Below are 53,904 nucleotides of genomic sequence, written 5' to 3'. Positions count from 1 at the left end.
CCCCCCCCCCCCCGAGTCCCCTTTGGCACTGGTGGTCAGGGCCGTTGGTACATCTTGCACCCTTTCCCTGGTCAGTGGGGGAGGTTGTCCTGAGAGGAATGATAACCTCCCCACACCTCTTCCTACCCCTCCTCAGGGGGCCTCCCCGAGAATCCCCTCCCACGCCCTGATTGCCTCCATTGGAGGCCAAGCACAGTGGCAGGAGCAAACTCTCAGAGGGAGAGAGACTAGCCCAGCACTCCTGATGAGCAATAATTTGTTTTATGACAGAAAAGGAAATTGTCTTCAGTTTCACAAGAGCGAAACGAATTCGTTTGAAGTAGTTTGCCCTGCGGCAGGCCGGAGAAGGTTTCTCTCTGGAGCTTGCCTTCGCTCTCCTTCTCTCCCCCTCTCTCCTTCTAATTACTGCAGCTTCCAAGCTGTTGGCATGAGTCGATGCCAGGCTGTCAGATGCCAACTGCCCCGGGATCTCACCTCTTGGGTGTGGATGGGGGAATGGAGCCACAGGAACAAGGTGGGGTGGCTGTTGGTTCAGCCTCTGCCATGCCCCAACCCTTACCTGGCTTCAGGTAGGGAGGAGGAGGACTGGGTCCAGGAGAGCAGTCAGCTGTGGGCCTTGGGAGACCACGAGCCCCTTGATGCCAGGGAGGAGCCCGCTGTGGCCTGGTGGGCTTCCTGTGTGGACTGCCCATGCTTCCCGGTCAGCCTTCCTTCCTCATCCTCTGCAATTGCAGCCTGGAGGCTGAAGTCCCTAGGGACATGTGGGCAAGGGCCTGGACCATGGTGTCGAGATTCAAAGATTCATTACCAGGTGGACAGGATGGAAAGGAGAACATTGCGGATCATCCATGTTCTCATTAAGAAGTCTAGGGCTGGGGTTGTGGCTCAGGGGTAGAGCGTTTGCCTGGTGCTTGTGAGACGCTAGGTTCGATCTTCAGCACCACATAAAAATAAATAAATAGAAAATAGGTGTTGTGTCCATCTACAACTAAAAATATTCTAAAAAATAAAATCAGGGCTGGGGATGTGGCTCAAGCGGTAGCGCGCTCGACTGGCATGCGTGCGGCCCGAGTTCGATTCTCAGCACCACATACAAACAAAGATGTTGTGTCCGCCAAATACTAAAAAATAAATGTTGAAATTCTCTCTCTCTCTACCTCTCTCTCACTCTCTCTTTAAAAAAAAATAAAATAAAAAAAAATAAAATCAGCTTTATTGCATTGTAATTAAAAAAAATAGTAAGAAATCCAAGGAGGCAACTCAGTGATAGTGTTTGCTCAGCATGTGCGAGGCCCTGGGTTTGATCCCCAGCACCAAAGAACAACAACAACACACCACAAGAAGGGCTGGGGTTGTGGCTCAGTGGTAGAGTGCTCACCTAGCACAGGTGAGGCCCTGGGTTCGATCCTCAGCACCACATAAAAATAAATAAGTAAAATAAAGGTATTGTGTCCAACTACAACTAAAAAATAAATATTAAAAAAAAAACCCACAAGAAGCCCAGTGGCCCAGAAAATCAGGGGGAAAAATCAGGGGACCCTTTCCTGCCCACACTCCCTCCTCCTGCCTGCCTTCTTTCTTTCATTCCACCTGTCTGTCCTTCCATTCAATCATTCAACAAACTACAGAGTGCCGGGCACCATCCCAAGCACTAGGGATAGAGCAATGACAGACCCCCCACCTCCACGGAGCCTACCATCCAGGGAGGAGAGTGTTGGCTACAGGGGGAAGAGGCTGTGTCTCCACAGAGGAGACCCTTAGAAATAGCTGTGGAATGAGTGATCTAAATCAGAGGTAACACTGCAGGAGTCAACTAGTGGGGAAGAAAGAATCCCTTGCTTGACCCCTCCCTCTCCCGCTAGCCCTCCAGCTGTGGCCTTGTGAGAGGGTGGGAAGGGGCAGATGGATGCAGGAGAGCAGGCAGACTCCGGGCTCCAGGGCTGCCAACCTGGCACCGCTGCTTGGCTCTGGGCGCCCTCTAAAACAACAAACTTCGTGTCTCTAATTTGGCATTTCCTGTTTGTCTTGATATTATCGCCTGTCCTTGAAGCCCATGGGCCCAGTTAGGGATGAGGCAAAGGTCTGGAGCTTTGGGGACTCAGAGAGGGGAGAAGCAAGGGTGTTCTCTCCATAGGTTTCTAGCTGAGCCCAAGGGCACTAGGAACAGATCTCAAGCCTAATGCTCCAGGACACGCCAAGGACCCCATGCCCTGGCACTACAGGGAGTTCCTACACATGAGATTCTAGTTATCCTAGGTTCACAGACCAATGTCATCCCTTCTTTTTCTGACTCTTGGTTTTCTGAACACTGTATAATAGAAAGGACTCAGGATGGAAACCTTCAAGCCTCATTGTTCTTTCTCAGCCCCAACATAGCTGGAAAGTCCTTTTTGATGTCTAACCTTGGGTAATTTTACTAGCTTTTGTGGATTGGCTAGTAAATCCACAAAACTGGGCCAAGTCTTATCAGTCTTTATCACCCAAGTCTTATCAGTTTCAGATTCTTGAACCAATTCTGTAAGTGCTTGACAGATGAAGCTTCTTCTAGACTTTGAAGTTCCCTGGGACCAAGGGTCTCCCATAAATGTTACCCATCCACTGTGTGAGTGTGTCCACCATGCCTGGCATCAAGATGGCTGCCCTGTGGGTGGTAGGATCAGGGCAGACTCCAGACAGGCCCCCACCCTGGCCAGAGGGGCAGCCTCTGCCACCCCCAGAGCTCCAGGTAATAACCCAGGGGCCACGCCAGGCTCGCCAGCACCTGAGCCACCGGCAACAGATAATGACGGGGGAGCAGGGCAGGCAGAGCCAACCCCTCAATCAGGAAGCAAATTAAAAAGGGGAGGAATCTCCCAGACAGACCACAACAATGAAGCCGGCCCCCTTTTCAGGGCACTGCCCGCCCTCCCCCTACCCGGTCAAGTCTGCCTGCCAGGTCCTGATACCCAGCCTTCCTCTCTAATCCCCCTCTCGTGGGATTCAGCTGGAGGTTTTCGGGGTGACCCTGCTGGCAGGTTGGGGGCAGTGCCCAGCTGGCCAGGGCATAGGATGCTGGGCCTCTTATCAAACCTCTTCTTCCAACCCTGACATTGGATTCCTGCAGGGCACTGGGCATAGGTCAAGGTGAAAGAGGAAGGTTCAGGGCATGTTTTTGGTGCAACATCTTGAAGCCCATGAGGCAAACTCTGGGTAGTTGTGACAAAGGGTTTTATGGAGAACTCACCAACCTCTGACCTGGCGGTCAGTCCCTTCTCCTCTGCAAAGGGCATCATTCATTCAATCCAGTGCAATGGGTAGTTATTGCACATTCTGCTCCAGTCACTGAGGTGCTGGGGACATTCAAAGATGAGCAGAAAAAAAATCCCAGTTGCTCAAGGAGTTCAGGATCTGAGACACACATAACAAATCCCACCACCCAACAACAGCATTAATCCTTCCATATTTTAGGACCCTGGGAGCACAGAAGAGGGTTACTTGGAGAACAGAAGCATCACAGAGGAGGGAGACGTATGAATTGGGTTTCAAAGGAACAATTAGAACTCATCAGGCAGAGAAATGGAGAGGAGTATTTGACAGGAGGGAAAAAAAAAAAATCTAGGGCGTGGAAATAGGTAGGCATCGGAGGATGGAGAAGTCCCCTGTGTCTAGAATCTGGAGAGTGGGAGGGACGTGGCTGGAAAGGTAGCCTGAGATCCAATGGGGAATGGGACTTAGATTTCCAGCCAGAGTGTGGATTTTTCTTCACACTGATAAACTGCATTTTACCACTGAGCTACATTCTCAGTCCTTTCTATTTTGTTGCCAAGGTTGGGCTCAAACTTATGACCCTCATGCCTCAGCCTCCCAAGAGCTGGAATTATAGGCATGTGCCACCGCATCTGGCTTTATTGAATGTTTTTCAGCTGAGGCACGGCATGATCAGGATCCTTCCACCCTTAGAAGAAAAAAATTAACTTCCCACAAAGAGCTAAAGGGATTCTGCTTTTTCTGCCTCTGCCTTTCTCTATGGCTGCCACCCATCCAGCCCTTTTTCCTAGCTCCCACTCACTACTCTTGCTCCTTTTGTCCCAAACCTTCAGGTTAAGGAGGTGGGAAGCTTCACCCTTCCTCTCACCTCAACCCAATCCTGAATGTCCCGAATACCCTATCCCAACGGCCAGCTGAGGGACACACAAGGAAGCTGTGCCCACTCTCTTCATAGATTTTTGTGCTTCAAATCCCCTGTTGTGTCCCCCCTCCCCAGGCTTCATTTTCCACTGCTGCCCTCTCTCACTGAGGAGTTTCCAGAAGCCTGGGTTCCAGGGACACATTCCTCTAATTCACTTGGCCATGGCTTATCCACCTCCTCCACAAAGATGCTGGGATGAGGACTGTGTGGGATGAAGAAGAGACAGTCCTTGCCCCCAAGGAGCTGCAACCAGCAGAGAAGATAAAACAGCCCCATGGAAACAGAGCATGAGGCACTAATTGCTAAGGAAATTCCTAGGAGCAAGCCTGTGATGTGCTGATAAGAGAAGATTCCTAGAGAAAGCAGCTTTGAGCCTGGAGCTGGAAGGATCTGCTTTCCGAGGCATGCATGGGGTGGCAGGGGTGGACTTAGTCTGAGCAAAAGTGGGAAGGCCAGCTGTGCTGAGTGAACATCACATCTGGCTGGGCCACGGGGAGGCTAAGGACCAGGTGAAGATGGAAGGTCTGAGATGTCCCAGCTAGCCCTGGAGAGCCACGGGATGCATTGAGATGGGAAGCGCATTGTAGTGGCAATTGTAGGATAATCCATCTGTTATCTGGGACAGCTTAGGTGGGTGAGCACAGGCTGACAGAGAGCCCAAAGGAAGCCTGAAAACTAGTCTAGATAAGAAGTGACTCCTGTCAGCAAGTTGGCACATCCCCAACATCTAGCTGTCCTAGATCGCTGCCCATTTCACTTCCTTCCTTCATTCAACAAATATTTAGGAAATACTAAGTACTAGGCATCGTTTCTGCTCTTCCTTCATCCCCACCTGTCTGATTCTGGGACAGACCAGAGGACAAAGGTGAATGCTCACCCCCACACACACCTGAGGCACCTCAGTCCACCCCCACCCCCCGCCGACGCCCCAGCTAATCCGGAGCTTCTACTTTGGGGCAGGAATATGGAGAAACATCAGAGATCTGCAAGCAGCACAGATTTGGGGAATAACATGCTAGGAATGTTGGGGGGTCAAACTTGGGTATCGGAAAGCAATTGGAAGGTGGGAAAGGAAAGTTGACAGCTCGATGGGGGGTGCTGGAATCTTTGGGGGAGAGAGGTTGGGTAAGGAAGGTAGAGATAGGGAAGACTGGTGGGAGAGAGGCCTCTGGGACTGAGGATGGGGGCCGAAGGAGGGAGGGAAGGAGGGACAAATTAGAGAGTGAGAGAAGGAAGTAGAGTCTTAGCAGTTAGGGGTGGAGGGGGGGGACTGGGAGGTGAGCGCAGAGGAAATGGGCCCAGGCGCTGGAGACAGAGTCTGGGAGTCTGAGCCGCTGAGGAGCCACCTGGAAGGTACAGGCAGCGGCAACATCAAACTTGAGATCCCAGGGTTGGCTCTGGGAGGGAACTGGAGTTGGGAGGTGGGGGCGGTGGCTCCAGCGGGGAGCTGAGGGCCAGCCAGCTACAGGGCCTGGAATCTACCATGAACCCTGCTGGGGTTTCACCCTTCTCCAGCCCCCACCCCTTCTTCTGATGACCAGCACCAAGACTCCAGAGTTCCACCCGCACTCTGCAGCTCTGGGCCCCTCGGTGCCCACCCTCTGGCTCTCCTACCTCATGCCTGCCTTTGTAATGGGGAATCACATTGTTGGGAGGTGCAGATAAAGGAGGAAAGGGGTTCTCCTGCCAAGCAGGGTCCTGATTGTGTTCATTGTTCTCCACCCCACAACCCAGGCCGAGTCACCACGCACCCTTTACTGATCCAAAGCCAGGGAAGGTGTGTGGGCCCGCAGGTCCAGGCCCCGGGCTGGGTCATTGTGTGGATCCACAGGTCCAGGCTCAGGGCTGGGTCTTTTTCCTCTCTTGAACTCCCCCCACCCCAAGATTCTCCCCATCTTCTCAACTGGACCTGCTACCTAAGCATATGGAACCGATTGAAAGAATTTGTATGCTCACCTTATAATTTATGCAAATCAACTCTGTAATTAACTGTAATTTGGAGGCATCCTTTGGTATTTGAGACATTTATCCATGAGGAAATGCCCTAGTGATAATGCTCCCGTATTAACATTATTTACTCCACCTGTGTGGTCTCCTTAGCTTCCCCACCCTACACACACACACACACTCTGATTTTCTGAGCTGGAAGGTGGGGAGATACAGGGAAGCCCCTCCCTGGATCCAGCCTTGGTCCTGACGCCTGGGTTCCCCAAGGGGGTTGTGCTGGTTCTGTCCTCCAATTCTGCTTAGGATGCAAGGAGGAGATGAAGTGCTACCCGTTAAGCCCCCACCACTGTACTCTCTCTCCTGCTTGATGGGTGGCTTCCTGTGGAGCTTTTGCCTCTTACAGCCTCAATGTTCTCACCTCTGAAATGGGGAGAGGAAGAACCTGTCAGGGCCTTTACAGGATAATTACTGAAAAGCTAATGAAGACACTGGGAATCCCCAGTCTAGAGGTGGCTGGGGGGAGGGGAGGAGCCAGAGAACAGTTTGGGATGAAGATTCCCTGGCTCACCTTGTGGGAGGGAGGTAGCACACCAGCCTTGGGGTGCTGGGTTCTGAGTGGGGCGGTGAACAGCTGTGCCCGCACCTCACCGAGGGCCACCGAGGGCTTCTGGCCTTGGCTGAGAAAGGATGCATCCTGCGGAAAGTCCCCAGGCCATTCTCCTGTGGGGATCAGAATCCTCAGCTTCAGAGAGCTTTGGGGGGAATGGTCTTATTCTGTTTCAACTCTTCTCCTTCTAAGTTTTTTGGTCCCTTTCTGCTCTAGAACAAGTTCCCGTCAGCCAAATGCCACCCTAAAGTTCGGGTCGTGTAAATAATTGGGGATGTGGGGGCTCCACCTGTATTCACCTCCAAGCCTTTTCCCCCTTTCCAGGCCACCTTCCCCTACTCCCCTATGCCCCCCGCCCCCCACCTCTTCATCTTCCTGTAGTTCCAGGTCCCCCACTGACTACAAAACTGTTTGGCTGGGCTCTGCAACTGGTCCTAAGTGAGCCCTTGTTCATTCCAAGCTGCCCAGCCCAGGCTGTGAGGGAGAAGGTCCTCTTTCCTCATTTGACTGTGAAAGATCCCAGGGCAGAGGCAGGAGAGACCCTTGGAGTAATCACAACCCTGATACAGAGCTCTGCAGAGAAGGACTGGCTTGAAGCCGTGTGTGTGTGTGTGTGTGTGTGTGTGTGTGTGTGTGTGTGTGTTTCGGGTCTTAAAAGTGGAAGCTTTTTCTTTCCCACCAAGTCCATGGAGAAAAACCTCAAAAGGAGGGGATGGAATTTGGAGAGTTCCAGCCTCCCCAGTGCTCTCCCCCAGCGATGCTTTCATTTCTTCCATCCCACAAGAACCACTTGGTCCCTCTCCCACTGCCCATCCAACCCCAGGGAAGGAAGTCCTTCTCCCCCAGTGCCTGTCCCCACCCCCAGCTGCCTTTTCCAGCTGAAACCCTCCTTTTCTGGCAGCCTCAGAGACTCAGATCTCACCCCCTACACTCCCCCAGGAGAGCTGGGGCCACTGTTTCCTGGATTATCCTAAAAGCTTCCGAGGCCGTGAGGATTTGGCAGCCTCTCTGCCCGCGTCTCTCACCTCCCCCTTTGGCTCTGGCTGTCTTCTCCTTTATAAAGCCTGGCTCTCTTATCACCCCCACCTGCCCCTCGATGCCGCTGCCAGCTCTGGGCTCCATGGACTGGTAAGAGAGGCTGCTCCCTGTTCAGTGCCGGGGACCTCCACAAAAAGGACCAGGACTCCACTCTATGGTGGGGGGTCATAGAGAAGAATCTGGAATGCTTGATTCTCTCTCAATTCCCCAACTGGGAGGGACCAGAGAGGGGGATAAGAGGGAGGTCTTGGTGGGGTTTGCAGAGAGAACCAAAGAAAAGCCCTTGGAGGTCTTTGGATGAGATCTGGGGGAGAAGAGGGTAAGGATTTATGACTGGGGACTTCACTCTGAGAGAAAGAAATGTAAATATTAATAGACATGCGGAGCTCACACACCACGTGGGCGTTCATGAACCCCTGCAGAAGGAGCGAGGGAGGACCACTGGGGAGTTCCCTTTACAATGGAGGGAGAGGACGGGCAGAGGCATGATGCACATACATGTTTGTGGACACATGCACACGGACATACGTGTGCACTACCTTTAGGGGGGTTCACCTTCCAGACATAAAAGGGATGTTGGATGCTGGTAATACTTGGATTTATAAAAGAATTAGTGTTAGCCAGGCACAGTGGTGCACACCTGTAATCCCAGCTAATGAGGAGGCTGAGGCAGGAGGATCTTAAGTTTGAGGCCAGCCTGGGCAATTTAGCAAGACCCTGTCTCAAAATAAAAAATGAAAAGGGCTGGGGATGCAGCTCATGATAGAGAACCCCTGGGTTCAATCCCCAGTACCAAAAAACAAAACAAAACAACAACAAAGGCAAGAGAAAGAGGAAAAAAAATAGTAACAGCATAGTGCTTGGCCCTAGGTAGACCCTCAGTAATTATTTGTTGAATAAATAAAGGATGAACAAAATAAAATTATTTGACCCAACTCTATACTCTGCCTGGTTTTCCAGGAATACGGAAGAGTGAGGGAAAGGAGGAATATGTTGGTGTCAGGATCAGTCATCAGCTGACAGTCTTGGAAGTATCAGTCTTTTTTTTTTTTTTTGTACTAGGGGATTGAACTGTACTGAGTTACATCCCTAGTTCTTTTTATTTTTTATTTTGAGACAGGCCTAGAACTAGCAATCTTCCTGCCTCAGTCTCCCAAATTGCTGGGATTACAAGCATGCATCTTTGAGCTCCGGGGTGGGAGAGGAATACAGTCTTGAAGTGGGAGTGTGAATAACTAGGAATTCAGGAGTTGGCAAAGTGGAGTTCTTGTTCCTCTTCTGCTTTTGCTGTGTGACTTTGAGCTACTTGCCTCCCTGTTCTGGGGTTTAGTTTCCCTAGCAGTAAAATGATGTATTGGATTAGACAAATTTTATAGGTAGACCCATTTTTATATTGTCATAGTGCAGTGTCTCCCAGAGAGTTTGGAAGGCACCACTGGTATAAAATGTGACTTGTTCCAGCAACTCAAGATGGGATCAGTTTATCCTATTAGATGCAGGATGGTGAATGGCTTGGATCAGTTTAAGAATGCTGTCCTCTCCACCCTGAGGATTTAGAGGATCTGGACTTCCAGAGCCATTATTTCTACAATAGTGAAGCCAGCTTGGATACCAGGCAGAATGTGTGCTTTGCAGCCTGACAGATCTTGACTTGGTTTCCTCCTCTGTCTCTTAACAGCTCTGTAATCTTGGGTAGGTCATTTAGCTTCTTTGATCCTTGGCTTCCTCATCTGTACAATGGGACTAATAATAATAATTACTTTGTTGCATGCTCATGAGAATTAGAGGTATTTCTGTAAAGCACCTAGAGTGCACATAGTAGGTATTCAATAAACAAATGATGCTTATGATGAACACACAGACTAAGGAGACTGTTCCAGATACAAAATGGATCACTTTCTATAAATAGAGCTTGAGAAGGATGGGGTAGAAGGAATGGGAGATGAATACTTTTGAGGGGAAATCTAACTAGACTTCTTAGGGGATAAGAGAGAGGAGTAGAAATGGTTGAAGTCCTGGGCAGATCTCAGTTTGTGTGGTGGGCAGTGTTGTTCAATCTTGACTCAAGAATATAGGCTGTGGGGCTGCGGTTTTGCTCAGCAGTAGAGGGCTTGCCTAGCATGTGTGAAGCACTGGGTTCAATTCTCATCACTGAATATAAATAAATTTTAAAAATGTCCTTTGACAACTATAATAAATTTTTTAAATAAAAAATATTAAAACAAAACAAAACACAGGGCTGGGGTTGTGCTCAGTGGTGGAATGCTCGCCACCTGGGTTCCATCCTCAGCACCACATAAAGATAAATAAGTAAAGATATTGTGTCCATCTACAAATAAAAATATTAAAACAAAACAAAACACACAAAAAAGAATATGGGCTATGGTAGCTGAATGTAGTTGCACAAGTCTGCAATCCCAGTGGCTCAGGAGCTGAGGCAGAAGAATTACAAGTTCAAGGCTAGCCTCAGAAGCTTAGCAGAGGCTCTAAGCAACCTGTTCAAAATAAAGAAATTTAAAAAGGGGAGGGGGGACTGGGGATGTAGCTCAGTGGTAAAGCACCCCTGAGCTCAATCTCCAATACAAAAAATAAATAAAATAAAATAAAAGTATAGGCTGTGATCTTAGTAGTCATGTCAATACCAGACCGTGGCTATCTCTTGGTAGGAAAACACCTACTAAGTGGGAAAAAAGGGCTGGAAACAAAGGAATGAGATCTAGGGGAATCTGGAAGAAAGGCAGTAACAGGGCAGGAAGTCACAATGACTGAAAGTCTCCAGGGACAACACTGTTACTGTTGAATTTCATGTGAGTCACAGGCAGATGCAGGGTCATTGCTCTGGGGAACCCCAAGGAGCTGTGGTGTGGGGAAGTAGAGTTAAAGGGGGGCTAGGGTGAAAGTGGGGTAGGGTGTCTGCCATCCTTTTCCCTGTCGCTTTCCAGGAAAGGTGGACAGCATTGGGAAGACATCTGGTGCCTATAGATGGGAGAGATTCGGTCCTTTCATCCACATCAGACCCCCAAGGCCAACTTTAGCTCCACAAAAAGCAGTAAATGAGGCAACAGTAGGCAGTTGGGAGGGGAAGAACGGAAGTTCCAAGGGGTCTAATCAGTCTTAAACTAGGAATCAGAGTCACCAAAGTCAGATCGGGGACTCTGGTCTGGACATGATGAATCCCTAACTGTGCTTCAAAGGTGGCTCTGAACTGGGATGCAAACCCAACCAGCCAGGATTTGCAGGCTGAGTGGATGGAGATATAACTGTCTTGAAAAAGGGTTAATTTGGCCACAGCCACCAAGATTCTTGTGAATCTATATTGCAGGTCCCAAGTACGAGGGAGAAGAACATCCCGGTTGATCAGAAATCTCAATTCCTGATGCCGAGGAAGTGCTTGCTGGCTTCCAAATGCCTTTCCTTCACACAGCAGGGCAGTTGGGGAAACTGAGGCTTAGAGTAACCTGATCCACCAAGGTCAGTTTAGCAAGTACAGGAGTGCAGAGCTGAGGGTAGAATTTAGGTTCATGAGCTTCTAATCCAAAGATCCTTATGAATATATATGAAATCAACAAACATTTCTGGGAACAGACTTATTTAATGATGAGGACAAGGATATCTTTCCCTTTCCCCGTGCTGGTCAGGGGGCACCTGGGCTTAGTATTTTTAGGTACAATTCCTTTAAGCCCCGGGGAAACCCTTCCAACTTGTTGTTCTCTGGTTGTCCAGATAAGGGAACTGAGCTTTAGAAAAGAAGGAGATGCACAAAAGAATCAGACATGGTCTCTAGATAAGAACGTGTGCGTGTTTAGGGGAGAACCATGCACGCACGTAGGCACACAGATTGATTGATTTTTAAATGGCTTGTAGATTTAAACATGAAACTATGGTCACACTTTAGTGTGTTCTAAACAAGAATGACGAAGGGTAAACCAATGAGCGTGGAATGGAGGAGACAGAGGTGAGATTAAATCAGCCTAAAGGAGGATTTGGCTAAAAACGAAAATGTGAAAAGGTGACGGCAAAGAGCATAGGGCAAGTCAATCCAGAAACGAAAGAAATAGGGAAATTGATCATATATCCCCTGCTGGGGGGAAGGTCACCTCAGAAGATCAATGCCACTGGGTTTTTGGGAGGCAACAGAGCACCGAGCAATCAGGCAAGGAGCACCAAGCTACCTCCGACCGAGCACAGACAAGCAGGGCGGGGAGTGATGGGGGGGACCCCACCTCATGGGTCTCAGGATCTTGACTGATCTAGATCTCGAGAGTTCTTAGGTGTACGCCGAGAACGCCCTGAAATTTTACGAAAATAATATATTGTGTGTGTGTTTTTGTTTTTCTCAAAAAGAATCCAAGACCCTTCCCCAAAGTTAAACATTCAGGTTTGAATCGGGAAGATCTGATGGATCACAAGGGCTCGCCCAATTCTTTCCAGAAATGGCCCTTCCCAGCGCCATTCAGACGCCTCTATCCAGGCTTCAGAGCCCGGTGCTTCAGCGCGAGTGTGACGGGCGGAGGCACAGTACCTCCTGGACGGAGAGGAGGGGGAGGCGTGTTAGGGAGTGGGGTTAGGAAGCGCTGGGGCTGTCGCCTAAGGGAGGTGGAGGATGAGCGCAGAGAGGGCTTGGGAGACAAGTGGGAGCAGGTAGAAACTTTGGAGCTAGGAAGAAGTTGGTGGAGGTGGTGGTGGGGGTAAGCGGTCATCCAGAAAGGTGAGTGACCAGAAAGGAAGAACTAGAAAGCGAGAGGGAAAAGGACCGGGGAGGATGTGGGGAAGTGGAGAAGAAGCGCAGCCAAGACAAATTTCCCACGGCCTAGGCATGATTGTGGACCGGACACATACTTGGCGCTCAATCCTGTTTCCTTCTCTTCTCAGTATGGGACAGCGCTGTCTGGCCCCAGCAGGTGGGTCAAGGGCACCCAAAGCAAACGGCGCCCTAAGGATAGTTCTGTAAAACTCCCAGGACCTGCTCCCCTCCACTCCCCCAGGGTCTGAGCCGTCCTCCTTCAGACCAAGCCTGCTCGAGGGCAATTTTCCACTCGTTCGGGCGGGTCTCAGAACCTGGGAAACACCCCGGGCGGGCCCCTGGCACAGGGGGTGGAGGGTTCAAGGGAGGGGCAAGGGAACCGGAGGGATACGGCCTAGTTAGCTGTCCCTCCCCTTCGCCTGCCCGCCCCCTCCTCGCAGCCGGGCTGGGCTTCTGGTCCCGCCGAGCCCGCAAGGGTTAAAGGCGGCCGCAGGTGAGGTGGGCGGGGCCGCGAGTTCTGGGGAAAAAGGAGCGCAGGGGAGAGGATGAAGGCAGAGAGCGCGGTGAGTCAGGGGCGGAGCTGGTCTCGCTCGCTCGCTTGCTCCCTCGCTCCCGCCCAGCCCTCCGCCCTCTCGCGGGCTCTCTCGTTGCCGATCTCCGGGTCTCGTCGCGCCCCCACCCAGCCTTTGGCTCCTGACTCTCGCCACAGAGAGGAGTCCTGCACACAGGGCCCATGAGCGCGGGTCTGTAGCACACCAGCCAACCGTGCCTGCCGGGAGCCTGAGCTCAGCCTCCAGGTAGGAGCCCGGGTCGGGACCCGCCAGGGGTGCGCTCTGTGGAGAGCCTTTGCGAAAAACTCGCTCCGATCGCGCCGCAGCCTCCTCTGGACTCGGGAGGGCGGGGGGGAGCCCTAAAGGATCTGGGGAGCTTAGAGCCCGGATCGAAGGAAATTCGGGCGGATGGGAGAGGCGGCTGCAAACTGGGGAAACTGGAGCGACTGGGACAACCGGAGTACTGGCACACTGAAAACGGAGAGTACCAAAGTCCCGGCCGCTTGAGTGCCGGACATCGGGAAAAGCAGCCGGGTAAATGAGACTTAATGGTGTCTCTACTCGCCTTCCCTAATTGCGGAGCGGAAAGCGATGGTGGGCGCTCTGTTCTCTCCTTTTCTGAAACCTAGGTAGCAGGCCATTGCGCACCAGGCCTGTGCTTTCAAGCTTTCTGTAGGGAGAGGCTACTCTGGAGTCTGGGTCGTTCTAGCCTCCCCATCCCCCAGCCCCTGGGGCAGTTCCCAGGCGCCAAAAGCTATTAGGGTCCCTAGCCTCACTGCTCCCGCCCAGCCCCTTCTGGGCTGCCCCGCCCGGGCCTGAGGCTTCGTTCCTGCTGCTTCACCCTGTTCCTTTCTTGTGGTGAGGCAGCCAGAGCCTGAATAGGCGCCCCAGCCCTCTTCTCCCTGCCTCTCCCAGACTATCAATGCCACCTCTCTGGTCCCAGAGGCATAGGGTGGCAAGAGGAGAAGACCTTACACTAAATCATTGGCTTCCTCCCCCACCATCAGAAAAGGCCCACACAGGAGGCAAAAAGCTCCTACGTCTTAAGGAGAGATGATAAGAGGGGGACCTTCAAGTCACAGATGTGTGATTAAGAAAGGGGGAAAGGGTCCTTAGATTCTTAATAGTTTAGGAAAAGAGTAACAATCAGAAGCCAGGAGAATTGGTTCACAGAGGTTCTGCACAGTACATATTTATTGACTGAAGCAATAAATGGACATACTTGTTCAAGCCACTGCTTCAAATTTGGCTTTGGTTTCCTTTTTAAAACAAGAGGGTTGGCCAGGAGCAATGGTTCTCCACACCTGGCTTTACATTAGAATCATTTGGGGAGCTTCTCAAAACTATCTGGGCCTCGGATGCACTCCTTTTATCATCTTGGCAATTCTTGATCTTAAGTGATTATGGCTTTTCTTGCTGCCCTCCTCTCGCTGACCTCTTACTCTACCACCTTAAGGGGGTGGCAATTGTACCTTCCTGAGTTTTCTGACAAGCTCTTTCTGGGTGATCCCCTTCTCTGGGGAATCCAAACTTCCCAGCTTCATAGCTGGGTCTCCCCTAGCTTGGAGAAGAGAGTTGGCTGGCACTGGTGTGGGTCAAGACAGAGAAGGGAGATTTGGCTTTCTCTGATGGGGGAAACTCCCCTGGAAACTGGCACTACAGCTGCACCTGAGGAAGGCAAAGTCCCTGCTGGAGGGAAGAGAGTGGAGGCTGGGTGTGGGAGTGAGTTTGGAAGGGCCCAGTCAACCAAGCCAGGCAGGAAGCTGAGAAGAGTAGTGTAGACCAATGCTCTTCATTCATCTTGCCTGTGATGGCATGAGGGCTCTTTCTCCCCAAACTCAGCACTTTCCTGAGGGGCAAGTTACCTGAAGCTTTGGGTTGCAAAAAACAGGCCACCTTTCTCTCCCTGTCTGTGTCCTGAGTTAAAATTGGGAAGCTGAGATGGGTTTAGTGTTTCCATTTGGCAGCAGATCTGCAGGGGGAAATGCCATTGCCCCCTTCTCTGACCTGAGTAGCTAGGGTGAGGACTGTTCTAGCATTTTAACTTAGCACCCTGGGACCAGCCCAACTTCAGGGACTTATAAAAGGGGTCACTTAGAGGAAGGGTCTTCCTCTGCCCTCCTGGAGGCTCACATTCTCAGTCTGTACTCCCAAACTCTTAACCCATCTCTAGTCCTCTCCCAAAGACCACCCCTTCCCCTCTTCATTTTATTTTTTAACCTGGATACCAGAGAGGAACACTTCGCAGGGAGGGGATCAGGATTACAATAGAAGAAGAGCCCGTTATTTTCCTCATCTCTTCTTTGTCTCCTTTAGGTTCCATCTGAGGTGCCCTTGACCGTCCCTGCCCCCACCCACCCCGGATCCCGGCAATGCTAACCGCTGTCTGTGGCTCTCTGGGCAGCCAGCACACCGACGCGCCTCACGCCTCTCCACCGCGCCTCGACCTGCAGCCTCTCCAAACATACCAGGGCCACACGAGCCCCGAGGCTGGGGACTACCCTTCCCCACTGCAGCCTGGAGAGCTGCAGAGCCTCCCGCTGGGCCCGGAGGTCGACTTCTCTCAGGGATATGAGCTGCCGGGGGCCTCCTCGCGGGTAACCTGCGAGGATCTGGAAAGCGACAGTCCCTTGGCCCCGGGACCCTTTTCCAAGCTCTTGCAGCCGGACATGTCACACCATTACGAATCGTGGTTCCGGCCGACGCACCCAAGCACAGAGGATGGTTCCTGGTGGGACCTTCATCCGGGCACCAGCTGGATGGACCTCCCCCACACTCAGGGCGCATTGGCCTCACCCGGCCACCCGGGGGCGCTTCAGGCTGGCTTGGGGGGCTATGTCGGAGACCACCAGCTTTGTGCGCCGCCGCCCCATCCGCACCCTCACCATCTCCTCCCAGCTGCTGGAGCGCAGCACCTTCTGGGGCCACCCGACGGGGCTAAGGCCTTGGAAGCGACTGCGCCAGAGTCCCAAGGGCTGGATTCCAGTCTGGATGCGGCTGCCCGGCCCAAAGGCTCCCGGCGGTCGGTGCCCCGCAGCTCAGGTCAGACGGTGTGTCGCTGTCCCAACTGTCTGGAGGCCGAGCGATTGGGGGCTCCATGCGGTCCGGATGGGAGCAAGAAGAAGCATTTGCACAATTGCCATATTCCAGGCTGCGGAAAGGCCTATGCCAAGACGTCGCACCTGAAGGCGCATCTGCGCTGGCACAGCGGCGACCGTCCCTTCGTGTGCAATTGGCTCTTTTGTGGCAAGCGCTTCACGCGCTCGGATGAGCTTCAGCGCCACCTCCAGACCCACACTGGAACCAAGAAGTTCCCCTGTGCGGTCTGCAGCAGAGTCTTCATGCGCAGCGACCACCTGGCCAAGCACATGAAAACCCACGAGGGCGCCAAAGAGGAGGCTGCGGGAGCGGCCCCGGGAGAGGCCAAGGCCGGAGGTGCAGTGGAGCCCCCAGGGGGCAAAGGCAAACGAGAGTCTGAGGGCAGCTCGGCCCCCTCCAACTGAAGCCCTCTGGTGCCACCTCCCTGCCGGTGTCCCTGGGACATCGGAAGAGAGCACCTAGGTCTGACGTCCTAGTGGGCGGCTTGATTAAGAGGGGAAGGTGGTTATTTATTGAGGAGGAGGAAAAGTGGTGCGGGGACTGGGAGACAGGCGGTAGGGGTTTTTTGGTCTCTGGGGGCTGGACTGGTCGCCTTGGACTGTTTTAGGCTGCAAGGAGCTGCACATGCCCCTCGGTTCTTCCCTTCCTCACTATTTTACTGGTCCCTGGGCCAGGGGTTGGGCTGGAATGGGGCACCCCTTGCTGCATCTAGGGGTGGAGGGGACCGGCTGGAGGAGATGGTGTCCCCCCCCCCCCCCGGGAGTGGGGCCGGGGTGCTGCAGCTACCTGTCTGGACACATCCTTAGTGCCTGGGAACCCCGGAGCCACCCTGAGGCCCGGATCCCTTTCATCCCCCTTCTCATGCTCCTGCCCCTAGGGTTTCCGGAGAGAGCTGAGATGAGGTGGGGGAGGCCGGTGGTCCCTCTTAGAGGGAGTGTCTATCTAGCTTGGAGAGTTGCTGAAATAACTCCTTTGATGTGCCTCCTTATTAACCCTTCCAGACCTGGTCTGATAGGGCCACAAAGGAAGAGGGGACAGCTTCTAAGTCAGAGTTGTGTGTGGATGACAGAGTTAGATGGTAGGTAGGGTGAGCAGAGAAGTCCCTTTCTAAAATGAGAGATAGGAATGGGGGAGGACTGCAGATAGAAGAAACTAACCTTGCCCTCTTTAACTTTGGTTCAGTCCTTAACTCTTGGTCATTTAAAAAATCAGGTGCAGTTAGTCCACCTGCCCCATTCATTACCCTAGGTAGGATTTTAAGGCAGCCAGTAGCACCAGCTCTAGAGTTGATGTAGTTCCTTATCCTAGGTCCCCATCATCTGCCTTCCTCTTGGGATGGAAGGGAGAGAGTTACTTAGGCTGGTTGGGGATAGGTAAGGGTGTCCCTGCAGAGGGACCCAACAATTTCCACCCAGTGTGGTGGACCGTGCCCCTGACTTTCCTCTCCTGTCCATCAAGAACTAAGGCCCCACTCTGTTAGCTTGATTCTTCTGAGTTCATTGCTCCTGCTATAGAGTTCTCCCCCTTACCTTGAGGGGGAGACTTCCTTCCATATGAAGGAGTTGTTCTCCCATTGGAAGGAATTCCAGGAAATTGTCCAGATCCTTCCCTTCTCTTTAGTTAGTAGAAATACATTTGGATTATGATCATGGGGGTGGGGAGGGGAGAAGCCCAGCAGAAGTTGAGCCAGGCTGAGAGATAAGAAACAGATATGGGGGAGGGTCTGGCAGGCCACAGGACCCTGGGGCTGGGGGAGTTCCCAGGAGAGAGGTAGGGGCCTTGAGTCTCTCTGACATCCCTTCCCCCTGCTCCTCTCTCTCCACCCAGAGCCCTCTGCAGGGATTAGCTGTGTATTGATTTTTAAGTTATAAGCAAAGGGTATTTTATTTAATATTAGGGCATGTGTGTGTGTGTGTATGTGTGTGTGTTGTGTGTACACTGTGTATATGTGTGTGTTTCTCTACTGAGCCTGGGGTCTCCTGAGACCCCAACTTGTTCACCTGTCCAAGGTCTAGGGCATAGACCCACAGCATCTCTTCCTCCCTTGGGATGCTGGAGCCCAGTCCAAGGACTGGGAGCTATATGGGAAGTGGGGGCTGGGATCTGGGTGGGAATATGTGTTTGTGTAGAAAGGGCTCCCCTTGAAAGGGACAGGGTGACTTTCCCTGTGGGACTCATGAGCCTGCAGTAGTTTAAGAAGTAAGGTTCTTTCTATATTCTCCCTCTTTCCCCACCTCCTTTGGTCACAACCAGAGGCCCCTTCCTTGCCAGAGCTTTAAGGGAAAGAGGGGAGTTGACTGCGCCTGCAGGTTGCCTGACCAGGCGGAGAGGGGGAGAAAGGAGGGCACCGTGGGTGTAGGATGCCTTTCTCCTCCACCCATCGAAACCAGCCACCCCCTCCCTGTGCTACCAAGTGACCATTCCGAGGGGAACTCCCAAAAGGGTATTGGTAGGGGGACATGGATATTCCCCCTTAAAGAGGCCTTGAGTCCTAAGGTATGCAGGTGGGGGCTTTGAATAGGTTTTCTTCTGCTCCCCTCTTTTATAGTTCTAGGTTTTTTGGCTGCCTGCTCTTCTAGGCAGCCCCCCTAGAGGAAAATGTAGGAATTTATTTTTCTTTAACTGCTGTGAACCCATTTAGGGGGGAGGAAGAGGAAGAAACAGCCTGTGTTTTTTATGCAACAATAAAGTCATCAACCACATCATTGCCTCATTTGTCTTCTAGCTTGGTTTCCTTTTTGACAAGGTGTACCTCCGCAGTGAGGACCAGATCAGGGCTGCAGGGCAGGGTGGAGACTTCCCTTTGATCCTGCAGCCCCTGGACAGCCTCACCTCCATCCATTTGGTTGGGTCAGAGCTGGGGTCCGATCCTGCCCTGGAGGGGTAGTGGGAGGGAGGGACTTTCAATGGGTTTACTGCTGAGCTGTCCCTCCCTGGTCTTCACCTGTGTAAGTTTCTAGATATTTCCTTCTTCCTCTCTATATAAGTCCCCTCTTTCCCTTCCCCTAAGAACCTGGTTCCTTCCCTTCTCAGCCAGAGCCAGCCTCTGGCCCCTCATCCCACCCCCATGGATGCGTGCATGTCAGTCGGGCCCTCTGGCTGTGAGTGAGGTGGGGGTGACTGACAGCAATTTCTTCACCCAGATGATCCCTATCAGGGACAAGGCGATGAAAGGCAGCCAAGATATCTGATGGGCTCCTGCCCAGCTGGAAAGTCTTGAGGGAAAGGTTGCTACTGCAACTAGCAGCTAGAGACGTGTCACGGTTACTCAACTGCAGTGTACACAGACAGCTCACTGGACCCACTGTGTGCCTCACTCAGAGGGATGCAGAAATACTCATCCATACACACTTTTCCAGGCATCTGGTGCCCAATTCGCATCAAGGGAGTAAAAATCTCAAGACTCCAGAGCCCTCCAAATAGGAAAGTAAATGGAGGGTCCGGTTTAGGCCCCAAAGAGGTAGGGCTATGTTTTTTTTTTTTTTTGTTGTTGTTGTTGTTGTTTTTCCCACTTCCCACCCTTGTTTTTGCCAAATGTATTATTTTCCCCTAATGGGATTCCTATTTCCCCCACTCTATCCCTAACCTAATTTCTCCAACCAAATCTGACTCTCACTTGGCCCCTTCTATCCTTGTGTCTGAGATTCTGGTCCACAAAGTTTAGGAGAATGAACCTTGGGATAGGGGTATTGGAATGATTTAAGGGTTATAGAGGTAACCAGACTTATTTTTTTTGGGGGGGGGCAACTGTTTATTTCTATCTGTTCTGGGATTTAGCAATTTGGGAAGAGGAGGAACAGGTGTGTTTCTCTGTGACCTCATGCCTGCAGCACTCCTGCTGGGCACCTTTTTTGTCTTCCTGGTTCTGGGGGAATAAGACCCCAGAAGCCTGGTGAATCCCCTCCTTTTTCCACAGGTTGCCCCCAGGGATAGGAGGGCAGCTGTGGGGCCGGCTAGGCCTGTTTGGGCAGGGTTGAGGCTGCTCCTCCTCCCCTTGCAGCTCCTCCCGTTGACCTGCATTCTTAGCGGGGGGCCTTTGGTGGGGCTGATGCTTGCTTGCTCGTTTGCAATGCTGCCTGGCTGGCCTGGGCCCCCTGACTGGAGCCCAAGTCCACCTCTGACCCCTCAGATGTGGTGCGCAGACCGCATGATCCTGGCGATGCTGGGAGGAAATTAGGGAATCGCTTCGGGGCTGACCCTATGGGTGACCTCTTTGGGCAGGCTCCTCTCCTGGGAAGTGAAGTAAAAGCCCTGTAGGGTGGGGAAATGAAGTCAGGAAGGGAAACCTGACAGCGGAGAAGGCAGCCTACCAACTGCAGCCTGAGGCTGCGCTACGCTCTCTCCTAGCCTATTTTCTCCTTCTTCTCTTACCTGCTCTCGCCACCCAGCGGGCAATCCGAGGAAGTGCAGAAAGTGAACCGGTTTTGGGGACGCAAAGCCTTGACATTTGCTGCAATGACAACCAATAGCATCCTCACAGCCCCTCCCCAACGGTGCACTAGAAGCCACCCTTACCGTCCCAATAAGCCTAGCTTGCCTGACCGCTCAGCATCTTAGCAGTGTAGGCTTGAAAAGAACCTTGGGAAACAAACTCCACAAAAAACTGTTAGAACGAATCAATTAATAAAGTCACAGAAAACAGCACACAAAAATCAATAGCATTTCTATACAAACAATAAACTATCCGGAAAAGAAATCAATAATCCTGTTAGGTGCAGGGCAGGCTGAACTAAGTTGTCTGTAGGGCAGGCTGAACCAATGTTAGCTGCAGGATAACCTGGGCACTCAAACCCCCCTCTGTCTGGTCCTTTATCACCTGTTTGCATCAAGTCTGAACACTCAACCCCACTCAAGGCTGAACACTCAACCCCACTCAAGGCTGAATACTCAACCCTACTCAAGGCTGAACACTTGATCCCCACCCATCTGGTGCAATGGAAACCCACATCTGACCCCTGCCCCATAGGTCTGAAGGCAGAAGATGACACTCTTAGCAACTACTGTATGATCCAATCACTGTACACCAACAAGGCAGCTTGCAGACCCAGAGACCTCATTAGATTTGGGCTATAAAAAACTCCCTCCTGCTGGTCCCCCCCCTCGCTCTCTCTCTCACACCCCTTCTCTCTTCCACTGCTCTCTTTCTCTCTCTCTCTATTTTCTCCTCTTTTTGCACTGCTGCAATAAAGATCTCTTGGTTGCTCCGAGTGTTGTGGTCACTTTCCTTTAAAATCCCATTTACTAATAGTTTATAACATAGAGGTCTTTTTTGTTTGTTTGTTTTTGGTACCGGGGATTGAACTCTCAGGGACACTTGACCACTGAGCCACATTTCCAGCCCTTTTGTATTTTATTTAGAGACAGGGTCCCATTGAGTTGTTTAGCATCTTGCTTTTTCCTGAGGCTGGCTTTGAACCTGAAATCCTCCTGCCTCAGCCTCTTGAGCCACTGGTATTACCGGCGTGGGCCACCGCGCCTGACACAAATAGGGATAATTTAACAAAGTATGGGGAAATATCTGTACACTGAACTGCTAAGACATTAATGAAAGAAATCAAAGAATACACGCACACATACACAAATGGAACAATATTCTGTGTTCATAATTTGGAAGAATTAATATTGTTAAAGTGTCCATACTACCCTAAGGGACTTACAGATTCAATACAATCCAGGGCAGTACCTAGTCTGTAATGTACCCCATTCCACATTCCTGGAGGGCTCCATGAAGCAAAAGTGTGTGAGATGAATTTTGCTTAAATTCTGGCTATGGAGATAAGTTTATTTTTGTTATTGGTACTGGAGATTAAACCCAGGGCTTCCCGAAGGCTACTCTACGGATATAACCCTCTATCACTGCAAATGCTAGATCTTCAGACTTTTTTTTTTTTTTAAAGAGAGAGGGTCTCGGGCTGGGGATGTGGCTCAAGTGGTAGCGCGCTTGCCTGGCATGCGTGCGGCCCGGGTTCGATCCTCAGCACCACATACAAACAAAGATGTTTTGTCCGCTGATAAATAAATAAATAAATAAATAATTAAAAAAAAAAAATAAAGAGAGAGGGTCTTGCTGTCTCGTTGTCCTGTCCAGGTTGGCTGGTCTGGAACTTGAGAGATCTTCCTTCTTCAACCTCCTAGGTAGCTTGGATTAGAGGTTTGCGCCACCCCACTGGGTTTATGGAGATGTTTTATAGTGCAAAATAAACTGGAAGTCAGAATATTTAGGATCATGGGGCTGGGATTGTGGCTCAGCGGTAAAGCGCTTGCCTAGCCCCGACGGGGGCCGGGTTCGATCCTCAGCACCACATAAAAAAAAATAAAGGCATTGTGTTGTGTCCATCTACACCTAAAGTGTAAATTAAAAAAAAAAAATATTTGGGATCATGATCCGTCTCTGTACTGTGATGTGTCTGTTCCCCTTGGCCAAGACGCTTCTTTTGCTGTTTCAGTTTCACTATATGTAAACACACCAAAGCTTTGGACTAGAAAATTTTTAAATTTCCTTTCAAAGCTATATTCTTAAAAGCATTATGGGGCAGGAGAGAACTTTTGGGGTGGGACGACATGCATATGTGTCCTTGTGCCTTTTTATAAAAAGGAATTGTTATATCTACAACTATTAGCTTGTGACTTTGGAATTCAAGATAGGACTCAAGTAACTGAGATTCTTCCTTAATTTCCAGATGCCCCAGCAGTCCCCGATCTCTTAGGAAGCTTCCCTTTTCACGCAGATTCTTTTCCACTCCCAGCTCTAGCTCCCCACAGCGACCCCATCAGATGAGGGGCGCCCTGGTAATGAGCTGCAGGAGTCCCGCAGGACTTGAAAAACCGCTGCGCTCGGAGAAGTGGTGTTCGCGCGCACCCAGGTGGAAAACAGTGGAACCGCAGGTGCGATCTTCTGGCTCCGCCTCCGGGGCCAAAGGCCTTCCAGGTCACCTAGAAGCTTCCGTCCATTGGAATCCACCCGACACGTAGCGGAGGAGGAGGCTCCAGTGACCAAGTTGGGGGCGTTGGAGGCTGAAAGAGTGAGGGGTATACGGTACTGGGGATGGAAAGGGTGTGAATGGAAGAGGGGAGGGTCTTGGGCATGCGCAGGAGCATGGGACACCAGAGAGAAGTGGGAGAGCCTGTGAGTCCGTACCACTCCATCCTAGACTATCAGGGCAGGACTCTCGGACTAGGACTCTGCGCCGCCAACTGACTCCAAGCCATGTGCTTGGGTTTGTCTGATCCCAAGCATCAAGTGTCCGCGCTGTTCAGTGTCTTCCCTGTGTATACACGTGTTGGGGGAGGGAGCGCCTTAGGCCTGAGACGTGGGCAGGATTATGTAAAGGTGGCATGAAAGGGACACAGTTGTCCCCCACTCTCCGCAGATGAAGTCCTCAATCCATGACACCCCTTGTTCCTGCGACTGCTTGGTCTCCATGCCTCCGGCCTCTGCCATTCCAGCTGTGATCTTTGCAAAGAACTCAGACAGACCCCGGGATGAGGTGCAGGAGGTGGTGTTTGTACCAGCAGGCACTCACCACCCTGGGAGCCGGCTCCAGGTGGGTAAGGCCTTATGCGATACTGAAAAAGGTGGCAGTTCTAGGCATTCTTCTAAGACCTTCTTCCTCTGCTTTCTACACTTGGGAAGTTGTCAGATGTGGTGCAAAAGAAATATGAGTTTCAAGTCTACCAACCTGGACTGTAAGCCTATTATTTAGCCAATGGACCCCAGTTTCCTCAGCTGTAAAATGGGAATAAGACCTTCCCAAGGACAATACCTAAGGTGATTGGCAAAGTGCCTGCACAGTGTAGGTTCTGGCTCTCTCTGAGTGGATGCTTCCTTTCTTTCTGCCTCCAGTGCACCTACATTGAGGTGGAACAGGTGTCGAAGACACATGCTGTGATTCTGAGTCGTCCTTCTTGGCTGTGGGGGGCTGAGATGGGTGCCAATGAGCATGGTGTCTGCATTGGCAACGAAGCTGTGTGGACCAAGGAGCCAGTTGGGGAGGGGGAAGCCCTGCTGGGCATGGACCTGCTCAGGTATGGATGCTTCCCTCCTCCATCTCCCTTTTCCTCCCTCCCCAAGTCTGGTTCATAGGGGCAGACTCCTTTCTGCTGAATTTGCCCTTATGCCCTCCCAGGGGAGGCTTCCCTGCCCCTCCTCTCTCCTGGCCCCATTTCCTCAGTCTGATAAGGAGCCTGTCCTGGCCCAGAAATAGGATGGCACTGGTTTACATTTTTTAATAGAGTAATTTTTTTTTCAATTGAAATCTCATGTGGAATCCAGGTTTATAAAACTGATAAGAGCAGCTCTGATGGAGGACAAGTTTGGGGCTCAGGGCACTTCTCTCTCTCAGACTGTTTCAGGCCTTCCTATGGAATCTTCAGAGCACAGCTTAGAAACCACTGTGTTTAATATGACCAATGCCAGTGGGTTTGCTGTGTGACTTGGGCTTGTTACCAAATATCTCTGGGTCACTTCTGTCCCCTGACCTCTTTCTTTGCCAGGCTGGCTTTAGAACGGGGCAGCACTGCACAGGAGGCCCTGCATGTGATCACAGGCTTGCTGGAGCGCTATGGGCAGGGGGGCAGCTGCCGGGAGGATCCCATGCCATTCTGCTACCACAACACTTTTCTGCTGGCTGATCGGACTGAGGCATGGGTGCTGGAGACAGCTGGGAGACTGTGGGCTGCACAGAGGATCCAGGGTGAGGGGCCCAGTGCCAGGGCCCACCTCCCAAAGTTGTTCCCCTTTGGAGGTGATAGAGCTGGTGGGGCAGAGAGGGACACCATCCAGGTGCCAACTTTTGGGGACATCCAAGGAGATGGGAAATGAACCCTTATAGGGTTCCTTTCACCTGGTTAAGTCCTCCTGTGGGTCATCCTGTCACTTCCTCTGGGAAGCCTTCCTGGACTTCCCTGGGTAGTTAGGCTCTTCCTTACATGCAAGCAGGTACCTCTTCACCATTGCATTTATCTCTGTGATTATTTTGTCTCCCCCACCTCTATAGCCCCATGAGGGTAGGGTGTTCTTGTCACCATCATATTCTCAGCACCTAGCCCAGAGCTTGGCATAGAATGGGTACTTCATGATAAATGAACAACTCCCCTATCTCCTCCACAGGGGGTGCTCGAAACATCTCCAACCAGCTGAGCATTGGCACGGACATCTCAGCTGAACATCCGGAACTTCGGAGCCATGCCCAGGCCCAGGGCTGGTGGAGTGGACAGGGCGCCTTTGACTTTGCTCAGGTCTTCTCTCTGACCCAGCAACCTGTGCGCATGGAGGCTGCCAAGGCACGCTTCCGGGCTGGGCGGGAACTGCTACAGAAATGGCAAGGTCTGTGAGTGTGGGTGGGTGAGTGGGGTCCCAGGAGGGCCACAGTTCTCCCTCTGCTGGGAATTTCACGCTTTCCTTCTTGGCAGGGAGCATCACAGCAGAGGTGATGATGGACATTCTCAGAAACAAAGAGAGTGGCATTTGTATGGACTCTGGAGGCTTCCGAACCACAGCCAGCATGGTGTCCATCCTGCCTCAGGATCCCACGCGGCCCTGTGTCCACTTCCTCACAGCCACACCAGACCCATCCAGGTGAGAAGAATGAGGGTTTGGGGTGCTACGTACCAGGCAGGGGAGGCGACACGAGATGAGCCACCTCAGTCTTGCTGTCCATATTCCATTAGGTCAGTGTTCAAACCTTTCATCTTTGGGGTGGGGGCGACTCAGGCCCCCCAGGTGCTGTCCCCCACTTTTGGAGCACAGGATCCTGTTCGGACCCTGCCTCGATTCCAAACTCAAGTGGATCGCCGTCACATGCTCTACCGTGGACAGCAGGTGGCCCTGGGGCTGATGGAGAGTGAGCAGGTAACCCCAGGGGATAGGGTACACCCTGGAGGGACACCCCCACACCTACTGGCACTTTGGAAATAAGGAGCTGGGAGGAGACTGCAGAGCTGGGAGAGAGGCCCCACTTTTGGAGCCAGCTGCCATGGACAGGGTGGTGACCTTGGCTTTCTCCTCCTGAGACACATTCCCCGCTCTGGCCTTTTCCAGCAGGAGCAGGGGCAGCAGCTGCGGCAGAAGCAGCAGGACCTGGAGCAGGAAGGCTTGGAGGCTGTGCGGGGGCTTCTGGCTGGTGAGCGGACCCCAGCCTACCAGGAGCTGGGTGGCCTCTTCCAGGCCTTCGTGGAGAGGGAGAGCCGGGCCTACACAGAGCTGAGCACATAGCTCCTCCTGGCCCAGGGCGGGTGCAGGATCCTAGCCCCAGCTGCCCTGAGGTGGTGGTGGTTTGGGGCAATTCCTTCCTGCCCCTTGGCCTATTCTGTGTGGCTGGTACAGCCTTGGCCTTAATAAATGTGGTTTATTTTCTTGTTCAGTGAGCTGAATTCCAGGTTCAGTGGGGCACAAGAGGCTGGTGAGGGCAAAGGGCAGACCCAAATTTGCCACACCAGCACATTTTAAAAATTTTCTTCTTTCCTTTGTTTTATTCCTCCCTTCCTTCCTTCTAATGTTCTCCCTTCCCTCCTTCCTTTTCTTTCTTCTTTCCTTCCTTATTTTCTTTCCTCTCTCAGGATTTAGCCCAGAGGTACATAATCACATCCCCAGCCCTTTTTATTTTTTATTTTGAGACAGGGTCTTGCTAAATTGCTTAGGGACTCACTAAGTTACTGAGGCTGGCCTCAAACTTGCAATCCTCCAGCCTCAGCCTCCTGAATCCCAGACATTACAGGTGTGCACACCACACCTAGCTCTACCCAGCACATTCTAATGAGGGAGGTGATAAGGATTAGCCATGAAATTTGTGGAGGGAATGTGAGAACAGGGAGGAAACATCCCTAATGGTGTGGGTATGTGTTTTTTTGTGTGTGGGTGCATACATGTGTGCGCATTAAGATCAAAGATCATGCCTTGTGTGGTAGCTGGCTCCTATTTGTGAGGACATTTATTTATTTATTTATTGTGATTGAACCCAAGGCCTTGCATGTGCTAGGCAAGTACTCTACCACTGAGCTACACCCTCAGCCCTGTCTGGGGACAATTAGGACCACAGGATTTGGGTCCTTGGCTTAGAACTGGGAAGGACACACCCTTGGAGGGGCAGTGAGGTGTACCCTGAGAGATGGCCTCCTCCATGAGGCAGTACCCACTTCCTGCCCACTCAGGAGCTGTGACGCCAACTGGGACCCTGAAGGATATCAGCCTTTTGGAAGATTAGAAATTTGTTCTTTAGCTAGGCATGGCGGTGCACACCTATAATCCCAGTGGTTTAGGAGGCTGAGGAAGGATGATCACAAGTTCAAAGCCAGCCTCAGCAACTTAGCAAGGCCCTAAGCAACTCAGGGAGACTCTGTCTTTTATAAATAAAATACAAAAAAAGGGCTGGGGATGTGGCTGGTTAAGCACACCCGGGTTCAATCCCTAGTACCCAACCGAAAAAAAAAAAAAAAAAAAGGAAGGAAGGAAGAAATTAGTTTTTTAGAATTAGGTTGCTATTTTATTTACTGGTTCCTTCCCCTGAGGTGCCGCCAAGTGACATGAAAAGCCTAGAGACAGTTTACCAGGGAGGGGCTCCTGCCACAGGTGAGGGGCGAGAGGACAAGAGGAAGCTCACATAGGGAGGTCACACGTCACTTCTTGGTATTTTTGGTTGCAGTTTTGGTTGTGCTAAGGGACCCAACCAGAGAGGCTTTGGGGGCTGCTGCTGCTGGGGCCCCCTTCCTTGCCTGGACAGAGCTTGGCTGGGCCCTGGGAACCAGAGTGCATGGTTTCTTGGTGGGAGATGAGGCTTGGAGTGAAGAGGCAGCCTCAGGGGGTGACTCCTTTCCTTGCTCTGGAGTGACAGAAGGGCTGCTCTCCCCAGCCTCGGGCACCTCGTGCTGCAGGGGCAGCTCAGTAAGGGTGGGCTGGATCTCCATCCTCAGAAGGTGCTCTGTCAAGGCCTCCTGCTGCCTGCGCTCCTGGTGTCTGCTCAGCTGCTCCAGCTCCTTGAGGAAGCCTGGGAGGGGCCAGGGTGGTGGCTGGAGCCTAGGGCTCAGCAGGAGGGCCCTCTGGGTTCTGGAAGGTCTCTGGGTGATCCCGCACCACACATCCTTAGTAGGGAGGAGCCCAAGGCTGACAATGGGGAGGAGTGAGTCCCCTGCATGCCCAGGACAAGGACCTGGCCTGGCTGCACTTTCTACCACCCATGACCCAGATGCTGATTGGGATTAAGGCCACTCCCCAGACACCACCGCCCTCTTAGCTTCCTCCGGACCCCATAGGTTGCTGCAAGCTATGGAAAACAGTGTCACCTCGCTCTGAACAGAATGGGCCACTCAGCTCCGGGAACTCATCGTCACCATCAGAGGCTTTGTCCTCCTCATCTGAGGCCCAGCGCTCTGACACAGGCTGCCCATCCAGGTCCAGGAGCAGTGGCAGGGCTCCTAGCACCATCTCCCTGCAAGGCAGTAAGAGCAGAGGCTACTGAGGAAGGTATCCTTGGTGTGGAACCTGGGAGGACACAAGGACACATGTCACAGCATCCACACCTGGACAGGTGGCAGCTCATGGTCTAGCAGTGGGGCCTCAGGTCAGCCCCAAAGAGCTAAGGGCTGGCTCCTGTGCAGCATGGGAACGAAATGGGGAAGGAGCAAACTTGAACTGTTGGGCTGGAGGAGCAGGGGCCATGGGCAATGCCAGGTTTGCAGGCTGGGAAGGAGCCCTTGTGGAGTTAGTAGGCGGAACTTAACCAGGACCTTGTTCCTCCCACCCTCAGTCCCTCACCTGTAGCACTTCTGCTTGGTGCAGCTGTTGCCAGTCAGGTTGAGGATGAGGAGGCTCTGGGGGAGCTCATCTGTACATGGAGAGACACAGGGAGTGAGGCTCTCATACCAACTCTGCACCCTCTGAGGATGAAGTGTATGTGCAGGATTGTGTTGAGCACAAGCACAGGGAGGTGGCGGAGGAGGGCAGAACGAAGGGAGGACCCCACACAGGACAAGTGCCGTGAGCCAGGGCTAGGGTGTTCCTACCCGGCTTCAGCGTTTCTATCAGGTTCTCAGAGAGGTCCAGAAACTGGAGGTATGGGAGGTTGAGGAGGTTTTCCACGTGCCTGATTCTGTTTCCTGCTAGAGACAGGAAACTAGGGAAGGAAGGGTGGGGGCAGAGACAGGACTGTTGAGGAAGAGAGGAAGACACCAGACACCTGGGGCCCCTGTCAGGCAGTTGGATGACTAGTGGGGACACATGGCCTATGGGGGTAGAGGAAGCAGAGCAAGGCTTGGAAAGAGCTGATCAAGGCTGATCAAGAGCCAGGCTTGGAAAGCTCTGAGCAGGTTCTTGGGGTATTGCCGTGTTTCCCCTCCCACTCCTTACTCCTTCCCCCACCTGAGCCTTGGTGCCACATACCGCAAGGAAGGGATGCAAGCCAGGTTCTCAATTCGCTGGATCTTATTCTGCAGGAGGAAACCAAAGTGGGGGAAACCAAGCTGTCAGTTGGGTGGGGAGCCCTGTAAGGGGACAAAGCCCCAGTACCACAGCTGCACTTAAAGCTAGAGATGTTGCACTTTGGGAACAACCCCACTCCTGACTGCTTGTCGCTATCTTTGGGAGATGATTGGCTTTCTTTGGATGGATAGCTAAAAGTATAAACTTGGGGCTGGATAAACTGGTTTGAAGTACCCTTCTCTGACCCCGCAGCCAAAGAGGGACCTTGGAATCAGGGAAGGAAACCAAGGGCCACTAGAAAATTGGAAAAAGCCTTGGTGGTGACTTGCATGCCAAAAGGGGAAAATGAGCACATATTCATTTGATTTGAAGAGTTTCTGTGGGGAAACTGAAAGGGAGCTGGGAATATGAAGGCTGGGGGAGTCTGAAGACCACCACCAATGTCTAGCAGCCTTCAAGGATCCAAAAGGTGTAGAGGAATCTTCAGTTTTCTTCTTCTTCAAAACAGGAATGGGCTTGGGCTGTATAATATGAAAAGTTTAGGGCAGATACCAAGAAGAACTAGACCAAAAGAAGTGTCTGACTAAGGAGCAACAATTCAAGGGCAGGTTCAAGATCTCTTTCAGAGGGATCAGTCTTTCAATTGAGGAGAATTCCTGATTTATTTGGGAATGATTTAAACATAGACCTATTTGTCTGAACATCAAAGAAGGCACAAGATGACCTGTTTGGATGCTTTTGGATTAGACAGACCTAGTCCACAAGGGGTCAGGGGAAAGGAAGAGCAAGGGGCAAGAGTTACCGCTTGTAGATAAAGACTGTGAAGATTCTGGAGACTCTCTAAGTTCTTGATAGTGGTAATCCCCTCCCGGTCCAGGCGGACAATCTGCAGCTCAGCAAGGGTGTGAAACCTGGGAGAAGATTGGGTGGAGTGGTGTGACAAAGCTCACCTCTGTGGTTTCAGCAGGAGAGATGGGAGGGAGGAGGAGGAGAAGAGATGTTTTGAGGAGGGGTAGATGGCTGAGTGACTCTCATCATTGTCAAGAACAGCTTCTTGACCCATGAAGTGATGTCCAGGTCGTGAAGCTGGCTTGCCTAAGAGACCTCTATCTCTGTTGATGGCACTGGGGAGAATCAGACTGAGAGAGTAGAGGCCCTTTGGGAAACTGAGTGAAATCCATTCATGATTCCTGGAGAGATTTGGAGGCCAGAAAATTCTTTCTTGGGCCAGCCTAGATGGTAGGTAGGGCAGTAATGACAGCATCTCTGCAGGAAGATCCTTCCTCATTCTACCTTTTGAGTGGTCCATAGAGTGAAAGTCACCCATTCCATCCACGAATTTATTCATTAATTCCACAACATTTACTGGGTTCCAACTAGAGATAAATGACAGAGTCTCTGCCCATCACTCTTAGGGAAGTCTTCAGACTCCCCCAGCCTTCATCTATGACAAGTGGGTGACAGAGCCAGGTACAAGGGTCTCTGGCAGCTGTGCACCAGGTCTGGAATAAGGGGATCCAGAATTGCTTTCTAGAGGAAGTGACAGATGAGTAGGAGTTAGCTACAAAGCTGGGAGGGGGACAGGGAGAAGGCATTTCAAGCAGAATGAACAGTACATGTGTATGCTAATTCAGCCCTTCTCAAACTTTAATAGGCCCACCAATCCCTTGGGATCATTAAAATGCAGATTCTTATTCAGTAGTTCTGCAGTGAGCCTCAGATTTTTTTTTATTTCTAACGAACTCGTAGATGAATGCCAATGACATTGCCCCCAACACCTTTGAGTAACAAGGTGCTAAGGTGTGAGAACACACTAATGGAGAGTTGTTGGAAATAGGCTGAAGAGAACAGAGACCAACTCATTTTAAGGCATTTGGAGTTTATTGTGGAGATAATAGGGAGCTGAGGAAGTTTCTATTACAGAGTACCTGATCAGATTTGTTATTTAAAAGGATTGCTTTAAATAAATAATGTGGCTCAAGCGGTAGCGCACTCGCCTGGCGTGCACAGGGCACTGGGTTTGATCCTTAGCACCACATAAAAAATAAAAATAAAAAAATAAAGATGTTGTGTCCACTGAAAACTGAAAAAAAAATTTTAAAAAAGGATTGCTTTAAGCCATACAGTACTACACACCTATAATTCCAGCAATTTGGGATTCTGAGGTAGAAGAACCACAAGTTCTACGCCAGCCTTGGCAATTTAGCAAAACTTTAATAAAGTGCCCTGGGTTCAATCTCAGTATTAAATAAATAAATAAAAAGATTTCTGAGAAAGGATGACAGCCTTATCTAAGGCAGCTGAGTGAGGACGCTGGAAAGCAGTTTTTTGTTGTTGTTGTTGTTTTGTTTTGTTTTTGGCACTGGGATTTAAATCCAGAGGCCAGAGGCGCTGAACTACATACCCAGTCTTTTTTATTTTTTTTTATTTTGAGATAGGGTCTCTCTAAGTTGCTCAGGCAGATATTGAACTTGCAGTCCTCCTGCTTCAGTCTCCTGAGTTACTGAGATTACTGCACCACTGTGCCTGACTGAAAGGAACGATTTTTTTAAAAATTTATTTTTTTAGTTGCAGTTGGACACAACATCTTTATTTTATTCATTTATTTTTATGCAGTGCTGAGGCTCGAACCCAGCGTGCTAAGCAAGCACTCTATCGCTGAGCCACAGCCACAGCCTTTAAAAGGAACGATTTTTAAGGAGGGAAAATCATTGGACACGATCACTGATTGGAGTGGGAGTAAGTAAAGAAATAAGGATGAGTGGACGAATCTGTAGGGTTCAGCGAACTGGTCACTACGTGCAGCCCCCCCCCCACCCCCGCCCGCACTCACATCTTCTCTGACAGATCTTCATCCTCAGGGTAGGTCAAGTTCCGCTCAGTAATAAGGGCCTCAGTAATGTAGACATCCTTTTCTTCTGGACTCTGGGCAAGTTTAGCTGTGAAAACATGAGTCCAATTGTCATCTTTCTTCTTTCTTGGAGGCTGACCCTACCGTTGTCCAACTGTTCTACTTACCAACCCACTTCCCTACTTACCCCCAGGCATGATGTAAAATAGACAGCTGCTAGCTTGAGGCGAGAGTGGAACGAAGAAGAGCGGAGAAGTTCCTAAGGATGGACTGTTCTTAAGGATGGCCAAACCGAGAATGACAGGCGAGAGAGAATCCTAGACTTGGGAGACAGTGGAAAGGGGTTGGTTGACTCAGAACAACTTGTTAGGGATGTAGTCGAAGACAAGTAAATAGGGATGAAGGGTTTGGAGTTTGTGGGGGTGTGGAAAGACTTTGCTGGCAGCAAATTGGGCGGTTGTGGGTAGGAGGGATAAGAAAGGGGCGGTTTCCAAGAGTTCGTGTCGTTGCTAGGATACCAGACGCCAGCTAGAGAGGAAGTGAAGAGAGGGTGCCGCTCTGCGCATGCGGATTACGGCTCTATCCGGAAGATCTGCCCACCACTTCCGACCCCAGGGTTCGCTGGCCCATAATCCTTAGCTTCTTCCGGCTCCGTACCGCTTCTGTCTGTTTTTCCGGTGGCGATGGCTGCGGCCGCGGCTGGGACGCTGCGAGGGGGTCTCCTGCCCCAGGCGGGTAAGGAGCGGCCCGTAAGATCTCACTGCGTATTTGGCCAGCGCTCTCTAATCCTCGTCTCCCCTCCTCTACTTCTGACACTTCCGGTTGTCTCTGACTCCAGAGATGTCCTGGTGATCCCTGACACCAGTTAGATCGCGGGTCTTATCCCATCTAATTCCCTGTGACTCCAGATTATCATAGCAACGATGTCACCAACAAAAGCATTTATTCCTTACGTCCCGATCCCCCTGCCTTGGGTTTCTTTACCCCACCACTTAGCTCTCGCCCCTGGTTGCAACAGTCTTTGCCCGAACTTTTGCCGTATGCCTCCTTCTGAAGCTCTAAGCCTGATTGTCGCTTCCTCAAGTTTTCCCTCTGACCTCTGTAAAGCAGGTTTCTTCAGTTAATTCTGTATCATGTACCCTGTTTACTGACCCCCTCGCCCCATTATAGCCTGTAAGTTTACTTTTATTTATTCGTTTATCTCCTGTGTTAAGCTCTGAAAGGACAGAATCATTTATACAGCATAGCCAGCAGGCAGCATGGTTTCTGACCTTAGTGGCATGCAGGAGATAATTGTTTAATGAATTAATTAGAGCATTTATTATAGGCCAGGAACTGTGATAAATGTTTTACACATATTATCCCATTTAGATCTTGAAGCATACTGTAAGGAAAGGATTACCATCTGCCCTTTACAGATGAGGAAACAAGTTTTGGACCAGTTTAGTGACTGGGCAAGGTCACACTTAGTAAGTGGCTGAAGAAATATTAAAATTCAGTTTAATCCGATTCCAAAGCCACTTATAACAATTAGATTTTGTGGCCACTGGCAATAAACTTCTAGCCCTAGCAGGTCTCCATGCTGTCTGTCAGAGCTACCTTCTAGCAGACCCTTTTTCTGAGGTCCCATCTCAGCCTTGGGAGGGGCTGAAATTAGGAAACATTAGGCTTGGCCCTTGTGTTGAGGATGAAGGGGTCACTTTAGCTCAGGGCTTTAAGTGTCTCTTTGTTTTCTGAGGGGTGCGCTCAAGCATTGCCTGTCAACAAGAAGAGAGAAGGGAAGAGAGATGTGGAAGAGTAGCATAATGGTCAGGTAGCATTCTGGTCATAAATGTGTGCCTACCCTTGCTTCAAATGATAGGAACAGCCCTCACAGGCAGTGTTTGAGCATGGTTTTCAAACTTGAGCATGCATCAGAATCACCAGGAGAACTTATTATTTTTTTGGTGTTACTGGGAATTAAACTCTGGGCCTTTCCTGTGCTAGAGAAACTTTCTACTACCAAGCTATATCTCAAGCCCCCACCAGGAGGGTTTTACTAAAACACTCTGCTAAGCCCTACCCCAGAGTTTGATTCAATAGGTCTAGGGCAGGTATTTCTAACAGACTATTGGAGGATGCTGATGTTGATGGCTAAGTGAGGGTAGGTTATACTTCGAAAACCACTGACTTGGACCAGGGGTTGGCATATCATGGCAAGGCTAGTCACTGAGGTTTTTTATTTTTGTTTTGTTTTGTGGTGCTGGAGATTAAACTCGGGAGTATGTTAGGCAAGTGTTCTACCACTGAACTATACCTCCAGCCCTTGGTCACTGTATTTTATAAATAAAGTTTTATTGGAACAAACCTTATCTGTTTTTTACATAAATGTCCATGGTCACATTTTGGCATAGTTGAATATAAGTGACAGATAGTACAACCCCCAAATCTAAAATATTTACTATTTGTCCATTTAGGAAAAGGTTTGCTGAGCCCTTTCCCCCTTTGTTTAATATGTTTGAAATATTTTCTCCTTTGTTCTCATTTTTTATCCCATCTCTGCATAAAAAGCAAGCTGGAGAAATGGGAGCCTCAAGAGATCAAGCAGCTGACCCACTAAAAAAGAGAAGGTTTGGGATTTCAGGATTTCTGGCAGGCACTTCCTTGTCTATCTCTGTGAGCCATGTTGTGTCTGTCTAGAGGCTGTGCTTTTGCTCCATTTGGGGCAAACTAGGGCCTCCAAAAGATTGTATTTCACTGTGTTACCATCTCCTCCCTCAGGCCGGCTGCCCACCCTCCAGACTGTCCGCTATGGCTCAAAGGCCGTAACCCGCCACCGTCGTGTGATGCACTTTGAACGTCAGAAGCTGATGGCTGTGACTGAGTATATTCCCCCCAAACCTGCCATCAACCCAAGGTGCCTGCCACCTCCCCCCAGCCCTCCCAAGGAGGTAAGGAGGAGACTGCATGCACATCACTTGGTGGTGGGATAGTGGATTAAAATGATTTTTTCTTTCATAGTGAAGTGGGACTCCAAACCACAGTCACTCATATCATTGTTTCACTTCTACTTGATCCTGTGGCCCAGGTACTTTAAGATGAAATCTGCACTTGATTCTACATTTGCCTGTGGGTTCTATGGATTAGATGGCCTCCTGGATTTCCTTCATTCTGTTCTTGTCTCTAAAAATGTGTGTGTGTGAGGGCTAGGGTTGTGGCTCAGTGGTAGAGTGCTTGCCTAGCATGTGTGAGGCACTGGGTTTGCTTCTCAGCACCACATAAAAATGAATAAATAAAATAATGGCATTTAAAAAATGCATGTGAAAGCTACCTGGGCAGGTGGGGGGAGGGGAGAGGTCTCTGCTATTTTTGTGTGTTTTGTTTTCTGTTTTTTTGCAATGTTAGGGATCAAACCTAGGGACTGGTGCATGCTAAGCAAGCACCCTACCACTAAGTGACACCCCCAATCCTCTCCTGTCTTAAAAGGAGTTGATGCTTTCATGTTTTCCTTAAGAAATGAGAGAATCATTCTGTCCTTAAAAAAAACAGGAAGACCAGTGGAGTTTTGTATCTTTTTAATTTTTTAAATTTATCTTTATCCTATTTACCTTTATCCTGTTCATTTATTTATATGAGAATCGATCCCAGTGCCCCACACATGCTAGACAAGTGCTCTACCAGTGAGCCACAACCCCAGCCCTGGGAATTTGTATCTTTTTAGTGGCTTTTGTTTTGTATACCTAATAAATTCTAGTATTCTAGTTGTCTGCTGCTTCTTAAGGATTAGGTAGCTGTCTTCTCTTGTAGGAGAGAAGGACATCAGCAAATGTAGCCTGAGGGAGTTAGGTCAGATGGAAGAGATGCTCTGAGTCATTGAGCAGCTTCCTCAAAGGTGAATGAGAAGACAACCTAGCATCTGGGTTTTTGCCTGTGAAAACACAGAGCCCTCTGAAATGGCCCTGTAGGGTCAGCCCATAGAGCATTGCTTGGCAAACCACACTTTAGTGACTGGGCCTCTTCCATCAGCACTTAGGAAATTTTTGTTTGGTTTTGCATCTTTAAAAAAAAAAAGCAAACAAACTTAAATATTACTCGACCTTTATTTTTTTGTTTTGCTTTTTTGAGATTGAGATCTCACCATGTACCATGTTCTCCAGACTGATCTTATTTATTTATTTATTTATTTTAGTTGTCAATGGACCTTTATTTTATTTATTTATATGTGGTGCTGAGAATTGAACCCAGTGCCTCATGAGTGCTAGGCAAGTGTGCTACCACTGAGCTACAACACAGCCCTCCAGACTGATCTTGAATTCATGAGCTCTGGTGATCCTCCTGCCTCAACCTCCCAAGTAGCTGGGGCTATAGGCATGTGCTGCCACACCTGGGTCAATCCAGTTAAAGCCTATTCACAGCATTTCCCTCTCAGTTCAGGCAAATTGTATGGAATTTTTCTCCCACAGTTTTTTCTTAGGCCATTTGGGCATGCTACTTCTTAACTGTAGAAGAATCTAAAATAGCACATGCAATAGAACTTTGTGAAATGTTGGAGACGTTCTATATCTGCACTGTCCAATATGGTAGCCACTTGCCACTTGTGACTACTGAGCGCTTGAAATAAAGCTAGTGTGACTGAGTAACTGATTCTTAATTGTGTTTGATTTTAATTACTTTAAATATAAATAGCCACATTTGCCTTAGTGGCTACTATATTGAACACGGCAGGTCTGGAACCTACATTTAGTACAATATTTTATTTTTTTCATGGAATTCTGCAAAAAGCACATGACTTCTAGGTTGTCCACTTTTTAAATATATTTTATTATTTTCAATTTTTTTAAAATGTTTTTTGTGGTGCTGAATCAAACCCAGGGCCTTGAGAATACTAGACAAGCACTTTGCTACCAAGCTACATCTCCAGCTAAATAAATTTTAGATTCTTTGCTTTAGGGAAAAAGAAAATCTTAAACAGTGTTGTAGAGATATGTAAGTGTATTCTTAGGTCCTAAGGTTCTCAATTTTGAGAAACATTTTCTTTAAGAAAATTAAGTTTTGGGCTGGGGATGTGGCTCAAGTGGTATCACGCTCGCCCGGCGTGCTTGCGGCCCAGGTTCGATCCTCAGCACCACATACAAACAAAGATGTGTCCGCCAAAAACTAAAAAATAAATATTAAAAATCTCTCTCTCTCTCTCTCTCTTTAAAAAAAAAGAGAAAATTAAGTTTTGTTCTGTGAAAAATGTTTTGTCTCACATTTAAACTAACAGTGCAAAAGTTGTGTTGTATTTTTCTTTCTTTCTTTTTTTTTTCTTTGTGGCAGGGGTAACCAGGGATAGAACTCAGGGGTACTCCACCATTGAGCCACATCCCTAGTCCTGTTTTATACTTTATTATATTTTATTTTTAATATTTTATTAGTTGTTGATGGACCTTTATTTATTTGTTTGTTTAATTATTTATTTATATGTGTTGCTGAGAATTGAACTTAGTGCCTCATACATGCTAGGCAAGCACAACTCCAGACTGTATTTTATACTTTATTTAGAGACAGGGTCTCATGAGTTGCTTAGTGCCTCACTTTTGCCAAGGTTGGCGTTGAACTCACAATCCTCCTGTCTCAGCATCTTAAGCTGCTGGGATTACAGGTGCACACCACTGCACCCGGCTCTTTTTTTTTTTTCCTTTTAATTGGTGTTATGGATTGAACCTGGGTCCTCATGCATGCTAAGCACAAGCTTTGTCACCCAACTATATCCTCATCTTGTATTTATAACTGGTAAAGTAATTTAACATGAGTACAGTGTCAGATTGATAACTGAAGTAATTTTCACAATATTATTGTCAAACAGTGTTGACTAGGGAGCCTGCTGACCTGTTTGGGGAGGTCAAGAGTTCTTAGGTTTGAAAGCACTACTCTGAAGATTGTGATTAGCTAATGAAAACAGAAGGGTTACAGTGGGAGATGTTATACCTCACTGAGTCAGGTGCCCAACTACCTCACCTGTTCCCCAATGTGTTGCACATTTGGCCATCACCGAAAGCCCCAGTGCCTATCTGGGAGAGATTGAGAGCTGCCAGGGGGATAGACAGCTGATGTCCCTCAGCATCCCTTCTTGCCTTCAGGAAACAGGCCTCATCCGGCTCCTCCGTCGGGAGATAGCAGCAGTTTTCCGAGACAACCGAATGATAGCCGTCTGCCAAAATGTGGCCCTGAGTGCAGAGGACAAACTTGCCATACGGCACCAGCTGCGGAAACATAAGATCTTCATGAAGGTCTTCCCCAATGAGGTAGGGGTGACTCTGTCACAAGGCCTGTCTTTTCCACCCTTTGCTTTCATGCCTGCCAGACAGAGGTTGGCTCTGCTCCCTCCATAGCCTACTTCTGACTCCTCCCTTAGCTGGCCTAGACAAACCGCCTCCTAGTCGGGTGCCTAAGCTACAGTTAAGGGCTGAGGGGTTGCACCTTCACCTGATGTGGCCCATGACCAAGGTAAGTGTCACTTGTCCCCACTTTCCCCCCATCAGCCATTCTTTTTTGCCATCCTAGGTCCTGAAACCCTTTCTGGAAGATTCCAAGTACCAAAATCTGTTGCCTCTTTTTGTGGGACACAACATGTTGCTGGTCAGCGAAGAGCCCAAGGTCAAGGAGATGGTGCGCATCTTAAAGGGTGTGCCTTTCCTACCACTGCTAGGTGAGCAAACATTCCTGCCAGTTAGGGCTGGAAGTGAGGTGGGGCAGGTGCCACTAGCCTGGTGCCGTCTACAGGGAACATGCTGTCATGGATGGGACCAGAATCAATGGCAGGTTTATTGAGGGCTGACTGTCATTTGACACCTCTGTTGTCTCACAGCGCCACTTCTGTGCTAGAGGAAAGACTAAGGAAGACAGAAAGCGGGCTCTGGGGTGGGAGACAGCAAATTCAGACCCTTGAGTCTGCGATGTAGTGGGTGCTGAAACCCACACAGATAAAGGTATTTAAAATAAATAACTGAAGTATAGGGTGCTGGGCCAATGACCAGTTTTTCCAGTTACTTCTAAGACTCACTAGGGGGCTTATCTGAAAAGAATATTGCCCATGTCCCTAGGAAATTTGAATTTTATAGGAAAACCATATTTATAGTACCACCTGTGATTCTTTTTTTTCCTTAATTTTTTCTGTTGTAAAATACATATAATATAAAATTTACCATCTTAGGAGCCAGAATTTGTGGCACACACCTGTAATCTCAGCAACTGGGGAAGCCAAGGCAGGAGGTTTGCAAGTTCAAGGGCAGCCTCAGCAATTTAGTGAGACTCTCAGCAACTTAGTGAGACCCTATCTCAAAATAAAAAATGAAGAGGATTGGGGATATAGCTCAGTGGTAACACACCCCTGGGTTCAATCCCCAGTATGAAAAAATAAAATTTACCCTGTTAACTATTTTAATTAATTTTAATATTTTTTTTTAGTTATAGGTGGACACAATATCTTTATCTTATTTATGTGGTGCTGAGGATCAAACCCAGGGCCTTACACATGCGAGATGAGCACTCTACTGCTCAGCCCCAGCCCCCCCTGCTAACTATTTTTTTTTTCTGTCTCTCTCTTTTTTTTTATTTGTTTTAATTAGTTACACATGACAGTACAATGATCTTGACATATCATACTTTTGAATCAGATGGGATATAATATCTCATTTTTCTGAGTGTACAGTTTGCAGAATTACATTGGTCATGCAGTCACGTATATACCCACAGCAGTAATAATGTCTATTTTATTCTGCTGTCCTTCCATTCCCCCCTTCCCCTCCCCTCCCCTCCCATCACTTCTCTCTACCCAATCTAATGTGACCCACTTCTTTTTTTTTTCCCTCACATCTTCACCTGCTATTTTTAAAAGTATAGTGATGTTAAATACATTTATAATATTGTGCAATCACCATCTCCATAAGCCTTTTTTTTTTTTTTTGAGACGGGGCCTAATTAAGTTGTTTAGGGCCAAGGCTGGGTTTGAACTTGTAATCCTCCTGCTTCAGCCTTCTCAGTCGCTGGGATTACAGGTGTGTACCACCAGTCCTGGCTTCCATAACTTTTCATCATATATATGTATATGTCATAGATGGACACAATACCTTTATTTTATTTATTTATTTTTCTGTGGTAATGAGGATTGAGCCCATTGCCTTACACATGCTAGACTAGACCTTTACCCCATTGAGCCCCAGCCCCAGCCAGCCCCTAATTTTCATTTTGTAAAATTGAAACTCTATCAAATAACTCCCTGTTTTTTCCCTCCACTCCATGATTCTGTTTTTAAGAAAGTTTAGGAAATGCTGACTTCAGGGGGTTGGGGCCATTGGATGCTTGATGCAAGTTTTCAGAAGGAAGGAAGGGAGGGTAATGATCTCTACTGATGGGAGTGGGTGTGGCAATGGAACCCAGACTTGGGCAGGCTGGGAGGGGAGAGAGGGGCAATGGAGAGCAGATTCCTAGGGTTGGAACATTATTTCTAGAGAAGACAGGCATTTGTGGGGAGCCCAGCTGACCCTCTGTTCTTCCAGGTGGCTGCATCGATGATACCATTCTCAGCAGACAGGGCTTCATCAACTACACCAAGCTGCCCAGTCTGTCCCTGCTGCAAGGGGAGCTGGTAGGAGGGCTCGCCTTCCTCATGGCCCAGACACACTTCTTGCTTCAGCACCAGCCCATCCAGCTGACGGCCCTGTTGGGTCAGCATGTCAGACAGCAGCGAGAGGGGGACTCTGCCACTTTGGCCAGTGAGAAGCCTGATCCTCCTGACCCTGTTCCGGACTCTTAGCCAGCCTGTTTTGCCAAGCCATGCCCATAAATATACTCTGCTCCTGTTGACTGTGCTGTCTTCTGTCAGAGTTGTGGAAGAATTTGGGGTGGGAGAGTGTCATGTGACTTGACTTCTATTAACAAAGACCTCCTTGGGGGCAGGGCCACTTGGAGATACACAAGAATTCCATATCAGAATGGAGGCTGCTAATTACTGTCTTTTTTTTTTTTTTTTTTCCAGTTGTAGATAGACACAATATCTTTATTTATTTTTAGGTGGTGCTGAGTATTGAGCCAGTGCACACTACCACTGAGCTACAGCCCCAGCCCCTAATCACTCTTTGTCCTTAGTTTTCCCAAATTGGGACCTGATAGTGCAAAGCCTGTCAGTTCTCCAGGTACAAGGCAAAGAGCCAGGAAAGATGAGGATCTTGCCTCTGCCTCCTTACCACAGTTCTTTACTGCATATATCTCCACAGCCCACCCTCTTGGGGCTACAACCTGTCACAGTAGCTCAGCTAAGTAAAGATTGTACACATATCAGTTTATTCCTCACCATGTTGTCCCCATTTCACAGAAGATGAAGAGTCAGAGAAGTTAAATAGTCTGCACAAGGTCATATAGCTAGTAAATGGCAGAACAGGGACTCAAATCAGACTTTCTGTTCTGGTGACCTCACCTAGAATTTTGACACCAGGTGGGTTTGGGGTGAGCTCTGATGTTAATGCTCCACCCTTGGGGGGTGTGTGCCATGTTGTAGAGGTTGGAGCACTGCTTGTGATAAAATGAAGTATATTTTACAGACTCTGTTTCGCTGTTTACAAGGTTATTTTCAGGGTCGTCTCTGACTCTCCTCACTTCCCTTCCTAGAAGATTTTTCCTCTTCCCTCACCATAAATGGCATCTCTTCCATGCTTGTTCTTTTTTTCTTTAAAATGTTTTTTTAGTTATAGATGGACACAATACCTTTATTTATTTTTATGTGGTGCTGAGGATCAAACCCAGTGCCTCACACGTGCAAGGCATGCACTCTACCACTGAGCTACAACCCCAGCCCCTCCATGCTTGTCCTTTTGAAGGCAGCTGACAGCTGTGTCCAGTAGCAAACATTCTCAAGTGGTTCTGCACAAAAGGACTAGGGTAGCTGGGTTCTCTGTTGACCCAAGGGTTCTGGGGACTCTAGCAGGACTCCCCCACTCTTGAGGAACCCAAAATTCCTAATAAAAAAACTGAATTAGTGGCCTGTCATTGTCCTTATAGGAGCACATCCTGGGTGAACCCAAGGATGTATCGGGAGGGCGGCTCTTTGGTATTCCTTCCCAGACTGGAGCAATGCCACAATGTCCTTGGTCCTGGATAGGTATATCTGGCAGTGATAATCTGCAGCAGTGTTTCCATGGCCTGGGCCAGGACCAACCACTCACAGTGCCCAATTTTGTCCTGGGTGCCCAGGGATGTCCAATTACTGTGAAGTGAATTAAAAGACCCCTGAGGCTCCTAGATGTGAGAGCTGGTCTGGCTAGTGCTGCCCAGGGCTGCTTAGTGGCTCTCCCAGCCTCCAGAACCCTGCCAGCTACTAACAACACTCCTTGTCCTGGGGAGGCTAGAGTAGTGCTGAGATTCTTTGTGGAGCTAGGACAGCAGGTACCTAAGAGATGCATGACTCTAAAGTGTGACCAAGCCCACAGGGGGACAAGGTGAGGTAGATAAGTAACCCACATGATTTCTGGGGCTGTAAAAGAACTTCACATTCTATCTTCACCTGCCTGAGTTGCCACCATTAAAAACCCACTTCTTTCCAAAAAACTGCTTCATTGCACTTAAAGTTGTCAATCTGTCAATCCTTTTGAATGAATTTTAGATCTTTCTCAAGAGCCAATTTTTAATTAGATTTGAGCAATTGGACTTATTCCTCTAGCAGAAGGGTAGAGGTGCTCAGAAAGGCAGGTGAGGGTGTCTAAATTGCCTTCCCTTTTTAGTATGTAGTGGGTTATTGCCCCAGACCTGCTCCTGGCCCAGAGACACTGTGCTCTGGGGTTTTGTCTCACTTCAGGGGCACTTCTGAACCCTCTTGAAGAGACATGGTGGGGCTTTGCTCCCTGAGAGCAGCTTCAGTGTAGGGTCATGGACTGTCCCCTCTCCCCCTGACTGCGCTGCTGACTATGCTCCTGGCACTATCTATTGTGTCAGGGGCGGGAGGGGGACATCTGTCCCTTCCCTGTCAACTTGATACCTTACCTAGCTCCAAATTTTGCAATCTATTTTCAGATGTAAAATGAGAGGCCAGGGTTAATAAGGAAATGGCCTTGGGCGCTCCCTTGGGTCAAGGCCACACTAGTCTGAACAAATCCTTTACCACTCTGGCTTGAGGCCAGCAGTTCCCCAGTCCTCTAATCTGTCTGGAACCGTGCCTAGTGGGGACTATGCCCCCATTCCCAAACCACGTTGGTCCACTCAGTCCTGAGTCCTCCGGGGAGCAGGGGGGCAGAGCTGAGCGGCCGCCTGGAGCTTGGCGGGAGGAGGCGACAGGGGGGAGGGGAAGGTGGGGAGATCCGGCTAGAGGGGAGGCTCCGACGTCTCCTTCCTTCCTGGTTCCTGCAGCAGCTGCTGCCACTGCTCAGCTCTGTGAGGAGGGAGCCAGTGACTCGGAGACAGTGACTCAGAGGCAGAGCGGTGCGCGGGCCAAGGAGCACTGGCGTCCATGGACCCTGGGGTAAGGGGGCTGCGCGACACAAGCTGACACTCCCAAGGAGGGCTTCGTCCCACCTGGAGCTGGTGGGTCTGCTCTGGATCCAGGGCTGGGAATGGAGGTGGCAAGGGGGTACCTGCCTGGCTCCCCTCGACCCCCTCCTTCCTAATGGTAGAGCCTCCCCCTCTGCGGGCAAGCTGTGAGGGGTCAGGATCCCAGAGGCCAGGACAAGGGCACAGAGATACCCAAACACTGGAAGAGTTTGGTAACTTTCAATGGCAGAATGCAGGAGTTTCCCTTCCGTTCAGCATCTTGCACCCTGGGCCCTTAGCCCCGATCTCCTGGCCACTCTTACCCTGCCACGTCCCTGTCCCCTCCGGGCCTTAGCTCCTCAGGTGCTTACTAGCTCCACAAGAAGGTCCAAGCTGCTTCCTCAGCCTTAGGACATCCTCGCCCCTTCAGTCCCCTCCCCCATACACACACACACACACACACTCACACAGCCTCATGCATTATTGATCTCCTGGTGGAGCCAGGATGACCAGGGCCCGTGCCAAGGGCGCCTGTGGGCACTGCTGCGGGACCTGGGCGGACCTTGGCATGTTCTTGGCCACCTCTTCTGCCGCCCACAGTGTCTCCATCAGCCCAGTGTCCTGCTCTCTCTGGGTGGGCGGTACTTCTCAGGAGCCATAGTAAGAGGATAGTGAAGCTTTGGAGGGGACTGAGGTGGGAATCCTACAGGCATGTTTTGTGGGAGGAGGCACAAGGGAAAATAGGGTCTATCTCAGGCCTCAGTTTCCCCAAGCAGAAAACAGGAATCCAAGAACTTGCGGGTATGGAGACCAATCGGGGTTTGATGGGTGCTCTGCAGGGTGATAGTGGCAAAGGAGTCTCCACACCATTGCGCTGGGGGTGGAGGGTTTCTAGAGAAAGAGACAGCTGGATTGAACTCTTGCCTGTCCAGTATCTGAGTCCCTCTGTCTCTTCTTAGAGCCTCTTCCTTCACTTCCCTGCTTTACCTCTGATCCCCATCCTGCAGGGAATCCTGCCAAGAAAGCACCTAGTGTTTCCAGGAGCCCCAGGATGTGTGCCCAAGCTGGGATTGGGCACACTTCTTATGGTTTTCTCCCAGCACCAACCTGTCTACAGTGTGCTGGTTCACCTCTCTAAGCAGCAGCCATAACCAGAGGGTGTAGGCAGGGGACCCGCCTAGGGTGGCATAGGAACAGATGCAGGGTGTAGAGGAGAAGCATGGCAGGTGAGCCCTTATTCCCAGAGGGCACAGGAGGGATCAGAGGTGGGTAGGTGAAAGCAAGGGCAGCACTAATGGGGTCTCTCTCTTGTTTCAAGGGCCCCCTCAGGTTCAGGTGACATCTTTCCCCTTTGACCTGCTCTACATCCTCAGCAGGGAGTGGCCTCTCCCTCCTCCATGGACTTCCAAGAGAGGGACACCCCCTCACTGGCCGAGAGCACTCAGTCCTCGAAGCCTAGCAGCACGCAGCAGGTCTGAGGGGCAGCAGCAATGGGTGGGCCTACCTTGGGCCCGAGGGGCAGAGGCAATGCAGTGGGCTCAGTAGCTCCCTCCCTCTGCCCTGGACTACAGGCCTCTGAGCTGTGGGAGGTAGTGGAGGAGCCTCGGGGCAGGCTGGGAGCAGAAGGTGTCAAGCCTGAAAGGCAGGAAGGTCACCTGCTCAAGAAGAGAAAGTGGCCTCTGAAAGGCTGGCACAAGGTAGGCTGTGCAGGGCATGGGGAGGCTGCCTGGTTATGCAGGCTTTTGCACATGGAGGAGAAAAGCCTATGTGTGTTTGCTCTTCTCTGTTCTCTGTCCTCTGGGCCACGCGGTCTTACTTCTCCTGGGCGACTTCACAGAGGTACTTTGTGCTCGAGGATGGGATCCTCCACTATGCGACCACCCGTCAAGATGTGAGTCAGGGCCCTGGCTTGGGTTCTGGGAGGAATCTGCCCCAGGATGCCCTGAGCAGGCAGTGGGTATCTAGAATAACCCAGAGCAGGGTCCAAGTCCCAGGTACACCATTGGCTGAGTGAGCAGCCTCTGGCCAGTTACAGTGCATGATATTAGTACATAATGATGGGGTTTGTAATTACATATCCATACATGCACGTGATATTACAATATAATTTGGCCAATATCACCCCCAGCACTTCCTCCCTCCCTTCCCACAAAATGTATGTATTTTAAAAATTATATCTGTACTGAAAACGTACAGGTTTGTTTTCCTGTCACTACTACCTAAACATCAATACAACTATTTACACAGCATTGACACTGTATTAATTATTATCGATAATCTGAAAATGATTTAAAGTGTATGGGAGCAGGGCTGGTGTGTAGCTCAGTAGGAGAGCACTTGCCCAGCTCCATCCCCAGCACCCCATACACACACACAAATAATAAAGCCCACAGGAGGATGTGCATAGGCTACATGCAAATACTAGGCCATTTTATATAAGGAGCTTGAGCATCCACAGATTTTGATATCCATGGGGGTTTTAGAACCATTCTCTCAAAGATACCTTAGGGACAACTGTACTTCCCTGAGCCTCAGCCTCCTCCTCACTAAGATGGGGAGCATGCTCGCCTCCAGGTAGAGCTGCCCTCATGGTAAGGGCATAGTGCACATGAGACCTCTGGATGAGGCCTTGGTACAAACTACCCAAGAAATGAGAGCGTTCCCCCTTCACCTTTCTCATACTGGCAACAAGGAACTGAAGGCTGCACTCCCAGGTTCTCCGTGGGGAGGGGTCCACCTTCCTCCAGACAGATTCCCAGGGTGAGAATATTTGTCCTTGCTCTGTGGCTTCCTAACTCAGAGTGAGGCTGGACATACTGGAGGGTTCTGTACATAGAACATGATTGGCAACCCCTTCTGATAGTGTGCCTTGGACCTGGGGGTGAATTACTGCCTGACCCTTGAGCCTAGAGTGGTATTAGGGAGATGGTAGCTTTGTGGCCCAGAGACACTAAAACCAGTCCTCTCACCAACCTTCTACTCGAGATCACCAAGGGGAAGCTCCATGGCTCCATTGATGTCCGCCTATCAGTCATGTCCATCAACAAAAAGGCCCAGCGCATTGACCTTGACACTGAGGACAACATCTACCATCTCAAGGTAACATCCTGGGAACCAGGGAATATTATGGCCTTCTGCCTAGCAGAGGTGCTGGGCACGAAGGCATAGGGGCTGAGAGTCCGTGGAGCTCAAGGTCTTTTCCTGAATTTGACAAGAAGAAAGTTGCCATTGTATCAAACAGCAGACCACCCCTATTGGTTGTTATGTGAACAGGTCCGGGGCTAAGAGCTCAGACAGGGGACTGTGCTTCGCCTGCTTGCAAGGGGGCTTTGCACTAATGGGGCATTATAGGGACAGACTCTATTTGCCTATGACCAGAGTCCTTATAGCTCTTGGCAAGTACCCCTTCAAATGTACTCTCCCTTCTCCATCATGTCTGCAGATCAAATCCCAGGACTTGTTCCAAAGCTGGGTGGCCCAGCTGCGTGCCCACCGCCAGGCCCAGCGCCTGGACTTGCCCAGCACCACTCATCGGAAGGTATGATGGGCCGCAGGGTGGATGCAGGTGATGTGATGATTCAGGGATGGTGGCTCCGGGGAACTGTGAGACCCACAAAGGTGGGCACCATCCTTCCTGACCCTTGGTTCACTCCACAGGCTCCCGGCACCCAGCTTCTGACAGCAGGTAGCACTTCAGCTCTACCTGGAGTTGGACCTCGGGAAAAGGTGTCTTCCTGGCTGAGGGACAGTGACGGGCTAGACCGCTGCTCTCATGGTGAGGGATCCCTCTCAAGTGCTTCTGTGGGTGTGACCCATGCTTTCGGGTCTAGGTGGTATCAGCAGGAGGGGAAAATGGTATCTCCATCCCTGCCCCAGGGAGCCCCAGTCTGATGGGGGAGATGGCCTCTGCCTCCAAGGTGATTGAGTCTCCTTGAACCTACTTGGAGGAGCCCCAATCTTACAAAGGATGGCGGGGCTTGTGTCCTAGGCCCAGAGACAGACATGGATGCATGACCAGGACTCCTGACAAGGAGGACAGTGAATACCCATGCAGGGAAGAATCCTGAGCTGTAGTGCCAGGGCAGGGATGTCCTCTAGAATCGGATTCCTGCGGTAGGGAGGTATGGTGTTGGCCTGGAGAGGGAAGTGTGCACCGAGTGAGGAGAGTGGCAGGGCATAGGGCCTATGTGTGGCTAGAGGAGCTGAGGGGTTGTCTACAGACAGGGTAAAAACCAGGGAGGCCACACCATGGAGCTTTGGGATCTTGAGCAGGGGAGAGGAGCAGTGTCAGGGTCTCTGTGGTGGCTAGTGACATTTTTGGAGGAGAAAGGAAGCTGAGGGACAGATGAGGGGTCTGGCTGGCGTTGGAGCAATGTCCTCCTTTATTCTCCATCAGCACTCTCTGAGTGTCAGGGGAAGCTCCAGGAGTTACACAGACTCCTCCAGAGCCTGGAGTCCCTGCACCGGATCCCCTCTGCCCCTGTGATTCCCACACACCAGGTAAGGATTGGGGAGGAGACAGGGCTTCACCCCCATCACCTCCCTGGGGCGGGCCTCCCTTCCTCTACATTGCTGGAGTTTCCCTGGCCCTCGCTTCTTCCTCTGAGATGTCACTTCCCTGGGGATGGTACCTGGGTGCCTAGCATGATCTGTGCCCTCTTCTGTGGTGTCTGCCTCTCCCCGGGTTGCCCCCTTTCCCCACCCTGTGAGTGAAACTTCTCCCTCCTCAACTTGCTAGGCCTCAGTGACAACTGAGAGACCCAAGAAAGGAAAACGGACCAGCCGCATGTGGTGCACACAAAGCTTTGCCAAGGACGACACCATTGGACGGGTGAGGTGGCGTGAGGGCCCCAGTTGCCGGGGTGGGATCCCCGGGAGGAAGCTGTTCATCTACTCCCTCCCTTTCACCTGCAGGTTGGTCGTCTCCATGGCTCCGTTCCCAACCTGTCTCGCTACCTGGAGTCTCGGGACTCCTCCGGCTCCCGTGGGCTGCCACCCCCAGACTATGCCCACTTGCAGCGCAGTTTCTGGGCCCTGGCCCAGAAGGGTGAGTGCAATCTAGGGGATGGTGAGGAGCAGGAGGTAGAGGGCGAGGAGTCTGATGGCCTGCCCTGCCCCCGACAGTGCACACTTCCCTCAGCAGTGTCCTGGCTGCCCTCACCACCGAACGGGACCGACTGAGGGAACTGCACCAGGGTTCAGAGCTGTCAAGGATGGGGGTGAGTCTTGGGGACAGGGCAGCTGGTCAGGGCCAGGGCTTGAGGCTGAGGACTTCAGGCCTCCAGTCCAACAGCAGGTCTGCGCTGGGGCTGGGGGATTGGCAGAGGCCATCTCTGCAGAGAGGAGGGTGGCAGGGCTGGGAAGACTTTCTCCTCCCTCACCCTGTCCCCTCACCCTCCTCCTCAGGTCTCTGAGGCCCCAGCTGGGCAGAGGCGCCTCCACTCACTGTCCATCTCCTCAGACACCACTGCGGATTCCTTCAGTTCCCTCAACCCCGAGGAGGTGAGGAGCCAGGGCGGGCTTCAGGCCATCTCCCCTGCACCTTCTTCACTACAGGAGCGAAGGCCAGGGTGTTGGGCAAGGTTGGGTTTTAGGCTGAAAACAAAGTCCAGAAGTCCTGGCTCCAACGTTTTTTCACGCAATATGGACACGGCCACCCTTGACCCATCCTTACAGATGTAGTATCCTTTGCTTTGAATTCAGAGTTCATAAGGTGGTGGCTCTCACCCACCATATGACAAAACTGAGACCCAAACAATCGAATTGGTGGGCCCAGGCTCCCACAGTTATGGCCAGGCTGAATAGACTCTGGGACTGGACTCTGTGGGTCTGAATTCGGCTCCGCTGCGTGCCAGCTTTGTGGCCTGAGCCTCACTATCCTAATCTACAAAGTAGAGGTAAAAAATGCACCTTTGCACAGGATGGGTGTCAGTATTGAATGGGTTGATTCAAGAAAACGATTTGCAGCAGAGCTCAGAGTCGGTGGCCAGGAAGTGCATGCAGTTACTATAGAACCGGATCACCTCCCCCAAGACTGGGGTCGGTCCTCTGCACCCTCGCGTCCTACACATTGCCCCTGCCTCTCCTGCTCTGCAGATGGCAGACTCAGTGGATGTCCCCATAGTGCTTCCCTCTCAAGGGAGTGTCAAGCAAAAGCGAGCCTTGCCTGGCTTTCCACCATGGCCTGACACTCCCTTGGCTCCTACAGCAAGAAGCTCTGTACATGAAGGGGCGAGAGCTGACCCCCCAACTGTCCCAGAGTAGCATCCTGTCCCTTGCTGATTCCCACACGGAGTTCTTCGATGCCTGTGAAGTTCTCCTTTCTGCCAGTTCTTCAGAGAACGAGGTGAGGGAGGAGGAAGGCCGTCAGTGAGGGGGAAGGGAAATTGGGAAGGTATGGGTAAGTCCAGAGGGACTAGGATCTAGATTCCTGAGTCCTTTCTCACCACCTTGGCTGCTATCTCTGGGAACACATCCACATCTATTGGGGCTTGTATGGTTTTTCTCACAAATCTCTGCTGGAGACCGAGTTTGGCATGTTTTATCCCCCTTGAGTCCTCTGACATTGCTGCCTCAATTCCCACCCTAGTCATCTCCCTGTGACCCCATTTCAGCTTCAGCACCCCCTTGACTCCATCTCCTTATACCCTAAATCTCAGCAGTCCCCAGATTCCCTTCTCTTCTGCCAGGTTCCTTAGTTCTTCTACCCTCACCAGTGGTAGGGCTAGGTGCTGTCCCTCCAAGGCAGCTGGGCACAGTCCACAATGCCAGTCCTCCTGGGGCAATGTCTTAGGGTTCAGAGCTCTCATCCCCCAATACCTTCTCTTCCCCTTCCCATCAGAGTGCTAGCTGGGCAGATTCTTGCCAGGCCCTGGGCACTGCCCAGCTGCCCGGGGAGACACAGTCTGCCCAGCCTGTCATCTCTTCTGGCCCAGGGCTCTGAGGAAGAGGAAGAATCATGCACCAGCGAGATTACCACCAGCCTGTCCGAAGAGGTGCTGGACCTCAGGGGAGCTGAGCGCTATCAGAGAGGTGCCAGGCGGGCATGTGGATGTGGGGTGTGGGTGGGTAGAGGAATTGCATTTGCTTGTGGCTCTAGGACTCATGTAGACCAGTCCCTTGTGGTGATGGGTGGGCTAATGGCTTTGGGTGCTGACCCCAGCATGACCCCTGAGCTGAGAAAGTCTAAGCCACAAGCTGGAAAATATTCCAGAAGCAGCTCAGGGTGGAGAGCCAGGCTCAGACTTGGTGCTGGCCTCTGTTCCTATGGGCTGGGAAGGCCTACAAACAGGCCTGACAGAGAGCAGAAGGTCCCACTTTTTTTTGGCACCAGAGATTGAACTCAGGGACACTCAACCACTGAGCCACATCCCTGTATTTTAGAGACAGGGTCTCGCTAGTTGCTTAAGTGTCTTGCTTTTACTGAGGCTGGTTTTGAACTCGAAGTCGTCCTGCTTCAGTCTCCCAAGTCACTGGGATTACAGGCGTGTGCCACCCCGCCCAGCCCACTTTGCCACTTTTTATTAGAGTATTTTTGGACCTGTCATTTTGCTTCTTGGAGTCTATTTCGTCTCCTATAAAAGGGGCTGAATAGTCTGTGTCTCGGCATTTGCTTCTGTGTTTATAAAAGGGTGTGTGTGTACGTGTGTGAGTGTAATTTGGCCATGGTTTCTGGGGCACAGTGTCTGGCAGTGGAATTGTCCCCCTGGGTGGTTTGAAGCCCTGCTCCCTGCCTGAACCCCTGGGAGCTTGTCAGCAGATCCCAGTCACCCAGCCCACAGTGGGTGGAGACCTGGGCCTGGGAACGGAGCAGATCTACAACCCAGCAACTCCCCCCAGGGTTGGGAGGCATCCTGTGTGGACTGGTGGACTGGCCTGTGGGCCTGTGCTTCTGGGATGCCAGTATCTAGAGGGAGAGTGACTTGGCTGGGATGGGCCCCAGGAGGGTGTGTTCCAGCGAGAGCTGCAGGGCCCCCACGCCGCCGCTGCCTGCCAGCCGCCAGCGGGCCCGGGGCTGACGTGAGCCTGTGGAACATCCTGCGCAACAACATCGGCAAAGACCTGTCCAAGGTGTCGATGCCCGTGCAGCTAAACGAGCCGCTCAACACGCTGCAGCGGCTCTGTGAGGAGCTGGAGTACAGCAGCCTCCTGGACCAGGCCAGCCACATGGCTGACCCCTGCGAGCGCATGGTACCTGCCCCAGGGTCACTTCTTCCTCCCTGGAGTCCCTGTCCCCCAGAAATCCCAGATGGGCTGATCCTTGCTGCTGAAGTTCCATCTCAAGACCCCAGACTTTGCTTGCAGAGAGGGGTGTCCCTTCCCTGGGCCCTCCTCTGAGTCACCAACCATGGTGACACTGCTCCTGCTTTCCTGCAGGTATACATTGCCGCCTTCGCTGTCTCTGCCTACTCTTCCACATACCACCGAGCAGGCTGCAAGCCCTTCAACCCTGTACTGGGCGAGACCTACGAATGTGAACGGCCTGACCGGGGCTTCCGCTTCATCAGCGAGCAGGTGAGGGCCCAGGGTGAGGGGGCCAGCCTCCAGGAGCTGGGTAGGGGAGGACCTGTACTTCAGGGTCCAGAAGCTGGGGCCAGTGGGGCCAGGACATGGAGAGGAGCATGGGGCAGGGTCCCTGTGCCAGGCAGGTGGAGGATTCTGTGCTAAGGAGCTGTCAACTCCAAGTGGGAAGTGGACCTGAAACAGGTGTAGAGGGGCATCCTGCAGACTTGGAAAGGCACACCTCAGGGGTGATCTTGAACTTGATCTTGGAGGATGGGTACCAGTGGGGTGTGGGTGGGGGTTGTGGGAGACTGGACATTCCAGTCACTATGAAGGAATAGGTGGCACCTGTTCAGGAAGATCAGAGTTAGGGCTGGAAGGTTAGAGACAGGCCAGATCCTGAGGAGCCCTGTTGGTGAAGGTAAGGAGAGGTTTGGCTTTTCATTTGTTTCTAAATCCTGAAGACAGTGGGAGTCGTGGAGGATAAACAGTAAAGTGACTTCTCAGAGCTGCTTTGTGTACAAAACACTCCATGATCTATGCTGGTTGGTGGAGGCCATTAGGAGGCCATTAAAGTCATCTTCATAAGAGCTGATGACAGCCTGCACTTGGGCTATGGCATATTAAATTCAAAAACTATTTATGTGCTGCTCTTGACAGGACTCAGTGGTCAGCAGATATTCTTATGTGTAGGGGATGGGGATGTGGCCAATGAGGGAGAAGGCTGAGGTAGCCTCATCATCATCATTCAGTGGGCTGGACTTCCATAGAGAGATGTCCAGTAGAACTGGTCAGTGGGCCTGGAGCTCCTCAGAGAGTGCTGAGCAGAGCTAGCAGACTAAGGAGTCACCAGCTTAGAGGGTGGGAGAAGACCCAGGCTCTCTATGGTGTGTCTGGGCAGGAGGGTGGGTGGTCCATGGGACCTGGGGGACATCAATAGCTTTCTGAATAAAGGAGGTTTTAGAGAAAGGATGGGGCAGTGAATGGATTACAGAGGGTGTTAAGTGAAGGTTTGAAAAAAAAGTAGAGAGGGGCTAGAGTTGTGGCTCAGTGGTAGAGCGCTCGCCTAGCACCTGCGAGGCCCTGGGTTCGATCCTCAGCACTACATAAAATAAATAAAATAAAGATCTGTGTCCAACTACAACTAAAAACAAATAAATATTTTTTAAAAAGTAGAGAAAAATATAGGCTATTTCCAAAAAATGTCACCCTGAGGGAAAGAAGAGAGGAAGAGAGACCACTAGAGGGAAGATGAAGGGTTGAGGAAATTTGCTTATTTGTTTAGATTTTAAGGGTTTTTAAAAAAGACAGTATCAGGCACCATGGTGCATGCCTATAATCCCAGTGGCTTGGGAGCCTGAGGCAGGAGAATCACAAGTTCAAAGCCAGCCTCAAGTAACTTAGCGAGGCCCTAAGCAACTTGGTGAGACTTTGTCTCAAAATAAAAAGGGGTGGAGATATAGCTCAGTGGTTCAATCCCTGTACTAAAAAAAAAAAAAAAAAAAAAA

At 50.7% G+C, this 53,904-nt stretch overlaps 5 protein-coding genes across 10 annotated transcripts in view; 4 read left to right on the top strand and 1 right to left on the bottom strand.

Annotated features, from left to right (window-relative positions):
* Positions 1–12,945: 12,945 nt before the first annotated feature.
* Sp6 (Sp6 transcription factor) lies at positions 12,946–18,867 on the top strand. Its single transcript, XM_015506636.2, has 2 exons — positions 12,946–13,301; positions 15,372–18,867. The coding sequence occupies exon 2, from the start codon at positions 15,428–15,430 to the stop codon at positions 16,556–16,558; it is 1,131 nt and encodes a 376-aa protein (XP_015362122.1). The 5' UTR covers positions 12,946–13,301; positions 15,372–15,427; the 3' UTR covers positions 16,559–18,867.
* A 4,156-nt stretch (positions 18,868–23,023) lies between these two features.
* Scrn2 (secernin 2) lies at positions 23,024–26,515 on the top strand. 6 transcript variants are annotated; one of them, XM_015506683.2, is made up of 8 exons: positions 23,024–23,176; positions 23,525–23,698; positions 23,998–24,179; positions 24,648–24,847; positions 25,264–25,479; positions 25,566–25,731; positions 25,824–26,004; positions 26,194–26,515. In XM_015506683.2, the coding sequence occupies exons 2-8, from the start codon at positions 23,525–23,527 to the stop codon at positions 26,365–26,367; spliced, it is 1,293 nt and encodes a 430-aa protein (XP_015362169.1). In that variant the 5' UTR covers positions 23,024–23,176; the 3' UTR covers positions 26,368–26,515. The 6 variants fall into 6 exon arrangements, with proteins under 6 accessions (XP_015362169.1, XP_015362168.1, XP_048641619.1 ...); XM_015506682.2 differs by having other exon boundaries at positions 23,050–23,183; XM_048785662.1 differs by having other exon boundaries at positions 23,054–23,190; positions 26,197–26,515.
* Positions 26,516–27,607: 1,092 nt separating this feature from the next.
* Lrrc46 (leucine rich repeat containing 46) lies at positions 27,608–32,903 on the bottom strand. The gene is made up of 8 exons (XM_015506704.2): positions 32,604–32,903; positions 32,399–32,504; positions 30,368–30,476; positions 29,527–29,573; positions 29,151–29,260; positions 28,903–28,972; positions 28,431–28,576; positions 27,608–28,135 (listed from the first exon to the last, which is right to left on the bottom strand). Exons 1-8 carry the CDS (start codon positions 32,611–32,613, stop codon positions 27,768–27,770), a joined length of 966 nt encoding a protein of 321 aa, XP_015362190.1. The 5' UTR covers positions 32,614–32,903; the 3' UTR covers positions 27,608–27,767.
* A 106-nt stretch (positions 32,904–33,009) lies between these two features.
* Mrpl10 (mitochondrial ribosomal protein L10) lies at positions 33,010–41,242 on the top strand. Its single transcript, XM_015506678.2, has 5 exons — positions 33,010–33,151; positions 35,177–35,346; positions 38,518–38,682; positions 38,942–39,086; positions 40,936–41,242. Exons 1-5 carry the CDS (start codon positions 33,100–33,102, stop codon positions 41,190–41,192), a joined length of 789 nt encoding a protein of 262 aa, XP_015362164.1. The 5' UTR covers positions 33,010–33,099; the 3' UTR covers positions 41,193–41,242.
* Positions 41,243–43,722: 2,480 nt separating this feature from the next.
* Positions 43,723–53,904, top strand: part of Osbpl7 (oxysterol binding protein like 7) — a 15,039-nt gene continuing 4,857 nt past the window's right edge. The window contains exons 1-16 of the mRNA XM_015506673.2: positions 43,723–43,886; positions 45,213–45,366; positions 45,466–45,591; positions 45,732–45,785; positions 46,880–46,993; positions 47,337–47,432; positions 47,552–47,669; positions 48,291–48,394; positions 48,633–48,725; positions 48,809–48,941; positions 49,019–49,113; positions 49,301–49,396; positions 50,103–50,240; positions 50,830–50,926; positions 51,837–52,084; positions 52,271–52,408. Coding sequence (XP_015362159.1) covers positions 45,292–45,366; positions 45,466–45,591; positions 45,732–45,785; positions 46,880–46,993; positions 47,337–47,432; positions 47,552–47,669; positions 48,291–48,394; positions 48,633–48,725; positions 48,809–48,941; positions 49,019–49,113; positions 49,301–49,396; positions 50,103–50,240; positions 50,830–50,926; positions 51,837–52,084; positions 52,271–52,408 — 1,725 coding nt within the window. The 5' untranslated portion in view covers positions 43,723–43,886; positions 45,213–45,291. The remainder of the gene's footprint in view (positions 43,887–45,212; positions 45,367–45,465; positions 45,592–45,731; positions 45,786–46,879; positions 46,994–47,336; positions 47,433–47,551; positions 47,670–48,290; positions 48,395–48,632; positions 48,726–48,808; positions 48,942–49,018; positions 49,114–49,300; positions 49,397–50,102; positions 50,241–50,829; positions 50,927–51,836; positions 52,085–52,270; positions 52,409–53,904) is intronic.

The sequence above is a fragment of the Marmota marmota genome, unplaced genomic scaffold (genome assembly GCF_001458135.2).
Source record: "Marmota marmota marmota unplaced genomic scaffold, marMar, whole genome shotgun sequence".
In the NCBI taxonomy this organism is placed as follows: Eukaryota; Metazoa; Chordata; class Mammalia; order Rodentia; family Sciuridae; genus Marmota; species Marmota marmota.
The sequence above is the reverse complement of the archived record's forward strand: the minus strand, read 5'-3'. Positions and strand labels throughout refer to the sequence as shown.

Coding starts and splice junctions, on each gene's coding strand:
- Sp6 (XM_015506636.2), top strand. CDS start 15,428: ATGCTAACCGCTGTCTGTGGCTCTCTGGGCAGCCAGCACACCGACGCG.
- Scrn2 (XM_015506683.2), top strand. CDS start 23,525: ATGAAGTCCTCAATCCATGACACCCCTTGTTCCTGCGACTGCTTGGTC. Junction 23,699..23,997: donor ACCCTGGGAGCCGGCTCCAG/GTGGGTAAGGCC, acceptor TTCTGCCTCCAG/TGCACCTACATTGAGGTGGA. Junction 25,480..25,565: donor ACTGCTACAGAAATGGCAAG/GTCTGTGAGTGT, acceptor CCTTCTTGGCAG/GGAGCATCACAGCAGAGGTG.
- Lrrc46 (XM_015506704.2), bottom strand. Junction 30,477..32,398: donor GAAGATCTGTCAGAGAAGAT/GTGAGTGCGGGC, acceptor ATCTTCTCCCAG/GTTTCACACCCTTGCTGAGC. Junction 28,136..28,430: donor CCCATTCTGTTCAGAGCGAG/GTGACACTGTTT, acceptor GGCCCCTCCCAG/GCTTCCTCAAGGAGCTGGAG.
- Mrpl10 (XM_015506678.2), top strand. CDS start 33,100: ATGGCTGCGGCCGCGGCTGGGACGCTGCGAGGGGGTCTCCTGCCCCAG. Junction 33,152..35,176: donor GGGTCTCCTGCCCCAGGCGG/GTAAGGAGCGGC, acceptor CTCCTCCCTCAG/GCCGGCTGCCCACCCTCCAG. Junction 39,087..40,935: donor GCCTTTCCTACCACTGCTAG/GTGAGCAAACAT, acceptor CTGTTCTTCCAG/GTGGCTGCATCGATGATACC.